Raw genomic sequence first — 72,089 nt, 5'->3', positions numbered from 1 at the left:
GAATTCTGCAATGAAATCATGTAACACCTGGGATCTAAGTGAACCCCGACCTTCGTAATTGATGTCATATTCGGATAGCTCAATGGACCATTTGTTAATCTCCCTACAAGATTGAGTTGTGTTAGCACTTGCTGTAGTAGTTGATTAGTTTGTACTACGATCTTTTAGCTTTGGAAGTAGTGCCGCAGGCGCCGTGCTGTAACCACCAGAGCATAGGCCATTTTTTGAATGGTTGGGTATCGAATTTCTGTGTTTTGTAAAATTTTACTGATAAAGTAGACTGGTTGCTGCTACCGACCTGATTCTATTACAAGAACGAATGAAATTGAGTTAGTAGAAACTAAAGGCATAAATAGAGTGGGTTATCACATGTTGATTTTTTTAATATCAGAGGTAATGATAGGATTTTCTTGAACTCGGCAAAGGCTGTCTCGCACTTGTCCGACCATTCAAATTTGCTAGACTTCCGTACCGTGTTAAAAAAGTGGCTTGATCTCATCGCCAATGTTGGTAGGAATCTTGATAAGGCCGCCAACCTCCCTGTCAGCTGTTGTACTTCCTTGATTGTTATTGGTGATTTCATCTGTATGACTGCATTGTATTTGTCTGGATTTGCTTCTATTCCTCTGTGAGTTAACATGAATCCTAGGAATTTTCCTCTTTGTATCCCAAAAGCACATTTTTCAGGATTTATTCGCTTGTACTTTCTCAATTGCTTGAATACCTCTTTGAGGTCGAACAGATGATCTTCTTTGTTTTCTGACTTGACGACCATGTCGTCTACGTACAAGTCCATATTCCTTCCGATCTGGTTCTGGAAGACCTTATCCATCAAATGTTGATAGGTAGCACCTGCATTTTCGAGGCCAAAAAGCATGACTTTGTAACAGAAATTACCATGGTCGGTTACAAAGGCTATTTTATCCTCATCTGAAGGGTGCATAAGTATCTAGTTGTATCCTGAATAGGCGTCTATGAAACTTAATATTTTGTAACCAGAAGTGTTGTCAACGAGCTTGTCAATACAAGGCAATGGATAAGAATCCTTTGGGCAAGCTTTGTTTAGATATGTGAAGTCTATTCACATTCGCCATTTTCCCGAATTCTTCTTGACCACGACCACATTTGCTAACCAAGATGTGAATCGGATTTCTCGGATGAATCCTGCACTTAATAATTTTTGTGTTTCTTTGATTGCTGCCTCTATTTTTTCTTGTCCTAAATGTCTCTTCTTCTGCTTTATTGGGCGAGCTGTGGGATCCAGAGCGAGCTTATGACTTATGACTTCCGGGTCTATCCCTGGCATGTCAGGCGGAGTCCAGGCGAATAGATCGGATTTTCCTGGAGTAGTTCGGTGATTTGCTTCACATTTCCTGTAGATAAGGCAGAACCGATGTTAGTATTTTGATTTTCTTTGTTAGAGATGCTTATCTTGTAAAGATCGTCAATTGGGATAGGTCGTTGCTCTTGATTGGTCCGAGGATCTAGCTCGCTAAGTCTGGTATATCGTTGGTGTTGTAGACCAAATTTATCCTCGGTGTTCGTGGTTGCTTTGTTTTGAGCTCTGCATTGTAACATTGCCTTGCTTCCTTTCTGTCCGAGTGTACTATCGCTATGGCTCCATCCTGTGAGAAAAACTTAACGCACAAGTGAATCGTGGAGACTATATCTCCGAAGGTGTTTAAAGATGGTCTTTTTAGTATAATGTTATAAGGACTAAAGCAATCGACAACCAAATATTGAATATCTAAAGTTTTTGAATGAGGATACTCCACTAAGGTTGTCCTCACCCACACATAACCTGTTATAGGGACTCTTTTCCCAGAGAATCCGACTAATTCGCCAGAAGATGCCTGTAGCACTTTGTCATTTAGCTGCATTTTTTTGAAGGTGGACAGGAACATAACATCGGCACTGCTTCCTGGATCTAGAAGAACTTTCTGGATCACTAAGTCTCCTGTTGTTACCGAGATTACCACTGGGTCATCGAGGTTAGGAGTCTTAGATTTTGGGTGGTTGGGGTTGGCTAGTATGTTGCCACTGGTCTTTTTCAGTGTTTATGTCTGGTGCTCTGTGGCTGCCGGGGTTAATGAGTCTCATTGCATTCTGCTACTGACGTACTTATCCAGTAGTCCTTGCTGTGCCAGTCTCTCTAGCAGATCTTTGGCCACCACACATTCATCGGTCGTGTGACCGAACTTCTGGTGAAATGCGTAATGCTTGGTTTTATCCACATATTTTTGGTCTTGATAAGTCCCTGCCTTGGTGGTTTTATGAGCTTGTTGTAAAGGATTTCTTTGATTATGTCCTCCCTTTTAGTATTAAATTTTGTGTAGGAGTCAAACTTTGGCGTTAGCTTGAAGAACTTCTTAGGCTCATTGTTTATCTGTGACCTGGGTTACCTTTCTTCATCTTTGTGAGGTAGTTGCTTTTCTATTCGTCAAGCTTCACATAGTTCTTCAATTTCCATTTGGCCTACTTTTTCTCGAAATTCTACTAGCATTTTTCCCGGGTGGAGACCACTCTTTAGTGCATGCAGATTCACCTCAGGGCTGAGATCAGAGATTTTCATTGTTGCTTTGGTGAACCGCGTCATATAGTCTTTTAAGCTTTCATGTGGACCTTGCTTGATAGTGCTTAGGTAATCCGACCCGTGCACGTATATTCTTGAAGCCGCGAAATATTCGATAAAAGACCTTGCTAGTTCTTCGAAACAAGAGATTGACCCTGCGGGAATCTTAGAAAACCAATGTAAAGCAGCACCATCTAAAAAAGTTGGAAAAGATCGGCAAAGTATAGGGTCAGAGGCACCGTCAAAGAACATGGATTGAATTTTTTTAATATGGACACGGGGGTCACCGAGTCCTTCATATGGCTTGAGTGCGGTGGGTAACACAAAGTTCTTCGGCATCTGAAAATTGGCGATATCCTCCGAAAAAGGATTGTCTATCGTCAATTTTTCTTTTGGCGGGGTGATCTCCTGTGATCCTAATTCCTGAGATCGTGTTCCATTCGAGGTCGCGTTCTTAGGATCTTCCGTGTTGGATTTTCGGTTGGGAGTTGATTCTAGGATCTCGACCATCCTTTTAACCTCAGCTAGAAAGGTAGCATTCATGGCTTCCCACTCATCATGGGTAGGAGGAGGAGTTTGAGGTACGACGTCATCGGCCATGGTTCTGCAAAAAATAGTAAAATAAAGTGCGCATGAGGGTTAATTTAGAATAAACTCGACCCCACGGTGGGCGCCAAATGTTCCTATCTGGAACTGAGCTCCGAGGTATAGGCCGGTGACAGTTGAAAGAGCACTGATAATGTCCTTCTCCTAAATGCTACACTGCAAGTTCCTTCCTCGTTCGGGCAGTGTGGAGAACCTGCAAAAAAGACTCCGATGCTTAAGTCAGTTCGTGATAAAAAATAATAATAGTGATGCTTTGTTGTGTAACAGCCCAGACCACTCGCTAGCACGATATTGTCTGCTTTGGCACACAAGCCTTCACGGTTTTGCCTTTGAAGATAGGATGATAGCCGAAGCCCCCCACACTCACTCGTCAAAATGCGTCATGCTAGGGAGAGGTATCCACACCCTTATAAGGTATGCTTCGTTTCCCTCCCCAACCGATGTGTGACCTTACATTCCACCTCCCTAAGGGAGCCCAGCGCCCTCGCTGGCACATCGATTCGGGCTCCGGCTCTGATACCATTTGTAACAGCCCAGACCACCCGCTAGCACGATATTGTCCGCTTTGGCACACAAGGCCTCACGGTTTTGCCTTTGACGATAGCGATGTGGGACCTTACATGTTCAACTCTGTTTTTGTGTATCCCTTTGATAAACCCCAATTTTTTTGTTTATCTTGTGTTTATTTTAGGGGATTTTATTACCTTTTCCCCACATTTATTCAATGAAATAGCATGGTTTTGTAATTCTCCCTTAATTTGTGTTTAAATGTAAAAACATGCTTTTTAGGCCCTGAAATTAGTGATTTTAATTTACTTTAATTCCATTCGATGCCTTGATGTATTTGTTGAGTGATTTCAGGTTCATAAGGCAAGTATTGGAAGGAAGAAATGAAGAGAAAAGCATACAAAGTGGAGAATCTATGAAGAAATGAAGGAATCACAAAGCTATCGAGCCTGACCTCTTTCTACTCAATCGATCATAACTTGAGCTACAAAGGTTCAAATGAGGCGGTTTTAGTTGCGTTGGAAAGCTAACATCCGAGGCTTCAAAATGATATAAAATTTTTTATAGTTGCCTGACGTTTAGAGATGCGTATGCGTGCATCACGCGCACACGTTGGAGGATCAGCGTGGGTCATTTTGAAGAAAACGTGGCCAGCGATTTCTAGCTCATTTTGGGCTCAATCCAACTCATTTCTGATGCTATTGAACCCAAGGATTGAAAGGGGATGATCCAAGTAGTCATAGTTTAGTTTTCATCATGTTTTAAGGTAGAATTCTAGAGAGAGAGGAGAGAGAGCTTCTTAAGGATTCTAGATTTAGGATAGAAATTAGGGTAAAGTTAGGTTAATCTCTCTAAAAGTTATCTTTCAATTCATGTTTTAATTCCAATTCTCTTTATATTTTAGTGTTCTATTGTCTTAATCTTCTTAGTTTCTCTTGTTAATTTCTTGTTTTACTCTCTTTTATGTTGATGAACCATTGTTGGATCTTAATTTCTTCTAATACAATTTTATGTTTCTATGTCTTTTGAGGTTTACTTCACTTGTTATTGTTGATTCCTTGCTTTTGTTAGTTGTAGCTTTTATTAATTCTTGTAATTTGTGATGTTTACTTTTCTTGCACACTAGGTGTTTGATAAAATGTTTTCTCTAGTTTTTGAGTAGTTTTCTTTACTCTTGGCTTAGGCTAAGGAAATTGAGTGACCTTGAGTCATTGGGTCTCATTGAATTGGTGATTTGAGAACCCTTGGTGATTAATTTGATACCCATTGACACTAACCCACTACTAATCTAATTAGTAGATAGGTCGAGACTTATGGATTGATGTTGATCAAGCCTATTTGACGTACTTCAAGCCTAGGAGTAGATATTACGTACTTGAGGCTTTTGAAAGTAGACTTAATGAGCTTGGTTCCTCATAATTGTCAATATATGGTTTGTAGACAAGGATGGTGATCTCAATTACCTATGTCTAACCAAGAGTTCTTTTCCTTTATTTTATTTGTTCTTGACATTTTACTTTCTTGTCATTTATTTCTCTTGCCAATTATAAATCAAACCCCCTTATTCCTTCATAGCCAATAATTGATTACTTCATTGTAATTCCTTGTGAGACGATCCGGAGTTTAAATACTTCGGTTAATTCTTATTTGGGGTTTGTTATTTGTGACAACCAAATTTTTGATTGGGAGGATTGTTTGTTGGTGTAGAACTATACTTGCAACGAGAATTTATTTGAGAAATTCTAGACCATCAAGGAATCCACTCTTCAAAATGGCGCCGTTGTCGGGGAATTGCAATGGTGTTATGTTATTGGCTATTGTGAATATGTGAATATCTTTGCCTTTTGCTTGTTTGTTAGTTCTTGTTAGCTTTAGGACTTTGTTGCTTATTTTTGTTAGCTTTTGTTTTTATTTGCTATTATGAATTCTCACCCCTTTGGCTATGAGTTTGGCTCAAATTATATTGTAGAAAATGGGAATTATAATGACGACATACATCAAGGATGGAACAATCAAAGATGGGAGGAGTCTCAAGGAATTGATCACTCCTCTTGGCAACAACAACCTCCGGTTTCCTATAGGTATAATCCCAATCCTAATGCATATCAATCTAATGGATGTGGTGACCCTTATTGTGATTGTCAACAACTACCACCATATGCCTATGAACCACCTCCTCAATATAATTTTGAACTACCATACTCACAAGCCTCATACCACCAACCACCTCCATATGACCCCAACCCATATCCATCATACCAACCACCTTGTGAACCATATGAACCATATGAAGAACCACCCCAATTCTACCACCAATACCCTCAAGAACCACCACCTCACTATTTTTACCAAGATGAATCACCTCCCATGTATGATAACTTTCAATCACAAGAGAAATTTCCCTTTTCACCACAATCCTCCATGGAAGAATATCCATATCCATCAATCCAAGAGCAATATGATCCTACTTATACTAGTCAAGCGAAACAAGAGCCAATGGATCGTCTCAAAGAAGTAATGGATTGGCTTCAAGCAATCATCCGTCAAAAGGAGCAAGAGGAAGCCCAAAAGAGACACGAAGCTATCGAGACTAACCTTGCCAAAATTAAAGTCGCCTTGGACTCATGGGACTCATGCAACAAGCAAAGTACCTCCACGGATGAATGTGAGAAAACAACTGAAGAGAGGAGCATGAAGGAGATTTTAGAATCCCAACATGAGGACAAGGAGAGGGGGTATGTCTTGCAACAAGTGGGGGAGGAAGAGATTGTTAGAGATGAAGAAGAAGTGGTTGAAAGCCTAGGCAAAGTTGAACAAGAGGTGGATTTCAAGTTGGATGACACTTCCACACCAAGCAATGTGGTTGATTTTGTGGAAGTTGTTGAACCTTCTTCCATTGAGCTTGAAGACGATGTTAAGGAGGGTGCGCAACCTCCTAAGCATATAATGAATGATGAAGAATTGGAAGAAGGTGAGCAAGCAACAAATTAAATCTTCCTCTTGAAGATAATCCCACACCAACACATGATCCTTTGGTATCTGAGGAATCTTCTCCTCTTGAAATTGAGGTGGATGTTGAGATAAGTTCCACATTACCTCCAAGTTGTGATATGAAGAACGGAAAAGAGCTAGAAGAGGTTGGTGAGGAAGTAATTGGACATGAAGAGCCTTGTCAAGAGGTGAACATTGAAGAAGCTTGCCAAGAGGTGGGGATAGTCAAGGAAGAGCACAAGGGAATGACACTTGCAAAACCATTGGAGGCCCCCCTTCCTAAGTCACCATCCATCCTTCCATTCAAGTGGGTAAATCTCTTATCCCTAAGCTCTACATTCTCACTTGAATATGGTTTGATTGAGACGGATGGACAACTTAGAGCTCTTTGTGGAGTTAAGAGTAGGAGAGAATTGGTTAGTGGTAGGCATTACAATCCAAGGTTCATTATGGTTGAGTCATCAAAGTCTAAGTGCAATGGTTGGTATAGTTCTCAATTGAAAGGGTCTAGGAAGATGCTTTGGTGTTTGCTTGAGAATTCGGATCACTTCTCACCCAATTGGAATTGTGATGATCAACTTGAAGATGGGTGTAGAAACAAGATTTAGGATCTGGGAAAATATGAAGATCAATTTTGGAAGCCCTTAGCTCGTGTGGAACTTCATCAAAGCTTGGTGCCATTGATTTTGAATTTTGGAGCTTACTTGAAGTCCAAGCATTGGTGGAAGTTTCAAGATGAGTACAAGCATAAGCCATCATAACAAGGAGCCTTCCAAATGTCCAACTTAAGGACTTAAACTAAAAGTGCTAGGTGGGAGACACCCCACCATGGTAAACTCTTTCCATTCTCTTGTATATATAATCAATGAATGCATTGAGTTGCCATTGTTAGGTAGTATTCTTCTTTGCATATTCTTGTTTATTTGGTGTTTTAGTTGTTAGCTTGTTTGATTAGATTTTTGGCTTAAGTTGTAGAGTAGTTGTTGTTGAGTAATATTTTACTTGAAGTGTAAGTTTTGTTTACTTTGTATTTGAAAATTTTTCAAAAACCAAAAAGATTTGTTGTTAAATTTGAATTTTGATTACTTTAGAATGCTTGTAGAATAGGAGAGTGCCCTGTTTCTGTTTTCATGTTCCTAAAAAAAAAAGGGAAGGGGGGCAGGCACGCGTATGCGTACATCACGCGTACGCGTCGATGCGTCAACATGGCTCCATACATGGAACCCGAGAGTTGCGCGAACACCACACGTATGCTGTGCGAAACGCACAGCTGCACCCACGCGTACGCGTACATCATGCATACGCATCGATTTACACTCTCACCATCCACGCTCAAGCGTACAGGACGCTTATGCGTCGCTTGTCCATCTTGCGTTCCACGCGCATTGTTTCCGCGCCCTGTTTTTCTTTCCTTTCTTCTCCTTTCTTTCTTCTTTACTCTCTCCTTCTTCTTTCCTTATACCTTTCTTATTCTCTCATCTTCCTTTCTTACTTTCTTCCTCTCCTTTCAAAACTCTATTTTTATTAATTTTATTTTTCTCATCTTTCATTTTCTTTTGTTTATTGCATTTGCATACTTTTATTCATTACTTTTTAATTTTGTTTTTTTATAACTTGTTCTTATTTTCTTTTCTAAAGTTTCTTATTTTAATAATGATGTTGAATTCTCTTACTCAATTGTTGAGAATTTCTTGCATTGATTTGGTGCTCCGTGACTTGTTTAGCATTAATGATCCTAATTGTTCCACACACAAGATTAGTGCTTTAGTCCTTCCTAATTCATTATTCTTTATTTTTGTACTTCATTATCATTGAGTTAGGATGTGACCAAATGCTTTCATGCTTACCACTAATCTTGTTTATGTCAATTCCTATTTAAACTTGATGCTCCTAAGTGTTCTTCATGCTTTAACTTTGCTCTTGTATCAAGTATTAGTTGATATGTCCTTTGCCTATATTGCTCTCTCACTTACATGCATAGCTAACATGTAGTGAGAACCTTACTCTTATTTGGCATTAACTCCTGCCTATGTTCTATTTGCTTTGATATCTTTGTTATAGGTTTAATTATCCTTCTTTCTCTTTCCTTTTAGGTTGGCCACCAAGAAGGAAAGGAATGAAAAGGCTTCTAAATGGGGCAACAAACAAGTTCATCCGCACAACCTTTTGAAGGAGCTCATCAATTGTAGCAACCCGTCCACCTTGCTCTTCTTTGCATGCACCGAGGACGGTGCAAATTTCTAAGTGTGGGGAGGTCGTCCGACCGATCTCCATGGGTAACAATTTTATTTTTCAACACCAATTTTTCAATTGTTGTCTTTGTTAGATTAGTTGTTGCATTGCAAGATAGGTTGCATGATAGTTAAAATTTGTACATATTTTACCACTTCTTTTTATGTTAGGACTACTTGGTTAGGGTGATGATTTCTTTTCCAAGAAAAATTGTTTTAGGGCACCCTACCAATTCAAAAAAATTTTTTTGTGTGAACTTGCTTGAAGAATTTATTTTGGAACATGGTTTTTGAGCTAAGAACACAAGCATGTGAGTTTTGAGCCCAATTGCGTGGTTACATCATATAACCACTTATTTTCATTTTTGTGTGTATTATTCTCTTTCTATGATTGTAATCTTTGATTTGTTTGATTCTATATGTCCATTATTCTATGTATGAATGCATTTATATGATTGAGGCGATCATTTCATTTAGCCTACTTACCCAAATAGCCTACCTTTCATCAACCATTGTTAGCCAAATTTGAGCCTATTTAATCCCTTTTGTTCTTAATTTTAGCACATCACTACCCCTAAGTGAAAAACAATAAATGTCCCTTAATTTGGATCTTTGATTAGCTTAGGCTAGTGAGGGTGTGTATCAATTGGATATGGGAAACTCGGGACATTGGTTGAGAAAAAAGTGTATTTTATATTTTTATTGAAAATTATGGGATTGGGTACATGCTTATGCATTAAATATGTAAAACCATATGTATTGATACCTTTGTATATATTTCGTTGTGAAAATATATATATATATAAGAAATAGAAAAAAAATAAAAGAAACAAAAATATAAAAAAAATTGCAATAAAAAGGGGACAAAAATGCCCCAAAGTAAAGTAATAATAACAATGCATATGGGATGTGAATTAAAAAGAATGCATGAGTATGTGAAAAACTGGGAATCATAGGTAGCTAGGCATTGTATTAGAATTGTATAGGTTGTTATATGTGTTAGGTGAGAGCTTAGACTAATCAAAGATGCAAATTTTAAGCTCACTTAGCCATATATGCATCACTACCTTTACCCTAGCCCCATTACAACCTATGAACAAGTCCTCATGATGAATGTATGCATGCATTGAATAATTGTTGATTGTTAGATGAAAAACAAATCATGGAAAGTATGATTAGAAGAGAATCGAGTGATCGACCCTATACACTTGAGCGACCAGAGTGGATATACTTCCGCTGAGGGTTCGATGCTCAATTCCTTGTTTCCGACTTTCATGAGCTTTTCTTCTTGCAAGTCTACTTGTACTTTATTTTGATATTCAAATTGGTAGGATTCATGAATCATCATACTACTTAGCCCTGCATGTGCATATGTGTTCTTGGGGGTTGATTTACTTTTAACCAAGTAGGTAGAATCATCTTGCATTTAGTGCATTCATATAGATAGGTGCATATAGTTTGTTTGCATTGAATAAATGTTCATACCCGTTTTCTTGTCCTTCTTTATTCTTAGCATGAGGACATGTTTGGTTTAAGTGTGGGGAGGTTTGATAAATCCCAATTTTGTGGTTTATCTTGTGCTTATTTTAGGGGATTTTATCACATTTTTTCCACATTTATTCAATGAAATAGTATGGTTTTGTAATTCTCCCTTAATTTGTGCTTAAGTGTAAAAACATGCTTTTTAGGCCCTGAAATTAGTGATTTTAATTCACTTTAATTCCATTCGATGCCTTGATATGTTTGTTGAGTGATTTCAGGTTCATAAGGTAAGTATTAGATGGAAGAAATGAAGAGAAAAGCATGCAAAGTGGAGAATCCATGAAGAAATGAAGGAATCGCAAAGCTGTCGAGCCTGACCTCTTCCTACTCAATCGATCATAACTTGAGCTACAAAGGTTCAAATGAGGCGGTTTTAGTTACGTTGGAAAGCTAACATTCGGGGTTTCAAAATGATATAAAATTTTCTATAGTTTCCTGACGTTTAGAGATGCGTACGCGTGCATCACGTGCACGCATTGGAGGATCAGCGTGGGTCATTTTAAAGAAAACGTGGCCAGCGATTTCTAGCTCATTTTGGGCTGAATCCAACTCATTTCTGATGCTATTGAACCCAAGGATTGAAAGGGGATGATCCAAGTAGTCATAGTTTAGTTTTCATCATGTTTTAAGATAGAATTCTAGAGAGAGAGAGGAGAGAGCTTCTTAAGGATTCTAGATTTAGGATAGAAATTAGGGTAAAAGTTAGGTTAATCTCTCTAAAAGTTATCTTTCAATTCATGTTTTGATTCCAATTCTCTTTATATTTTAGTGTTCTATTGTCTTAATATTCTTAGTTTCTCTTGTTAATTTCTTGTTTTGCTCTCTTTTATGTTGATGAACCATTGTTGGATCTTAATTTCTTCTAATGCAATTTTATGTTTCTATGTCTTTTGAGGTTTACTTCACTTGTTATTGTTGATTCCTTACTTTTGTTAGTTGTAGTTTTTATTAATTCTTGCAATTTGTGATGTTTACTTTTCTTGCACACTAGGTGTTTGATAAAATGTTTTCTCTAGTTTTTGAGTAGTTTTCTTTACTCTTGGCTTAGGCTAAGGGAATTGAGTGACCTTGAGTCATTGGGTCTCATTGAATTGGTGATTTGAAAACCCTTGGTGATTAATTTGATACCCATTGACACTAACCCACTACTAATCTAATTAGTAGATAGGTTAGGACTTATGGATTGATGTTGATAAAGCCTATTTGATGTACTTCAAGCCTAGGAGTAGATATTACGTACTTAAGACTTTTGGAAGTAGACTTAATGAGCTTGGTTCCTCATAATTGTCAATATATGGTTTGTAGACAAGGATGGTGATCTCAATTACCTATGTCTAACCAAGAATTCTTTTCTTTTATTTTATTAGTTCTTGACATTTTACTTTCTTGTCATTTATTTCTCTTGCCAATTATAAATCAAACCCCCTTATTCCTTCATAGCCAATAATTGATCACTTCATTGCAATTTCTTGTGAGACGACTCAGAGTTTAAATACTTCGGTTAATTCTTATTTGGGGCTTGTTATTTGTGACAACTAAATTTTTGATTGAGAGGATTGTTTGTTGGTGTAGAATTATACTTGCAATGAGAATTTATTTGAGAAATTCTAGACCATCAAAAAATCCACTCATCACCCTTTAGGTCAGTCGCAGTATCTTATTTATGCTTTAAGAGTGCGTTTGTTGAGATTCCGAAATTCCTAGAATATGAGCCGAGGTATAATGCGGATCGTTGTTGTTCGGCGTAACTGATTTTAACTTAGTAAATCTGAAGTATAACGTCGGGTCGAGTTATTGGGTACGGATAATATTGTATTCAAAATATATGTATATTTATTTTATACCAACTACGTTCAAGATATGTATTAGGTTTTAATTTTGTAAATAGTCTAAAAATTATATATATTAGTAAATAAAAAAATTATTTTATTTATATTTTAAAAATTCTCCAATATTATGTGCTATAATTGAGAAAGTTTATATAACCAATAATAGGTAGTTAATAAATTTATCTTGACCAAAATATAGTCTAATTGGCTTCTTAATCCAGTATCTTCACTTATTTTTCTGGAGATACAAATTGTTTGTCGATTATTTAATATGTACTAAATATCAAATTTTTATTTGCTATTAATACTATATGATCTTTGAATATAAAACTTTATCCATATTATCCTAACTCCTTACCAAATCAATCATAGTTTCTTCTAGCTCCTTCTTCTAGGGGAGTGTCTTAGGTGGAGAAAGTATTTTCTGGTGCTTGAAACACCAAAAAAAAAAAAAGTTCTTGATGGAGAGTTCAGATTGCTCCAAACAAAAAGTTGTTAGTATTATTAGGTTTGATCCATGATTTAATGTATTTGCGAAGCGGTATAGCAGATGGTTTGATCAGACCGGTAGTTTTATGTCTCTTTTTTTTTTGGAATATTTGATTTAGTGGGCTAAGTAGTTGTTGGGCCTTAAAGAATTTTAATAATCTAAAAATAATTTAGTTGTTTTGGGTCTTAAAAAAGTATAATAATAATAATAATAATAATAATTAATTATAATATTTAAAAAAAACTTATTTTTATATTATTATTATTATTATTATTTTAATGAAAAAGAAGAAAAGCATGCTTCTTCTCTTCATCTTCCTCTGTAATTCTGTTCCTCATTCACAATGATATTGCTCCCATTTTTTTAGCTTCAAACAAAGAAAAGATAATAACTTTTTCGAATCTTTTGCCCTTATCATGTCAATTCAAGCAAAAGTCGAACCTGGGTCACCACCCATTGTCTCATCAACCAGTAACAAAAGCTTGGAGACGATGAGCATTCCTGAGCTCATTCAAATTCTTCCAGTTAAGTGACAAAAAGAGGATTATGACAGAGTTGAAGAGGTTTTGGTAACAAGAGAGAAAAAACTTAAAACCTAAGTTGGTCAACTCGAAAAGAAGTTTCAGCTTCAGAGTCTAGCTACAATTGACGCTGAGGATAAATTGAAGAAGAAAGAACAACAGTATAAAAAGGTACAGGAGCTTTATGAGACGTCGTTTAAGGGAGTAAAGAAAAGTGGGTTGGACAAAAGAACCATTGAAAATTTGAGGAAGAAGAACAAAAAGTTACAGTGCGAGAATCTTAAGTTGTTGGAGTTGAAGAAGAAATATGAGGTTGATGGCAATGCTTTTGAGTTGAATGATAAGAATGAGAATTGAAGGCTAATTTTAAGTTTCTGGAATTGCTTGATAGGGTTATGAAATTGGAGGAAAGTACAAAACTTTTGATGAGTAATGAAAGCTTACGAATTGACATGTCTAGCACTTATGTATGATAAATAACAAAATATACCCAAATGTTATTTTTTAGAGAAAAGGACAAATAGGTCCCTAACCTTTTGTTCTGCGGATATTTTCGTCTTTGACCATTGAAAAATACTTTTAAGTTCCTGACCTTCACAAAACTTGGACGGATTAGTCCCTCCGTCCAAATGCCTCCGTCAGGGACTGATCCGTCCAAATGCCTCCATCAGGGACTGATCCGTCTAAGTTTTGTGAAGGTCATGGACTTAAAAGTATTTTTCAATGGTCAGGAACGAAAATGTCCGCGGAGCAAAAGGTCAATGACCTATTTGTCCTTTTCTCTATTTTTTATTATTTGTGAATCGATTCTCATATTCTTTATTAATTTTTTTTATTATTTGATCCTTCAAGGTCCAAAAATACTTTTTCCCAAAAAAAAAAAAAACTCCTTTTTTTAGAGAATATATATATCGAATCTAATCAATCAAAATAAACGCATCTATCCCTTTCAAAAATTCTATTATCAAACTTATTTTTTCTGTAGAGGTTTTTTTCTTAAGTTTTTTTCCCTTATATATTGGAAATGAAACAAAGTGACTATAAAACTTAAGAGAATATAGAGATTGTTAGATTATGCACATCGAATAGCGCAATTAAAATTTGTATATAAAAAATAGATAAAATTAAACTAAATAATTTAAATAATAAAAAAATAATAATATAATTAAGAGACAAACATTACAATATTTCTTTTCTAGTCAAAATACATCTTAATTCTTAACACACATCCGTTTCTTTTTCATAGGTTCCATATATTATTTTTTTAGTCATAGCTAAAATTTAAACTTGGTACACTTTTCAGTAAAATTAAACTAATAAAGTTGTTATTAGTCCAGATCTTGTAGTACAGATTATAATATCCCAAAATATATAATTCATTATCTTATATATTATGAAAATAATCATTCTAAAAGATTATACATATGAGTAATCATATTAATTTTCTTTTTGTTTTCACTCACTAATTTTTATACAAACGTGACATCTAATAATAAATGTCTTAATCACTTATATATAATTTGCTAAAAATAATAATAAAAAATAAGTAAAATACAATTTAATTAAATTTATTAAATTATATGACAAGTTGATAAAATATTAATTTTTTTATAAAAAAAAAATATCAATTTGAGCCTTTTTCATCTAATAAGTTGTGAAATTGATTAAAGTTAATGATTATTAATTAATTACTTAGATAAAATGTAAAGATTGTAGTTTGTCCCACTTGCTTTGAATTAGGATTTAAGGCACTTGGGTAAGATGCAAGAATTGTGATTTGTCCCACTTGCTTCGTATTAAGATTTTAAACTCCTACCTAGATAAGATACAAGGATCGTGACTCCGTCCCACTTGCTTTGGGTTATGTGGGGATGGTGGTTTCGTCCCGTCTACAGTAAACACGGTGGTGTTATCCTGCTAACGAAAAACAAAATTGATTAATTATAAAAAATTGGGGTTAATGAATCTAATAACTTGTAAAATTGATTAAAGTTAACGATAATGACTGATTGTGGTCTAAATGATTGATTCGGCAAAGACGGAGGTTTGTCCCGCTTGCGTATTTGGTTTGGCACCTGCACCGGCAAGAACAGAGGTCTCATCCCGCTTGTTTGTGGTTGCTGGTAGCGCGGAATTACACTTCGTATTATTGAACCAACAAGTGCACTGGGTCGTCCAAGTAATACCTGAGTGAGTCAGGGTCGATCCCACGAGGATTGTGATTTGAAGCAAGCTATGGTTATTTTGTAGATCTTAATCAGGCGGATAGAAGAGTTGTTTGTTTGTTTAATTCGCATAAAAAGAAAATAAATAAAACGTTACTCAGTTAATGGTGAATGCAATGATATGAAGATGGTTAAGGCTTGGAGATGCTTTGTTCTTCTGGATCAATCCAGTCTCACTGTCTTCTTCAATTGTGAATGATTTCTTCTATGACAGGCTGTATGTGATTAACGCCTTTTTTAAGAGATCACTAATACTCCTCCAGATCTGAACACCAGGGTTAGTGCGGATCCAGTCTGATTGAGGGTGAAACTCCTGCAGTTCATTCTCCTTGGTGATCCTACTCAAAACGCCACAGACAAGGTCGAATCTTTTGGATCAGAGAATGCTGCGCCTTTGGTTCTAGCCTCTTCCACAAAAACTCTAATCTCCCCATACTTCGGCTGAACTGGTGTCTCGAGAAGTCCCCATCGAAGTTGTGGATTAGCCGTCTAAGAGATGTATGATCAAGTTGGTGGTTCATCATTGTCCAATAAAAGACTCACTCTGAACCCCTGTAGAATGAGATAACCTTGTGCTGGTTTAACGCATGCATAATGATAAAGAACGGATATACATCTTCGAATAGAGAATCAAACACGAATTGAGATAGAACAGTAGTACTTTATTAATCCATAAAACTCACCAAAGCTCCTCCCTTCAACCTAGGAGGTTTAGAAACTCATACTGATGGAAAATACAATAATAAACGAAATATGCTGGAAGAGCCCTGAAGCTATGTGATCTCCTCCCTTAAATATTAAACTAATGACTAAGGATTACATAAAAAGGGTAAAATAATATTTTAGTGCTAAAATCCACTTCTGGGGCCCACTTGGTGAGTGTTTGGGCTGAGCTTGATTGAGATCCACGTGCTAAGAGGCCTCTAGGGCGTTGAACGCTGGCTAGGGGGTTGGTGCACGAATTCCCACACTTCGTACAACTGAACCAGCAAGTGCACTAGGTCGTCCAAGTAATACCTAAGCGAGTCAGGGTCGATCTCACGAGGATTATGGTTTGAAGCAAGCTATGGTTATTTTATAGATCTTAGTCAGTTGAATAGAAGAAGTAGGTATGTTGTTTAAAGTGCATAAAATTGGAATAAGATGGAATTACAATGTTTGATTATAACCAGTGATAAGAAGACGGTTAAGGCTTGGAGATGCTTTGTTCTTCTGGATAACTCTGGTTTTACTGTCTTTTTCAACTATGAATGATTTCTTCTATGGTAGGCTGTATGTGATCAATGCTGGTTGAGAGGTCGCTAATGCTTCTCCAGATTTGAACCCCAGGGTTAGTGTGGATCCATTCTGATTGAGGGTGAAGCTCCTACAGTCCATTCTCCTTAATGATCCTACTCAAAACGCCACAGACAAGGTCGAATCTTCCGGATCAGAGAATGCTGCACTTTTGGGTTCTAGCCTCTACCACAAAGACTCTAATCTCCCCATACCTCAGCTGAACTGATGTTTCGAGAAGTCCCCAACGAAGTCGTAGATTTTTCGTCTAAGAGATGTATAATCAAGCTAGTGGTTCATCATTGTCCGATGAAAGACGCACTCTGAACCCATGTAAAATGAGATAACCTTGTTCCAGTTCAACACATTCATAATGATGAAGAACGAAGAAACATCTTAGAATCGAGAATCAAACACGGATTGAAGAGAAATAATAATACTTTTATTGATCCATAAGACTCAGCGAAGCTCCTCCCCTCAATCTAGGAGGTTTAGAAACTCATACTGATAGAAAATATAATGTAAAATTTGAAATATGATGGAAGAAATCCTAAACAAGTGTGATCTTCTCCTTTTAATAATTAACTAATGACTAAGGATTACATAAAAAGGGTAAACCAGTTTTAGTGCTAAAATTCATTTTCGGGGCACACTTGGTGAGTGTTTGGGTTGAGCTTTGATGAGATCCACGTGCTAGGAGGCCTCTAGGGCGTTGAATGCTGGCTAGTGGGTCCTTTATGGGTGTTAGATGCTGGTCTCTTCTCCTTTGGGCGCTGGACGTCAGAATAGGGCAGAAGGCTGGCTTTGGACGCCAGTTTTGGGCCTTCAATTCTGAAGCAAAGTATAGGCTATTATATATTTCTAGAAAGCTCTGGAAGTTAGCTTTCCATAGTCGTTGTGACGGTGCTATTTGGACTTCTGTAGCTCCAGAAAAGCTCTTTCGAGTGTAAGAAAGTCAAATCTGGACAGCATCTGTAGCACTTTCTCTGCCTCTGAATAAGACTTTTGATCTAGCTCCTCAATTTCAGCTAGAAAATACCTGAAATTGCATAAAAATACACAAACTCAAAGTAGAATCCAAAAATGTGAATTTTGCACTAAAACCTATGAAAACTCAATAAAACTTAAACAAAACATACTAAAAACTATATGAAAATTATGCCAAAAAGCGTATAAAATATTCGCTCATCACAACACCAAACTTAAACTGTTGCTTGTCCCCAAGCAACTAAAAAAAAGTAGGATAAAAAGAAGAGTAAGATACAATGAATTTCAGAGTTTTCAATGAAGCTCAGTTTCGATAAGATGAGCGGGACTTAGTAGCTTTTTGCTTCTAAATAGTTTTGGCATCTCACTATCTATTGAAACTCAGAAGTGTTGACCTCTTTAGGAACTTAGAATCCAGATGATATTATTGACTCTACTAGTTTAGTTCTTTTTTATTCTTTAACACAGCTTTTTAGAGTCTTGGCCATGGCCCTAAGCACTTTATTTTCCAGTATTACCACCGGATACATAAATGCCACAGACCCTTAACTGGGTGAACCCTTTTGGATTGTGATTCAGCTTTGCTAGAGTCCCCAGGTAGAGGTGTCCAGAGTTCTTAAGTACACTCTTTTTGCTTTGGATTACGACTTTAACTGCTCAGTCTCAAGCTTTTTACTTGACACATTCACACCACAAGCATATAGTTAGGGACACTTTTCATTTGAACTGCTTAGGCCAAGATTTTGTTTCTTTCAGGCCCTCCTAACCATTGATGCTCAAAACCTTGCATCCTTTCCCCCTTTCCTTTTGGTTTAAAGGGTTATTGGCTTTTTCTACTTTTTATTTTTCATTTTTTTCGCATGTATATATATATTTTGTCTTTTATTGCAACATGCTTTTTCTTTTTCATTTTGCTGTTTTTTCTTGCTTCAAGAATCAATTTTGGATTTTTCAGATTATCAATAATACTTCACTTTTATCATCATTCTTTCAAGAGCTAACATTCTTAATTTCAATTTCAAATATGCACTGTTTATTCATACATTCAAAAAACAAAAGCAATGCCACTAAATCAAGATAATTGACTATTCTTATTATAAAACTTGAAATTCATGTATCTCTCAATTCTTTTCAAATAAAATTTACTTTTAAGTAAGGTGAGAGATATATGAAACATTTTATAGCTTTAAGACATAGATGATCATGCAACAAGAACAAGAGAACAGACAATAAAACATAACACAAAACAGAAAAATAACATAAGAAAAAGGGATTAAGAGAATGAATCCACTTTAGTGATGGCGGCTACTACTCCTCCTTGAGGATTCAATATAGTGCTTGATCTCTTCAATGTCACGCCCTTGTCTTTGTTGTTCTTCCCTCATAGCCCTTTGATCTTCTCTATTTCATGGAGGATGGTGGAGTGCTCTTGATGTTCCAACCTCAGTTGCTCCACGTTTGAGCTCCACTCTCCCAAAGAGTTATTCAGTTGATCCCGAAAAATTTTTGGGGAGAAAAATACGTCCCTTGAGGCATCTAAGGGATTTTTATTGAGGCGGCTCCCCATGCTCTTGCTGTGGTCCATGTGCCGGCTCTCTAACATGCTCTATCCTTCTTTTAGTGATGGACTTGTCCTCTTCTATGACAATTCCAGCTGAATTGCATAGGTGACAAATGAGGTGAGGGATGTGGGGGCAAGTTCCTTTCCCTTTCTCTTGCTTGAGGTTTCACCAGTCTTTGGTGCCATACTTAGGAGTGGTAGAAGTCAAAAAACAAAGTTTTTGCAACACCAAACTTAAGAGTTTTGCTCGTCCTCGAGCAAATATGAACAATGGGAAAGAATAGGGTAGAAGAAGTTGGGGGTAGGTGGAGATTCTGTGGGACCTACTGGTCTTGAGAGGTTAGAAAATTCAAATTTTCTGCCCTCCTTATGGGCGTTGAACGCCCTGCTTGTGCACCATAGCTGGCGTTCAACGCCAGCTTGCCTTCCATTTGTAGCGTTGAACGCCCAGGAGGAACCTCCTTCCTGGCATTCAATGCCATGTCTTCTGCCTTTTTGAGTGTTGAACGCCCAGCCTGGCTCCCTGGCTGGCGTTCAACGCCAGCTTGTTGCTCCCCAGAGGGCGTTAAATGCCCACTCTGACTCCTTGTCTGGCATTCAATGCCAGCAAGGTTTCTGCTCCAGGGTGTTCTGTTTCCAGCTCTGATTGTTTCTGTTTCTATTCTAACGACTGCACATGATCACAAACATTAAAAAGTAAGGGAAAACTCTAAAAATAAACTAAAATAAACTCAAATGAAAATAAACGAAAGAAATAAGAACAAAAATACTCTACTCATGGTTTGGTTGCCTCCCAACAAGCACTTCTTTAATGTCATTAGCTTGACAAACAACTCCTTTCAAGGAGGAAGATAGTCATAGAGGAATAAATCTTTACTCCTTACTGGGAACGTCCTTCCTGTGCTCTCATAGATTAGCGTAAGACACTCAAGAGAAAGGATCTTGTTCACTGCATGAGGTAGGGTTGGGCTTGCAGCAATATGCTGGTGTCCCTTTTTGCCACTTCCCTCTTCCATGATGAGATAAGTAAACATTACCATTTTCTATGGTGAAAAGCCTTCAGTAGGGATATTTTTGTTTTTCAGCCCCCAGGTATCTTTCTTTTGGGGCCTTCTTCCTTGGTGGATAGTGTACATCCAACACCAAACTTACGTTTGGTCTTAGGAGGGATTGAATTGGTTCCATCCAAGGGAGGAGGCCTGAATGCTGAATCCTTTATGCAAGTGCCTCCCTTGTCAGGGGGTAATAGAGGGTCAAAAACCTTGAACACCATCCTGTCCTTATGCAAGGTAATCCTTGTTTCTTGTGCCTCTTGGATTTCCAGCTTCTTCATCACAGATGAATGTATCAGATTTAAACTTAAGTCAAGATCATACAGGGCTTTGTCAAAAGTGATATTTCCAGTAGTCTATAGGATCTGAAAGCTCCCTGGATTTGGCATCTTTCTTGGCAGCTCATTCTGAATTAGGATACTGTACTTCTCAATAAGTACCTCTATTTCATCTCCCCTTAGATCCTTCTTTTCAAAAAAAATTTCTTTTGGACAGGCCATATAAGGGGACTTTCTTTCCAATACCTTTGCAACAGGGATATTGACTTGCAGCTTCTTAAGGGCTGCTGGGAAATGAGCCAACTGCTCATTTTCCGGTTCTGTCTGCATGCCTAGAAAAGATAGCTCTTAAGGTTCTTTCACCTCTGCAAGGACGTGCTCTGTGGTACTCACAGGCTCCCCTTGCACGCCCAGAGAAGAATCAACTTGAGGTTCCTTCTCCTCTGTAGGGCTGTGCTCAATGGCATTCTCAGGATCCTCCTGGTTCTTGATTGCCTTCAATCCGTCAGTAGTAGACTCCTGAGATTCGGCCTCTTTGGTGAAGACTACTGTCTCACCTTCTTTTAATGTCTCCATGTCTAGAACTTCTATCCTAACCGGGGTCTCCTCACAGGAGTATAGGTGCTGGTTATTGGCAGCTATCTCAATGAGCTCATCTGCCTCTTCATGTGTCTCTATAAAGTACAGAGAACCACCTGCAAAGTGATCTACTGTCTTCCTGGCTACCTCAGAGATGGATTCATAGAAGATGATAGTCTTGCTCCATCTTGAGAACATATGGTAGGAACAATTCCTGAACATCAGCTTGTACCTCTCCCAAGCATCATGGAGAGACTCGCTTTCCTTCTGCCTGAAGGTTTGAACATCTGTCACCAGTTTAGTTGATCTCTATGAGGGAGAGAACCTGTTCAGGAATTTGTTAACAACCTTATCCCAGGTGTTCACAATTCTTCTAAGTTCCATATGCCACCATTCATTTGCTTGATCACTCAGAGCAAATGGAAGGAGTTTTAGTCTGAGGACTTCAGGGTCCACTCCATTGACCTCTACAGTATCACAGAACTGCAGGAAGTCGGAGATGAACTTACTGGGGTCTTCCTGTGGGTGTCCTTGAAACTGGCATTTTTGCCGTAATAGCAGAACCTGGTCTAGGTTGACCTTAAAATCATCTGAGTCAATAGGAGTGTCAAATGTATAGGAGCCCAGAAGTCTCCCAATTTGTGCATTCCTCTTTGGATCCATAGTGACTCCGGTGTCTCTGCATACATAAATAGGAGACAAAGAAGAATGGGAGTCTCTATGTCACAGTATATGGAGCTCCTGGTGAGAGATTCAAAAGAAGAAAGAAGAATAAAGATAGAGGAAGGAGAAGAAGAATTCGGCTAGAGGGGTAGAGAAATTTGAAAATTAAGAAGTAAACAGAGAAACTAGAATTAAAATATTTTGTTTTTATTTTATTTATTTATTTAATTTAAAAATAAGAAGGGAATTAAAAGATAATTAACTAAAAAGATTTGAAAATTAATTGATGATTTTTGAAAAAGAAGCAGGAGAAATAAAGAAGATATTTTCGAAAATAGAAGAGAGAGGAGTTAGTTAGGAAGTTTTGAAAAAGAAGAAAGAAAAAACAACTAACTAATTAAGAAAGATTTGAAAACAAGATAAGATAGAAGATTAGAAAAGATTTGATTTTGAAAATATTTGAAAAAGTCAACAAGATAAGATAAGAACTGAAAAGATTTGAAAAGATTTTAAAATTTAAAAGATAAGATAGAAAAGGTTTTGAGTTAAAAAGAAGGTAAGTTTTAATTCAAAAATATTTGAAATCAAAATAAAAAAGATAGTTTCTAATTTAAAAAGATTTGAATTTTAAATTTTAAAAGAAAAATAAGATAAGAAAGAATCAAATTTTAAAAGAAAAGATTTGAAAAGAGGTTGAAGAAGATAAGATTTGAAATTTGATTTTTGAAAAAGATTTGATTTTGAAATTTTAAATTTGAATTTTAAAATTTAAATAAGTTAAGATAAGATTTTGAAAATTGAATTTTAAATTTTTGAATTTTGAATTTGAGACAAGATAAAGATTTGAAAAAGATATGATTTTTGAAAAGGTTTGATTTTGAAATTCAAATTTAAGATAAGATAAGATAATAATTTGAAATTAAAATCTGAAATTTTATTTGAAATTTTCAAAAATTATTTGAAATAAAGATAGAAAAGATATTTTTTATTTTTGAATTAATGAAGAAACAGAAAAACAACCAAAAGACACCAAACTTAAAATTTTTAAGATCAAAATCAAGAAGAAAAACAAGAACACTATGAAGATCAAGAAGAACACCAAGAACAAAACTCAAAGAATTCAAAGAAAACAAGAACATACAAAGGACACTAAACTTAAAAATTTTGAAAACTAAAGACACAATTTTTCGAAATTTTCATGAAAAACATCAAAAGACATCAAATTTAAAGAAATTGAAATCAAACACAAGAAAAATTACCAAGAACATTTCGAATATCAAGAAAGAAAACCAAGAACAGGTTAAAAGAGATGAAAACCAAAGTGACCAAGAGACACCAAACTTAAAATTTTTTTAAATCAAAGCATATAATTTTCGGAATTTTGAAAAGAAAAAACATAAAGAGACACCAAACTTAAGGATTGACATAAGACTCAAACAAAAGATACTATTTTTGAAAATTTTTGAAAAAAGAAAGCAAAAAATTCGAAACTTTAACAAGAACAAGAACAAAAAATTCAAACGAAAGATAAAGATTAATAAAGAAAATAAAAAATTTTGAAAAAATTTTTGAAAAAGAAAACAAGGAATAGGTAAGACTCAAAGTAAGAAAATAAAAAAAAAGCCAAAATCAGAAAAGGTTTTGAAAAAATTTTTGAAAAGAAAAATAAAAGATTCAAAACAAAAGTAAAGAGTACCTAATCTAAGCAACAAGATAATCTGTTAGTTTGTCCAAACTTGAATAATCCCCAGTAACGGCGCCAAAAACTTGGTAGCGCGGAATTACACTTTGTAATACCCGGTCTAACCGAAATTAATTAAATAATAAGTTAAATAGGAGCGAATATGGTTGGAAGATTTGGCAATTGGAATTTGATAATTTAAATATGATATTTGGATTCAGTGAATTTTTCCGAGTCGAAAAATATAGTTTTCTGCGTAAAAGCGCGTAGTGGAATTTTGACTGGCAGTACCGGCTGAGCTCTGTCTGGTACTACAGCTGAGGAAATTGATTATGAGTAAATAAGATTAAGAAATGAGGATTTATAATTAGGGAAGGTAGAAATATCTAAAGTGCAATTTAGAGCGCTAATCTTAAAGGTTTTGGCCCAAAATTGGGCCAACGGGCAAAAATAAGTGAACCAGGCCTAAGTGGGCCCAAGACCCAACATATATAAACATTAGTTATGAGCATTTCAGCTCATTTTACCCTGAAAAGAAGGGTTGGGGCGCTGAAATTGAGAAGAGAGAAGAGAAGAGAGAAAACCTAACTCTCTCTACAATTCTATCTAAGTTTTGTGGTGAGTATTCCATTTATCTCTGCCCAGTTTTCGAAATTCCCCACTGTTACACGTTTTTGGGTAGTTAGTGTTGAAATCTTGTGATTTTGGGTGTTTAGGGATACTCCAACATGGATTCTAAGTGGGTTCTATCCCTACTTCATATGGGCTGAGTTAAGAAGTGCTCAAACCCTTGTGATTTGTCATTTTTATGAGTCCTAGGTTGATGTATGTATGTGATATTGGTTATGTTAGTGTATTTGGTGATGTTGGTGCACAATTGGGAGATTGGTATTGCTTGAGGAGCTTTGGTAAGGCTTGGAGCTAAGGTTGGTGAAGACTTTCAAAGAAGAGGCTCAATTGGATTGGCTACAAGAGGTACGGTTTAAGTTTTATTTAAGTACCGTGTGTTGTGATGAGAATTCCTAGGCTAGATGCCCCTAGGATTAAGTTTGGATTGTGTAAATGGTTGGTGCTAATATGCATAGTTGGTATGTAATGTGAATTAATGATTGGGCTGAGAATTGTGTGGCCTTGTATGCTTGGTGTATTGAGAATTTGATGTATTAGGTAATGAGTATTGATTTGTGATTTATGCATTTAAATTGTGAAAATTGGGCCGGAGGCCGTGAATTTTGGGCCGGAGGCCGGAAAGAGGTAAGAAAGGTTAGTCGATGTGTGCATTGTATGATGGCACAAGTGATTGGATGAATTTCAGATAATGAATATATGAATGCTTAGGTTGGTTATTGAATAATAAAGTTTGAGAAGTTGAAGTGTGAAATTTGGTAATTTTGGGTGAAATTATGTAGATAACGTATGTTTGGTTCGGTTGAGATATATTATGTGACCATATATGTGATTATGATTATTGATGCCTTGATGGTATGATGATGCATTAGAGATATGTATGTTGTGATATATGCTTGGGGAATGATTAAGGTTGATTTGTGGGTGAAACCACGTGATAGTGAGTATGAAATTGATTGTGTATAATGATGGTTGATTGGAAATGGTATTATTGGAAATTGGGATGAGGAAGGATGTATGACATGATATTGTGTTTGTCCTTTAGCCATTTGATTGAGAAGTGTTAAAATGGTTGGATGTGGTTTGGGAATTTTGGTAAAGTGTCAATGTGTGAGTTGAGGATGGCTTGATGTTGAATTTGGTACACTTTGATTGATTTCAAAAAGGGTTGAAATTGGCATGTTTTGGTTGAGTTGGAAAATAGTTGAAAATGGCTTGTTTTGAAAATGGCACCTTGTGGTTTCGTATGAAAATATGGTTTTTGGGCATATTTTGACGGGACATAACTTGGACTATGGATCTCTATTTTGTGCCAAATTTATTTAGAAATGAAATTGGATCCGGGATGTCCATGCCGTTCGAAGAACGGGTGAAAAACGATTTAAAATGAGAGAGCTATGTCCATCGGAAGATTGGGGGTTGAATCTGTAAATTCTGCAGCTTTTAACTTAGAAAATTTTTAGCAGAACGACCCTCCGCGCGTAGGCGCACTTGGCGCGTACGCGCCGTTCTTCAAGAAATCACCATCCACGTGTGCGCGTGGTGTGCGCGTGCGCGTCGATGCGCTGCACCAAATGCCCAGCCATTTTTCCGAGAGTTGTGCCAGTTTTGTGCCTGGGCACAAAGGTATCCGCGCGTAGGCGTGGTTGACGCTTGCGCGTCGTTTGGCTATTTTGCAACCCGCGCGTCCGCGCGTATGACGCTTGCGCGTCGATGAGTTTTGTGGCCATCCACACGTGCGCGTGGAGTGCGCGTACGCGTGGCCCTGTTTTCATGCCAAAGTTGATTTTTGAGTTTTTAAAGCCAAATCTCATACTTCTAAGCCTCCGATCTCACCCCTTATGTATTAAATCATTATGATATGCCTAGCAATGAGAAAGGAGCTAGGGGATGTGGTAACTTGCGAGTGAAGCAAGGGGAAAAGTTATGATCAATGATGATCGAAGATGATTATATGAGATATGGAGGATGACGGTGGAAGTACCGTGTATGCCATGAGCCGAAGGGCTATATTTATTGATAAATGGATGGTTCTTGATTGAACCATGAGCCGGATGGCTGAGTTATTGCCGGGTTATGGCCAAGCCATTATTGGTTATGGCTGAGTATAAAAGCATATATGATTAATGAATGAATGTGTTAAATGGATAATAATGGAGAATGTTGAAATGTGATGTGTGACCCCGGGTAGTAGGCAGTGGCGTTGTCCACTTGCTCCGGGTATGAGACGGGAAAGGATGTTTATGATAAATGAGTTAAATTATGGAGTTTTGAATAAATGAGTATTTGTGATACTTGGGTAGTAGTAAGAGTGGTGGTTCATCACGCTTGCTCCAGGTTAATGTTTGAGATTTGATAACAATGATGATTGCTTTTAAACTGAACGAATATATGTTTTGAGATCCTGGGTAGTAGCAGGGGTTGTGGTTTGTCCCACTTGCTTCAGGTCAGAGATTGTGACGCCTGGGTAGTAGCGGCAGTAGTGGTGAATCCACTCGCTCTAGGTTGAGCTTTTAGACACCCGCCTGGGTAGTAGCCGCAGTAGTGATTATTTCACTGGCTCTGGGTTGAGCGGGCAGTAGCAAGGGGGTTGTAGCTCAAACCTACTTGCTCCGCAAGGGTGTTTCTGTCCAATGGTTAGCTACCAAGACATGTCGGGTTGGCTATATAACCGACAGATGATATCATCAGCCATAGGGCAGGCATTCATCATTTGCATATGTTTGAATTGTTTGGGTTTGCTTGTTTATTTTGGATTTCTACATCATATATGCCATGTTACCTGACTATGTGCTACTTGTTCTACTTATACCATATTTGTGTATTACTTACCTGTATTGCTTGTGTTTGTACAACTGAGAGGCCCCTCATGCTAGTGTCGGTGGATGTTGAGGGCTGTTCTTGATGAGATGAATTGATGATGCGATTGCATGATGATGATGATTATTAAATGAGATAATTTGAACTCCCTGGGTAGACGCAGTGATGTGGTTTCACTAGCTCCAGGTGAAGGTATGACATATTGATATAGAATTGTTGAGATAGAATAACTGGTGATAGTTTTGCTTATGATTCTGAGTCTGATTCGTGGAAGAGTCAGCGAATTGGGAAACATGTGAAACATGAATTAAATTTAGTACTCCCTTATGACAGTTGCCTATTCATAGATTAGCGAGAACCTAGGATGAATAATTGGCGAAGAAGTTTAGGATGCTTAGTGAGTTTTTATTGCAGTACATTGAATTTATTTGGCACTTTTACCGTACTGGGAACCCATGGGCCCGGAGTTCTCATTCCGTATATATCTCTTGTTTTTCAGATACAGGTCCAGGTGCTCAGAAGTGAGTTGTGGGTCGTCTGAGAGACGGCGAAGATCTTTATTTTCTCTACTTTGTGTTTTGCTTAGAATCTCTCCACCTTTGTTTCGAAAAGATTATATTATGTATTGAACTCTTTTGAATTGCCTATAGAGGCTCTCATATTTCCTTTGGGAGAGATTAGGATATACTGTTGTCAACTACTTTCATACTGTACCCTAGCCGGCCTAAACTTCACGGGTCGTGACTAGTGGCTATTTACTTATGTTATAAATATCTATCTGTTATCTATCTCTCAATCTCCTCTACGCCTTGTCCGTATATCGTTTTCGGCTTCACGGTTTATCTTTTGTTGTCGAAACGTGAGTGATACATCTTCTCGATTTTATTTCTACTCTTTTCAGGCTTCTCGATTAATACTCCTTTTTGAAATTACCTATATTTATTTATTAAAAATCCACCTGAGAGTCGTACCACCGTAATATCATTGACTTATGACTCGAGCATAAGGATTTGAATATTAGGGTGTTACATTATGGTATCAGAGCAGTTCGTCCTCGTGAGCCTGAGGGATGGAACTGCTTATGCTTCAATGCATACTCTGAGTCTGTGCCTGTGCTAGTTAGGGTATCTAACTGATACATCTAGCATGAAGTCCATGAGTGTACCTTTGGTACTTTGAAGCACTATACTTCCGATATTGAGACTGATCAACTTGATATCGATTGTTTGGTGTGTATAGGAACCAGATGGCGCCTCGTGGACCCGGTCGGGGACGTGAAAGAGATCGTACTAATACGCAGGAACCGGAAATAAACCCGAATAACCGGTAAACCTTATGGGGGCGTTGAAGAATATGGCTGCTGCTATGCAGGCCACCGCGGAAGCTCTTGGGCAACAGATAAACAATAATGGCAATGGCGGAAGGGAAGCTCAGGGCCCGATGACACTGGCAACCTTCTTAAAGGTTAATTCACCTAATTTCAAGGGAACCACCAATCCGACTGAGGCTGATACTTGGTTTCAGGCCATGGAGCGAGCACTGCAAGCGCAGTTGGTGCCTGAAGAGCAGTGTGTTGAATTTGCTACCTATCTGCTCACGGAGGAAGCATCGCATTGGTGGCAAGGGGCTCGACGTCTCCTGCAACAGGGGAATGATCCTACCACTTGGGATGCCTTCCAGGTGAAATTCTATAAGAAGTACTTTCCGAATTCTGCCTGGACAGCCAAGGAATTGGAGTTACTGCAGCTGAAGCAAGGTACTATGTCCGTATCTGAGTATACAGACAAATTCGAGGAGCTATTCAGGTTTTCCCGCATGTGTTAAGGAGCTCCGGGAGACTTCGAGGAATGGAAATGCATTAAGTATGAAGGAGGGCTCCAGAGCGACATCTTAAGTTCAGTGGGACCAATGGAGATCCGAACTTTTTCAGAGTTGGTGAATAAGAGCAGAATTGCTGAAGAGTGTGTGAAAAGGAGGGTTGCAGAGCAAGGAAGTCATAGAGAGCACAACCAAGGATTCGCACCAAGGGGTCGAGAGTTTAAGGAGAAAGGATACGTACAACACTTTCCCCAAGGACAGAATAACTTTGCGACGAGTGAGGAGTCCCAAAGGAATGGTAAGGGAAAACGGGCAGCGGCTGCTTCTGATGTTTCGAGCTGTCAGAGATGTGGGAGTCATCACCCAAATAGGCCGTGCCGATTGGGGTTAGGTGTATGTTACAAGTGCGGGTTACCAGGGCATGTATCAAAAAATTGCCAACAAGGAGAGAGTTAGGATGCGGGCCGATTGCGACAGTAAGATTGAGGTAATTGCAATAATCAGGCTTAAAGGACAGTGCGTGATTTTATAATACCGCCTGTACAGTAAAACTGGGAATGTCGAGTTTAAGATTAGATTGAGGAGCAAACCGGATGGTCCGAGTAAGGATTTGCCTTAATACAAATGGATAAATGCCTGGGATGTAAATGATTTTTTTTGTTGAGAATGATGTGTTGTGTTTGTTATGTAGTTGGTTGATTTCTGGATTTTTGGTGAAACAAATTGAACCCGTGACTTTTAGTTCCTTTGATTTAAATAGATAAGGAATGGTCCTAGATGAGGGATTTGGAAACGTTGATTTGAAATGCTAGTCATGCTAAGTTGTGGTTGAGTACTTGAGGAAGTAAGTAATAGAACTCGTACTAGACGAGAGATCAGAATAAAGCAGCAGAAACTTGCGGAAGCAGTAACACAGGATAGCTACAACTAGGAGCTGTAAAAGTTTACTATAATATCTTAAGTTTGAATACTAGAAGGGGTAAGTGGGTTACTGCAAGTAATGATCCCCAAATAGTTGGAATTGATTGCGGCTGCGAGTCTTGATGGTTCTAAAGCGGATGAGGGCATAATTGGATTTAGATGATGAGAGAGTGCAAGTTGTCGTGTTTGAGAGATGAGTACCATGATGTTTGGTCATAGTGACCTTGGAATTAGATTGAGATTTATAATGATTGGTTTTGAAAGACGAGTGTGAAAGCCACTAAATCAAAATACAGATGCGGTATTGAGATTGGTTTGAGGGAGCCCGTGACGGGTGGTAAACTCCAATTTTTGGGGAGGTACTGTTGAAAATTTTTCTCCAAAAATTTGAAAGAGTGTTGGTTATGGTTTTGAGGATAATTTTTGATATGAGTAACTTTAACGAAAGAGATGTGTCTCGAATGCTTTTATAGATTATTAAAGGAAAGCGGATTCTTATGATTTTTGTTAAATTGTTATTTCAACCTCATTTGCTTTCTAGAAATGAAAGGGGTTTTTGATTGATGAGTCAGAGACTTTATAATAGCAAGTCATGTAGAAATTTGAGGGTTTGAGAATAAGAAAGTAAGTTTGGAGGTTATGCTTGGAGTTGAGCTGTGATTAGTGGTAATTGGCTTGGCAGAGGGAGAGGATAGTGATGAATGGAATTTTCGAGGGCGAAAATTTCTGTTAGGGGGGTAGAATGTAATACCCGGTCTAACCGAAATTAATTAAATAATAAGTTAAATAGGAGCGAATATGGTTGGAAGATTTGACAATTGGAATTTGATAATTTAAATATGATATTTGGATTCAGTGAATTTTTCCGAGTCGAAAAACAGTTTTCTGCGTAAAAGCGCGTAGTGGAATTTTGACCGGCAGTACCGGTTGAGATCTGTCTGGTACTACAGCTGAGAAAATTGATTATGAGTAAATAAGATTAAGAAATGAGGAATTATAATTAGGGAAGGTAGAAATATCTAAAGTACGATTTAGAGCGCTAATCTTAAAGGTTTTGGCCCAAAATTGGGTCAACGGGCAAAAATAAGTGAACCGGACCTAAGTGGGTCCAAGACCAAACATATATAAACATTAGTTATGAGCATTTCAGCTCATTTTACCCTAAAAAGAAGGGTTGGGGCGCTGAAATTGAGAAGAGAGAAGAGAAGAGAGAAAACCTAACTCTCTTTGATCTTCAAACCACCATAACTTGAGCTACGGAGCTCCGATTGACGAGCCGTTTGCGGCCACGCGTCACTCATCTCATCCTTTACAATTCTATCTAAGTTTTATGGTGATTATTCCATTCATCTCTCCCCAGTTTTCGAAATTCTCCACTGTTATATGTTTTTGGGTAGTGAGTGTTGAAATCTTGTGATTTTGGGTGTTTAGAGATACTCCAACATGGATTCTAAGTGGGTTCTATCCCTACTTCATATGGGCTGAGGTAAGAAGTGCTCAAACCCTTGTGATTTGTCATTTTTATGAGCCCTAGGTTGATGTATGTATGTGATATTGGTTATGTTGGTGTATTTGGTGATGTTGGTACACAATTGGGAGATTGGTATTGCTTGAGGAGCTTTGGTAAGGCTTGGAGCTAAGGTTGGTGAAGACTTTCAAAGAAAAGGCTCAATTGGTTTGGCTACAAGAGGTACGGTTTAAGTTTCATTTAAGTACCGTGTGTTGTGATGAGAATTCCTAGGCTAGATGCCCCTAGGATTAAGTTTGGATTGTGTAAATGGTTGGTGCTAATATGCATAGCTGGTATGTAATGTGAATTAATGATTGGGTTGAGAATTGTGTGGCCTTGTATGCTTGGTGTATTGAGAATTTGATGTATTGGGTAATGAGTATTGATTTGTGGTTTATGCATTTAAATTGTGAAAATTGGGCCGGAGGCCGTGAATTTTGGGCTGGAGGCCGGAAAGAGGTAAGAAAGGTTAGTCGATGTGTGCATTGTATGATGGCACAAGTGATTGGATGAATTTCAGATAATGAATATATGAATGCTTAGGTTGGTTATTGAATAATAAAGTTTGAGAAGTTGAAGTGTGGAATTTGGTAATTTTGGGTGAAATTATGTAGATAAGGTATGTTTGGTTCGGTTGAGATATATTATGTGACCATATATGTGATTATGATTATTGATGCCTTGATAGTATGATGATGCATTAGAGATATGTATGTTGTGATATATGCTTGGGGAATGATTAAGGTTGATTTGTGGGTGAAACCACGTGATAGTGAGTATGATATTGATTGTGTATAATGATGGTTGATTGGAAATGGTATTATTGGAAATTGGGATGAGGAAGGATGTATGACATGATATTGTGTTTGTCCTTTAGCCATTTGATTGAGAAGTGTTAAAATGGTTGGATGTGGTTTGAGAATTTTGGTAAAGTGTCAATGTGTGAGTTGAGGATGGCTTGATGTTGAATTTGGTACACTTTGATTGATTTCAAAAAGGGTTGAAATTGGCATGTTTTGGTTGAGTTGGAAAATAGTTGAAAATGGCTTGTTTTGAAAATGGCACCTTGTGGTTTCGTATGAAAATATGGTTTTTGGGCATATTTTGACGGGACATAACTTGAACTACGGATATCTATTTTGTGCCAAATGTTTTTAGAAATGAAACTGGATCCGGGATGTCCATGCCGTTCGAAGAACGGGTGAAAAACGATTTAAAATGAGAGAGTTATGTCCGTCGGAAGATTGGGGGTTGAATCTGTAAATTCTGCAGCTTTTAACTTAGAAAATTTTTAGCAGAACGACCCTCCGCGCGTAGGCGCACTTGGCGCGTACGCGCCGTTCTTCAAGAAAGCACCATCCACGCATGTGCGTGGTGTGCACGGGCGCGTCGATGCGCTGCACCAAATGCCCAGCCATTTTCCCGAGAGTTGTGCCAGTTTTGTGCTTGGGGCACAAAGGTATCCGCGCGTACGCGTGGTTGACGCTTGCGCGTCATTTGGCTATTTTGTAACCCGCGCGTCCGCGCGTATGACGCTTGCTCGTCGATGAGTTTTATGGCCATCCACGCGTGCGCGTGGAGTGCACGTACGCGTGGCCCTGTTTTCATGCCAAAGTTGATTTTTGAGTTTTTAAAGCCATATCTCATACTTCTAAGCCTCCGATCTCACCCCTTATGTATTAAATCATTATGATATGCCTAGCAATGAGAAAGGAGCTAGGGGATGTGGTAACTTGCGAGTGAAGTAAGGGGAAAAGTTATGATCAATGATGATCGAAGATGATTATATGAGATATGGAGGATGACGGTGGAAGTACCGTGTATGTCATGAGCCGAAGGGCTATATTTATTGATAAATGGCTGGTTCTTGATTGAACCATGAGCCGGATGGCTGAGTTATTACCGGGTTATGGCCAAGCCATTATTGGTTATGGCTGAGTATAAAAGCATATATGATTAATGAATGAATGTGTTAAATGGATAATAATGGAGAATGTTGAAATGTGATGTGTGACCCCGGGTAGTAGGCAGTGGCATTGTCCACTTGCTCCGGGTATGAGACGAGAAAGGATGTTTATGATAAATGAGTTAAATTATGGAGTTTTGAATAAATGAGTATTTGTGATACCTGGGTAGTAGTAAGAGTGGGGGTTCATCACGCTTGCTCCAGGTTAATGTTTGAGATTTGATAACAATGATGATTGCTTTTAAACTGAACGAATATATGTTTTGAGATCTTGGGCAGTAGCAGGGGTTGTGGTTCGTCCCACTTGCTCCAGGTCAGAGATTGTGACGCCTGGGTAGTAGCGGCAGTAGTGGTGAATCCACTCGCTCCAGGTTGAGCTTTTAGACACCCGCCTGGGTAGTAGCCGCAGTAGTGATTATTTCACTGACTCTGGGTTGAGCGGGCAGTAGCAAGGGGGTTGTAGCTCAAACCTACTTGCTCCGCAAGGGTGTTTCTGTCCAATGGTTAGCTACCAGGACATGTCGGGTTGGCTATATAACCGACAGATGATATCATCAGCCATAGGGCAGGCATTCATCATTTGCATATGTTTGAATTGTTTGGGTTTGCCTGTTTGTTTTGGATTTCTACATCATATATGCCATGTTACCTGACTATGTGCTACTTGTTCTACTTCTACCATAGTTGTGTATTACTTACCTGTATTGCTTGTGTTTGTACAACTGAGAGGCCCCTCATGCTAGTGTCGGTGGATGTTGAGGGCTGTTCTTGATGAGATGATTTGATGATGCGATTGCATGATGATGATGATTATTGAATGAGATAATTTGAACTCCCTGGATAGACACAGTGATGTGGTTTCACTAGCTCCAGGTGCAGGTATGACGTATTGATATAGAATTGTTGAGATAGAATAACTGGTGATAGTTTTGCTTATGATTCTGAGTCTGATTCGTGGAAGAGTCAGCGAATTGGGAAACATGTGAAACATGAATTAAATTTAGTACTCCCTTATGACAGTTGCCTATTCATGGATTAGCGAGAACCTAGGATGAATAATTGGCGAAGAAGTTTAGGATGCTTAGTGAGTTTTTATTGCAGTACATTGAATTTATTTGACACTTTTACCGTACTGCGAACCCATGGGCCCGGGGTTCTCATTCCGTATATATCTCTTATTTTTCAGATACAGGTCCAGGTGCTCAGAAGTGAGTTGTGGGTCGTCTGAGAGACGGCGAAGATCTTTATTTTCTCTACTTTGTGTTTTGCTTAGAATCTCTCCACCTTTGTTTCGAAAAGATTATATTATGTATTGAACTCTTTTGAATTGCCTATAGAGGCTCTCATATTTCCTTTGGGAGAGATTAGGATATACTGTTGTCAACTACTTTCATACTGTACCCTAGCCGGCCTAAACTTCACGGGTCGCGACTAGTGGCTATTTACTTATGTTATAAATATCTATTTGTTATCTATCTCTCAATCTCCTCTACGCCTTGTCCGTATATCGTTTTTGGCTTCACGGTTTATCTTTTGTTGTCGAAACGTGAGTGATACGTCTTCGCGATTTTATTTCTACTCTTTTCAGGCTTCTCGATTAATACTCCTTTTCGAAATTACCTATATTTATTTATTAAAAATCCACCTGAGAGTCGTACCACCGTAATATCATTGACTTATGACTCGAGCATAAGGATTTGAATATTAGGGTGTTATAACAGTGAGGTCAAAATTAAATAATTAACAAAATATCCTACATAACAACAGTACAAGAACAAAATCGATAATCTGGAGAACAAGTACAAGCTCCAGAGGCACAAAATCAACCATTGATGCATCAATACATTTATTTATCATTTTTTTATAATATAAATAAAATATTTTCTATAAAACTAAAGAAAATGATAAATAAATGTATTGATGCATCAATGGTTGATTTTGTGCCTCTAGAGCTTGTACTTGTTCTCCAGATTATCGATTTTGTTCTTGAACTGTTGTTATGTAGGACATTTTGTTAATTATTTAATTTTGACCTCACTGTAGGACTAAATTGATGCTAAATGAAACTTTTTTGGATTCAAATAGAACACTTTAAACCTTAAGAACCAAAACAGAATTACGCCCAAACCTAAGGGACCAATTTAGTACTTTACCCTAATGAAAATGGTATGACTAAGTGGCAAATATTACAATTTCTCAAAATATATGAAGTTCTTAATACTTTTTTGTATCTTATGAAAATTTATGCAAAGGGATTATACATACGAGAAATCTTACTAATTTTTTTTCTAATTTTCACTCACTAATTCTTATAAGGGTAAAGTATATTTTTTGTCCTTAAAGTTTGTTAAAAGTTTCAAAAATACCCCTAAATTTTATTTTGTTTTAATTTTGTCTTAGATGTTTTCGATTTGCATCAAATATACCCTTGGCGGCCAAATTTATGATGAATTTAGCAACAATTTCATAAAAACAATCTTCAACACAAACAAATCAAACATAGGTGTCATATATTTTTGCTGGATTGGTCCTAAATTTTATGAAAATTTAGTTGTCAGGAGTATATTTGATATAAATCGAAAACTTTAAGAATAAAATTTAGAGATATTTTTTAAATTTTTGACAAATATTAGGGATAAAAAATATATTTTACTCTTCTTATAAAAAAGAAACTTGGCATCCAATAACAAATGTCTTAACCATATATATGATTTGCTAAAAGTAGTAATAGGAGAAACAAATAAATCACAAATCATTTAATTTTATCAAGCTATATGACAAGTTGGTAAATATCAACTTGAATCTTATAATTTTATGGAGTTACTTGAACCCTATCATCTTGTTTACAATATATAATTTGTTCTTTGACTAAGTCAGAAATTGTAACCAGCTAACTTATCCAAATCACCACCATAGTGCTTCAAGATTTTTCCATTAGAAAATGTTCGTTGTGCAACTAGTTATCTTGTTCTCAATTTATGTTTTTTGATCTATTATTGTTGTTGATTATGGTTTTGGATGTTAATGACGGTGATAAAAGGATTAGGGTTGGTAATTTCGCAGTAGAGATTGGGGAGATGGTGGTTGGGGTTGAAGTAGTGACAATGTTGGTACAATGGTGCTGGTAGTGATGATCATGATATCAGTGAATGGGAGGCAATGGGATGAGTAATGACAGATAGATGTGATGGCCAAACTAACGAGTGGAATTAAATCGATGAGGGTGATGATGATGAAACTGAAGAATTGGTAATTTTCTTAAAATTTAACTGTTGACTGAATAAATTAATCATAGATTAAATATTTGAATCATTTTATTAAACAGAATATATCTTTATTATTTTATCAAAATCGAAATTTTATAGATGCCAAAACGCCTATTTACTCATATATTCATTTTACACACAATTTTTTTGATATGTTTTTCTTCCCCTCTTTAACCTTTAGGCACGAAGTGCTTGTAACAAATTAATATAAAGAATTAAAGATAGTATTTCCTCGTACAAGAAGTAACTAAAATATTCTAAGGTTAGAAAAGTAAGAAATAGAACCATTTTGGAACAGATACATGAACACATCTTTTTGTAATTCAAAGAAATTAAAAAAAAAAAAAAAACGAAAGTTATTTGAGTGTTGTTCTTCTTTTTATCAGTGCTGCTCTAATTTCTATATATAAGAACTGAGGTAAAAGAACAAACTGCTTGAAGATGTGCACATTTCCATTATGGAGGTCAAGGTGTGCAACCAAATTATGAGTGATGAGGTCAATAGATTAAACCAAGTTAGCCTTTGTAAACATCACTGGACTAGCTATGCAGAGCAAGATTAAAACTAGATATATACAGATTAAAACTCATTTCTTAGTTGCTTGTTGATTGTAAGGAAAAAAAAGTATGCATCAAGTGGAAGGAATCACAGAAGGATTACAAGATGCTGCTCTATGCTGAATGCAGTTCAAGCTTTGTTCCATACTCCTCTGAACCATGTCTTGTAATAACCTTTTAGCTGTTTCAGCAGCTTTGTCTGCTCCATCTACGCGTTCAGCGATGTCATAAACAATTTTCTCCAAAACCGAGGAGGCTAGTCTTCTTTCCGGGGGAGAATCTCTAAGCAAATCCAGAAGCACACGTGCTCTATCTTGCGCTTCTGATGTGCCCTCCACTGTAAGGCGTAACAAACCTGGGATTGCTCCTTCTTTGAGGATAAGTTCCCGGTATTTGTCTCGGCAGCTTAGACACAATGACAGCAGAGCTCCAACAGCATGTTGTGTGCTGACTAGTGATCCATCTTCAACTGTCTCTACTAAGGTTAAAATCCCGCCGTCTGCAACTGAGATTGCGGTTCGTCCCTCTTCAAAGTTGGAGAGAATCTCGAGTAGCGCCGTAGCTTTCTCGGCAAACTTGGAGTATTTCTTGCACTCTTTAAGGAGGTTGATGAGAGGAGAAACAGCACTAGCATTAAGGAGTTCAGTAGAATTCTTCTCGATGATGGTGGAGAGATTATAGAGGGCTGTAACGGCATCAACTCTGCCTTGAACACTTCCAGAGTTGAGGATCTGAACAAGCAGAGGCGCAGCTCCAGAAGCAACAATTATGGGCTTATTGGGAGCTGCAGCTGAGAGTGACAAGATTGCCGCTGTCGCTAATTCCCTTATACTACTATTTTGCGTTTTGAGGAGCTCCACCAGAGGAGGGATAGCACCAGCTGTCACTATTTTGACCTTGTTTCTAACAAATCAAAGTAAAAATCCATACTTATGAGTTGCATGACTCATGGAATTTAAAAATGATATATATATATATATAGTGAAGAGTGAAGAGAATCAGCCAAAACCATAAAATCACACATGTAATATTAGAGATAGTGGAGCGTGCCTTATGGTTGTTATGCTTTTTAAAGTTGAAATTGAAACCAAAATAACCCAATTGATATATGCATAACGAGACCAGGCAACTTTGTTCATATAAAAGCACTACTGTTGGATTATATGATGACAATTGTCTCTATTGCCAGCACAGTATCACTGTAAGATTAATATACATTTAATAAAAAACAGAACATGACTAGCATCTTTATCATAACCACAGAGAAAGTAGTCCCACCCATTACAGTTTACACTGGGATGAGATTCACAAGTTAACAGTATTGACTAAACTCAACCAATTTCACACCTAAACATGAACCTTAAATCTCTCTCTGTACTAACAAAGGTAGTAAGTAATCACCCATAGTTCCATACGACCAAATGACAAGCAAAATGTACAAAAGAATCAGCAAGCAAACATACTGCACTGACTTTTATAGTTTTTGGGTAGAAAATCGAGAAAAAGGGTTGTGATTGAGCATTTAGATACAAATTGGAAATAAGATTTACAATTATACAGTCCAGATGTATCAAGCGATCACAATCTTTTATCACCGGGGTTAGAGGACAGAGGAGCAACATCAAGCAGACCCAAGAGAAAGAGTGCAGGTAAAAATAATTTCAGTGTGTGGAATTATTTATCAACTAGATTTTGTGAAGATTTATTAGTGAAATAGTGCCTTCATTTTGACAAAATTAGTGAGTTCAAGACATTACCATGAGCTGAAGCCATTATATATGTCCCATTCATCGATGCAATTATCAGGCTGCCTATATTACACCTTTATGGTGCGGCCCTTCACCGGATCCTACGTTAACACGGGATGCTTGTGCACGGGGCTACCCCTTTATGTTCCTCTTCCATTCTACATGTTATTCTATAGTTAAGTTTCCTATGGTTATGGTGCTGATTTAAAGGTGCAAAGCATGTTACAATTTAGTTAGAGCAGAACTACATTTATTTTTAATGAGGTTCAGTTTAGCTCTAGTTAGTGTAAGAAGCAGTAACTCATGACCCTAATAATGGATTCCAGAAAAAAAAGAATGCCTAATTCCACCAAATTCCTCTTTCATCTTTGCTTCTTTTCTTTCACACACACACACACACACACACACACACACACTTCTCTTCTTTTTTAGTTTCCTCTTTTTTTCTTCCCTTTTGGATTGGTCTCAGAAATTCCTTTTTCTTAAATTTTGTCCATTCCACCTAAAACTCCACTTAAACACATACACAAAAGAAATAAGATATTAAAATAATTAACAGTAACCAAATCGAAGCACCACATCAGATTCCAACAAATTTCCTCAGACTTCACACACTACACAATAACACAAAGCATAAACATGTTGCAGAGGGAGGGATGAGTTAGTTACAGATTAGTTACCGTTCGTTGCGGACGGCGAGGTTGAGGAGAGCGAGGAGGGAGGAGTGACGGGCATCGGGGTTGGATGACGACAGCATGAAGACGAGAGGCTGGACCACTCCAGCCGCGCCCAGCCTGGACCTCGTCTTAGAGGACGAAGGCGATTTCCTGACGAGCTTACGGATCTCTCTGGCTGCCTCTATCTTCCACTGAAGGCTGCCGCTCACCAGCTTGTCCGACACCTGCTGGACCACCGCGCACTCCTGCTGCTGCTGCCTCTGCCTCTGCCCTTTCCCCTTCGCTGACAGACCCAATGCTATCGCTGTTCTTGTGTCGGACAAGCCTTCTTCTTCTTCTTCCACGTCGTCGTCGTCTTCTTCTTCCTCTTCTTGGTGGCGGTGAACATCTTTCGGTTCGGGTTCCGGTTCGGGTTCGAGTTTTGTGGTCTCTCCCACGCCCATCTCTCTCTCAGCCTCTTTCTTGCAATAGTTCAATGTCCAGAGATGCGGTGCTTTGGTTGCTCCCAATTCCGGGTTTTGTTCTGATTTTTTTTTCTCCCATCCTACAATAAGTCAATAATAATATTAGTCGGATAGGCTCTCACACACTACTATTTTTTTTTCCCTTTTAAAAAAAAATATCCAAAATTTTTGTTTATGTTGTGATAAGATCAAAATGAGTTATTAATATGGACAGCTAATTTTGTTTTCAATATTAAAGAATTTAATTTTTCAAGATAAACCAAAGTTAATGAAGTTGAAAATGTAAAGTTCACTCGCGTATAAATAGAGAAGTAATATGAGAAACAATAGACCTAATAATAAAACATTTTTTTCTCTCTTTATACACTATTAATAGTTTTTCTCTCTCTCTTTACGTTACTCCATATAAATGTATGTGTTCCGTTCGGATCTGGCCGAGGTCTATATCTTCCAATCGAGGCTGCTCAGCTCTTAGGAGAGTTATACGTCGTCCAAGAGGCAGTTCTCCAAGAATAACTTCGGCGCGATGAAACACGGTGGTGGGAGCACCTGCAAAAGCACTCCGACGCTCAAGTAAGTGTACGAATTATAAAAGATGAAAGTAATGAATTAGAGTGAGTTTTGTAACTTATTTTTTCCTGAGCTATTTGGTTTCGTTTTATAGATGAGTGTTAAGTTTCCTTCTGTTTGGTTGTTCCGATATTGTCGGCTCAGTTAGCAAGTTCTGTTATTGTTGGTAACGGCTGGGAAGTGGGTTTTGACTTGTGATCGTGCTCAGGTTGTGGCTTCTGCTTAGCTGGTTTGTTTTCTGACTTTGTGGTCGGTTAGGATAGTGAAATTTGTTACCGAGCTTCTCGGGGTATACGTCAGTATGAATCATCTTTATTGAGTTAATTATATTAATATTAGAGTCTTCTATTTACACATCTTTATTTTATATTTAGTACATATTCTTTATTTATTTTTATAACACGTTATCAGCACGAGACTCTAATCAAATTTTAGAAAGACTCAAGTAATAAATTTTCATTATGTCGAAACTCTCTCATCTTGAATTTAATGTTTTTGATATATTTGGAAACAACTATTTATCATGAGTATTATATGCTGAAATTCATCTTGATTCAATAGATCTTAGAGATACCATTAAAGTTGAAAATAATGCATCCCAAAAGGATAAAGCCAAAGCCATGATCTTCTTTCGCCGTCATCTTGATGAAGGATTGAAAAATGAATATCTCACATTAAAAGATCCTGCAAATCTGTGGAAAAACCTTGAAAAAAGGTATAATCATCAAAAGACAGTGATACTTCCTCAAGCTCAATATGAATGGACACACTTGCGTCTACAGGATTTTAAATCCATAAGTGAATATAATTCAACAATGTTTCGAATCACCTCACGAATTAAATTATGTGGGAAAAAGATAACTGATAATAATATTTTAAAGAAAACTTTTTCGACCTTTCTTGCCTCGAATGTACTCCTATAGTAGCAGTATCGAGAAAAAGGATTTAAAAAATATTTTGAGTTAATTTCTTGCTTTCTTGTTGTTGAACACAAACAACGATTTACTTTTAAAAAATCATGAAACACGCCCAGATGGCGCCGCCCCATTCCTTGAAGCAAATGCGGCAAATCATAACCTCAGAAGAGATAAGTGGCAAGGTTTTGGCAACAAGAAAAATTATGGAAGGAAGAAAAATTATGTTCATAAGAAAGGATCTCACCAGAAGTGGGATAAAGAAAGAAACAATTGGTAAAATAAATCAATAAAGGATAAATATTTTCGTTGTGGTGGAAAGGGTCATTAGTCGCGTACCTGTTGTACTCCAAGGCACCTAGTCAATCTTTATCAAGTATCTTTGAAAAAAGACGACAAAGAAAAAGAGACGAATTTTATTTCAAATGATGCTGAAAATTACACCACTCGTTATGAAGTATCTGATTTTTTTGAGGATCGTGAAGGAAATATTGATCATTTGATCAATGATGGAATATTTTAATATGTGGATTTGTTAAGTACTTATATAAATAAATAATGTAAGAAACTTCTTGTTAAGTTTTATTTTCTATGCATTTGAATTTTAAGTACGATGTATATAAATAATGTTTAATAAAATATTTATGAATTTCAAAATTACTGAATGTGCCAAGATAATAATAATAAAATTTTTAGTATATACTATATTTCTTAGAAAAATATTTTCAATCAAGAAAATAATTTCATTGTGCAAATATTTCTACTCATTTTATTATTATTTGACTTTGAAGAAAATGGCAAGGACATATAGTGAAGATGTTTGCCATGCGGATAGTGCAAGTTCGGACACCGTTCTCAAAAGTAATATATATTTTACTCATCTTGTGCCAAAAGAAGAATATGTTAATACTATTATTAGCTCAGACAATATGATAGAAGACTCCGAAAGAGCTATAATTTTGTTTTCCGGAGAAACAAAATTCATAATAAATAATACACTATTATCTACCAAGTTTCTAAGGAACTTGTTGAGTTTTTAAGATATTCGCCGAAATAGATATCATATTGAAACAATGAATGATGGAAATCATGAGTACTTGTATATCATAACTCATGATTCAAGTAAAAAGGTTATATTAGAAAAGTTATCCTCACTTTCATCTGGATTATATTATACTAAAATTAGTGCAATTGAATCACATGCCATTATAAACCAGAAGTTTACTAGCTCAAATGAATTCATAACTTGGCAAGATCGATTGGGTCATTAGGGAACAACCATGATGCGGAGAATTATTGAAAACTCCCATGCAGAAGATTCTTAAATCTAGTGAATTTGTTGTGTTGCATATTCTTAGGAAAAGTTAATTTTAAGGTCATTACCAGTAAAGATTGGATTTGAGTCTCTTGAATTCCTATAAAGGATTCAAGGCAATATATGTGGATGGACATATTCATCCACCATGTGAATCTTTTAGATATTTTATGGTCCTAATAGACGCATCTTCAAGATGGTCACATGTGTGCTTATTGTCTTCTTGAACTTGATGTTTGCGAGATTACTTGCTCAAATTATTCGATTAAAAGCACGGTTTCCATAAAATCCAATCAAAGCAATTTGCCTTGATAATGCTGGTGAATTTACTTTTCAAAACTTTTATGCTTATTGTATGGTTAATGGAATAAGCGTTGAACATCCAATAGCTCATGTTCACACACAAAATGGATTAGCAGAATCACTTATTAAATGCCTCCAATTAATTGCTAGACCCTTACATAGAGAACAAATCTCCTAACATCAGCTTGGGGGCATGCTATTTTACATGCTGCAGCACTTATTCATTTGAGGCCAACAAGTTACCATCAGTTCTCTCCTATACAATTAGCTTTTGGCTAGTAGCCAAATGTTTCCCATTTAAGAATATTCGGGTATGCGATATATGTTCCCATTGCACCACCTGCTCGCACTAAAATGGGACCCCAAAGAAAATTGGGGATATATGTTGAATATGATTCTCCTACTATAGTGAGGTATCTTGAGGTACAAACTAAAGATGTATTTAAAGCCCGATTTACAGATTGTCATTTTGATGAATCAAAATTTCCAACCTTAGAGGGAGAGAATAAGCTTCCTGAAAAAGAACTTAATTGGAATGCATCATCCTTGATGCATTTGGATCCTGGATCATGGCAATATGAACTAGAAGTTCAAAAGATTATATATTTGCAAAGAATAGCAAATGAATTGCCTGATGCATTTTCTGATACAAAGAGGATAACCAAATTTTATAGACCAGCTGAAAATACCCCAATTCGAATTGATGTCCCAGTTGAACAAGTAGCCACTGAAACAAATTCACGCCAGAAGCGTGGTAGACCTGTCGATTCCAAAGACAAAAATCTTCGAAAAAGAAAAGAGGTAAATATCATTCCTGTTGAAAAAGATAAAGACATAGTAAAGACACCTGCAATTGTCTAAAATTCTGATATAGTTTTGATGCTAGAAGATGTTCAAGTACCTAAAAATTATGAAAATGACGAGATCTCGATAAATTACGTTTTTACAGGAGAAAAATGGGACCGAAATAAGACAATTGTCAATGAAATATTTGCATATAATGTGGCATTAAATATCATGCATGAAAGTAAGGATCTTGAGCTAAGAATAGTCGAAGAATGTCGACAAAGGAATAATTGGCCAAAATAGGAAGAAGTTATGAAGGCTGAGTTAGACTTACTTGCAAAACGTGAAGTCTTTGGACCTGTAGTTCATACACCAGAAGATGTAAAACCTGTTGGATACAGATGGGTATTTGTGAGAAAACGAAATAAGAAAAATGAATTGTACACTACAAAGCTCGACTTATGGCACAAGACTTTTCACAAAGGCCCGATATAGATTATGAAGAAACATATTCCCCTGTAGTGGATGAAATAACATTGCGTTATTTGGTCAGTTTATCCGGATATCATAAACTACATATGCATTTAATGGATGTGGTAACAGCCTACTTATACGGATCATTAGATCGTGATATTTATACGAAAGTTCCAAAAGGACTAAAGATATCTAAACCATCCAATGAATATTCGCATGGGTTATACTCAATCAAATTGCAAAGATCTTTATATGATCTAAAGCAATCTGGACGAATATGGTATAATTGTCTTACTGAGTATCTGGCCAAAAACGGATTTAAGAATGATGATATCTGCCCATGCGTTTTCATAAAGAAATATGCATCTGGATTCATTATAATTATTGTGTATGTTGATGATTTAAATATCATTGGAACCCCTGAAGATATTCTAACAATAATAAAAGTTCTAAAAGAAGAGTTTGAGATGAAAGATCTTAGAAAGACTAAATTTTGTCTCGACCTGCAGATCGAGCATACAAAAAATAGGATCTTTATTCATCAAACAACATATACAGAAAAGATCTTGAAAATATTTTATATGGATAAGTCGCACCCATTAAGTACCCCAATGATCGTAAGGTCTTTGGATGTGGAAAATGATCAATTCTGTCCTAAAGAAGAAAATGAAGATATCTTTGATCCTAAAGTACCATATCTTAGTGCCATTGGTGCACTAATATATCTTGCTAATAATACACGACCTGATATATCATTTGCTGTGAATTTACTAGCAAGGTATAGTTCCTCTGCAACCAAAAGATATTGGAATGGAATCAAACAAATCTTTCGATATCTTCATGGAATGGTTGATATGAGATTGTTTTATCCCTATGGATCCAAATCACAACTAGTTCGCTATGCAGATGCAGGATACTTGTCTGGTTCTCACAAAGGGAGATCTCAAATAGGATATCTATTCACATATGTTGGTACAACTATATCATGGAAGTCTACGAAACAGACGATTGCAACAATATCCTCTAATCATGCTGAAATACTAGCAATACATGAAGCTAGTCGTGAGTGTTTTTAGCTCAGAAGTTTGATCAAATATATTCTATCATCATGTGGACTGATTGACCATAAGATAGTTCCAACTGTCCTGTTTGGAGATAATACAGCATGCATAGCTCAACTTAAAGGCGGATACATCAAAGGTGATAGGACAGAGCATATTTCTCCCAAATTCTTCTTCACTCATGATTTTTAAAATCAAGGAACAATTGATATCCAACAGATCTGCTCAAGCGATAATCTGGCAGATTTATTTACAAAGTCACTTCCAAAATCCTCATTTGAAAGATTGGTACATCAGATTGGGATGCGCTGATTTCGAGATATTAAATAATGGTGATAAGAGCGGGAGACTGTACTCTTTTTTCCTTGATCAGGTTTTTTCCCATTAGGTTTTTCTTGATAAGGTTTTTAATGAGGCAGTTCATATCACAAAAGACACTACAAGAAACATCATTAAAATCGACGGCCAAATCAACGGCTAAGCCGTCGATAATATTAAATTTCGACGGCAAAATGGACGCGGGAGGTGGTCGCTATTAAGCTTGTCGATTTTTTAAAATTCTAATAAAATCGATGGCTTGCCTTGTCGTCGATAATAATGAAATAAAATTGACATCTCTTTCGTCTATAATATGATTTTAAAAATTCTACATACTTACTAAAATCAACAACGTTGCCGTCGATTTTATATAATAAAATCGACGGCACTTATGTCGATATTTGTTTCAAATAAATCTACAACAGTTTTGCCTATAATATGCTTAATAAAATAGACAACACTGCTGTCGATATTTGATTCAATAAAATCGACAACAGTTTCATCTAAAATATGCTTAATAAAATCGACAGCATTGCCGTCGATATTTGATTCAATAAAATTGACACAGTTGCCGTCGATTTTAATAGTTATATGTTTTAATTATTTTTTTATTTAAAAAATAGTAAACAATTAATGCAAATAAACTTTTAAATATATACATAAAATTTATACAGAATATTAGATAACAAGACAAATAAACTTTTAAATATAAATATAAAATTTATACTAAATATTAGATAATGAATTTACAAACTTATCAAAGTAATAAATAATCCTCTAACATAAAAACTCAAGATAAGATAAATAAATAAATTTAGACTTATATTCATTTAAATTGCAATCCACTAATAATACAAAATATTTAAAGTAAAGTAATTAAATAGCTTAGATCACTCTGCACACCATGTGAGGCAGTGTTGGAAGGTTCATTAGTTTGTTGAGTGCATGATCTTGGCACACCCGGAGTAGGCATCATGTGAATCTGAGGCTCCCCTTTCGGCCTCGGCCTCGGCCACGGCTGCAATCTCCGTCTCTACTGACCATATCCTGTACACATTTTATTAAAAGGTAAAACAGAAAATTAAAATTTTTTTATTAAAATGACATTCTTTAACAATTCATAATATATTCAGATACATACCTTAACTAAACTTGTGATCTATCAAATTCATACATACCTTAACTAAACTTGTGATTTATCAAATTCAGGAGGCAAGTCCATATGCTTTCTATAAAGGACCATTAAAGAAGCAATGTTAAAAAAGGAAACCTTTTATGGTAATGATAGCAACTTCCGTAGACGTTAATACTAAATAGTTTTGAATGAAGACTAAGCTAAGCTTCAGTGCATCTTCTTAGTGCTACTAGCCATGTTTGGATTCTTTACTCTTACACCTCCCTTAAGTCTACTAGCCATGTTTGAATTGTCTTAACTCATCCTAAAGAAAAAAAAACACAAAATCACATTTAAACAAAAACAAAAAATAATTTGTGCTCTGTTTAGACTGCAAGATCGTTTTATAAAATACAATTTTGAGTAATTACCCAAATCAATCCTTAAGGATTTTAGAATCGGACATTTTAGTCCCTAAGAAAAATTAATACACAGATCAATCCCCAAGGTTTTACTCCAGCAGACAAATTAGTCCCCAATTCATTTTTCGGCAGAGTAATTACCCAGATCGGTCCCCAAAAATTTTAAAAACGGACATTTTAGTCCCCAAGAAAAACTAATGTACAAATCAATCCCCAACGTTTCTCTCTATTAGACATAATAGTCCTTCGTCCAAAAATAAAACAAAATAAAATAATTATTATTATTAATTGCACAATAATATTGTACTATATTTTTTGTATTTTTTAGACAAAAATAATGATAAATTTATTCATTAAATTCTTATATATATATATATATATATAGTCACTTAATAATAATAATAATAATAATAATAATAATAATAATAATAATAATAATAATAATAATAAAATTATTAGAGATTATTTTACAAGAAATTCAAGGTTAAAACTATTTGATATTTTTGTATTTAATATAATCAAAAGATGTCTTATGTAAAAAAAAATATATGTTTGTATTAAAAAATATGTATTAAAAGAAAATATTTTAATTTGTATTTATATTAAATACATATTTTTTTAATACAAACATATTTTTAAAAATAGTACATCTTTTTATCATATTAAATACAAAAATATCAAATGATTTTAATTTTGAATTTCTTGTAAAATAATCTCTAATAATTTTATTAATTATTATTATTATTATTATTATTATTATTATTATTATTATTATTATTATTATTATTATTATTATTATTATTGAGTGACTATATATATATATAAGAATCTAATGAATAAATTTATCATTATTTTTATCTAGAAAATATAAAAAATCATGGTATATGTAATTAATAATAATAATAATAATCAATAAAATTATTAGAGATTATTTTACAAGAAATTTAAGGTTAAAATCATTTGATATTTTTGTATTTAATATAATCAAAAGATGTACTATTTTAAAAAATATGTTTGCATTAAAAAAATATGTATTTAATATAAATCCAAATTAAAATATTTTTTAATACATATTTTTTAATACAAACATATATATTTTTTTTACATAGGACATCTTTTGATTATATTAAATACAAAAATATCAAATAGTTTTAATTTTGAATTTCTTATAAAATAATCTCTAATAATTTTATTATTATTATTATTATTATTATTATTATTGAGTGAATATATATATATATATATATATATATTTATCATTATTTTTGTCCAAAAAATACAAAAAATATAGTACAATATTATTGTGTAATTAATAATAATAATAATTTTATTTTATTTTATTTTTTGACGGAGGACTATTATGTCTAACAGAGAGAAACGTTGGGGATTGATTTGTACATTAGTTTTTCTTGGGGACTAAAATGTTCATTTTTAGAATCTTTGGAGACTGATCTGGGTAATTACTTTGCCGAAAAATGAACTGGGACTTATTTGTCTGCCGGAGTAAAACCTTGAGGATTGATCTGTGTATTAATTTTTCTTGGGGACTAAAATGTCCGATTCTAAAATCTTCGAGGACTAATTTGGGTAATTATTCTACAATTTTTACACCATATTGACAGCAGGACCTGTTAGCAATGAACATATTGACAACAGCACCTGCATAAAATCATTAGCTTTAACAATAAGCATTTATACAACATATCATATCATGAAACAGAAGAAGAAAAATATGTCCATGAATGCATTATCTTGGATATAGTAAAAGCAGGACTCCATTGTTCTTTCAGTATATCTAGGCAAATATTGCCATTACTGTTTATTTTGGGATGGAATACCTTGGTCCTAAATGCAACCTGTAAAAGTTTATAATTTTTTATATTAATCAGATTCATTCAACCTTTTACTATTTATTGTACTATTTATTCTTCATCCACTTCCCACAGAAAGGACTAATCCTTTTAAGGTTAAGCCTATAGTATAAGACTCCATACATACTGCCAATGATCCAACCCTTTATGATTAAGTTATAAACATGTTTTGTAATGAAAGTTACCCTTCTGACTAAAGCTGCTTTGAATTTAAAATAAGCTTATCAAGTAATTCGCCAAACTTGTCGAGTAAGGTTGCTTAGGCTGCTGCTGAAGTTGGCAGTAGTTTGTGTTTGAGAGAACACTGCACACTGGATTTCCTATAAGACTGAAATTCAAGAGATTAAACATTTATAATTGTTAATCAACTTCCTAAACCATGCAAATGTTTTCTAACTAGATAATTACATCAATGTGTTTTTGTATTGCGAACGGAATATTACTAAGGAAATCTAGTCGTCTTGAAGATCAACAAGCTGCAATGGACAAATGTTGTCACCTAAGTCTAATGTATTGTTCAATGCATTGTTCCTCAATTTCCTGCAATGCAAATAACATCAATTTTTATATAACATAATAAAGGTAGATTCAAAATAAGGATCTTAAGAACTTACACTTGCTGAATTTGAGGAATGCTAAAGAGCTTTGATGGAAGAGGACCTTCCAAGGATCTAAACTTCATAAATTATAGATAACTATAATACATGAGTTTCCCTTAGTATTTACCTATGCTATACTCATTTCTTTTTGCCTTAAAATACTTTTTACTTGTTTATTATTGTAGTTAATAATCAAGAATTAGCAGGGGATGCCTAACCCATATTTAAATGGGACTTTCATAATTTCTTAACAAGGATTAATTACGACACATGAATTAGCTTATGTTATGATCATTATATTAATTAAACACATAAAGAGTATACAGTACCCGAAGACAAATATTTCAAAAGGGGACCATGATGCATGGACAACTAATAATAAGTAAAAACGATCTCTCTCAAATAAGGCAAAATAGAAATTTCAACTACAATAACCCATCAAACAAATTTGCTACTAAAGTACAACTTCGAGTGAAGTATACAAAGAGACTTTATATTATATTATATATTTATATATCTATACAAGCCTATGAAAATGCAAAACGTGCATCATATGAACCTTGAAGTCAGAATGATGATCGAGTGAGTAAACATTCTTAAACATAATTGTCTCCTAAGTAAGTACAGTGAAGTACTAATAAGTCACTTACCTCTTCTTTTCTTTTGAATGTATCTGTGTTTTCAGATATAAATTCCAATAACAATTCCAACCACCAAAGCAACCACTGAACTAACTATTGGAACAACTAGCACTGCTACATTCACTGCACAGCAAGACAAAAAAAAAACTATATTCAAGAACTAAGATACAACAGTAAAAAGTATTCAAATTTTCTTCAATCTGAAAGCTGGATCCTTAATTGGAACTGCAATTCACTTACCTTTTGAACTCCAATTTTCTTGTTTCTTGTACCAAAGCAGCAAGTATATATATAAAAAAATCCTATTGAAACTAGGAAGTAGGATTAGAGAAGAGCTAAACTTGATATTCGTCCTAGATTTTGTGTGACGAATGAGATTTGAGTCTTTTGATTCTCCTTACTTCAGGCTCAATTGTAAAGGACTCAATGCTTCAGGAGATGCAAAAGCTATGGTCTCTCTTGAGCTAACCTAAATTATTGATTTCGCAACATATATTATATATTCTCTTCAAATTTAGAGAACAGGATATTACAATTAGGTCAAGTTTACACCTGAAATAGGGAATTTCTAAATGAAACTGAAGTTAGCTTTGGAAAGAGTTCAGTAACAATCAGAAAACGATACCTGGTTCTTGTGAGCTTGATTGAAAGAGAGCTAGAAAAGGACCAAAATAGGAGGAGCGACGGCAGCAACAGAGAGAAGGAGCGGCCGCGGCGCGAGCAAGAGGAGCGACAGTGGGGAGCAACAGCGGCACGGCAGCAACAGAGCACGCGGCGACGTGAGCAAACGGAGTGACAGCGGCGCAACCGTGACGGCGGCAGCGGAGAGTGAGGGTGGTGAGGAATGCAGAAAAGAATATAGAGGCTTTGTTCAACTCGGCTGCGGGATCGCTAGAGAGGGAGAGAGTAATTGAGTGCTACTACTTTTGAATTGGTGGGTCGCTGTGTGTTGCTCCCTTTGACCCAAAATTGTGCTTCTGAATATGGGCGCGGGAAGTGGGCGCGGGATTGTTTTTTTTTTTAGCAATGAAAATCGACGTAGAGTTGTCGATTTTAATTTGAAAAAAAAAACATTTTTTACGTCTATTTTATATATTAAATCCACACTATTTATTTGATTTTGGGAAGCAATTTAGACTGTTCCAATTTATCGACGGAACTGTTGTCGATATTTTAAATATAAAAATAGACGACATGGTCGTCGATTTTAAAATAAAAGTATTTTCATCTTCCTAGTTCGTCGACGATGTGACGATAGTTTAAACAGGGTTAATACAGCATAAAAAAATCGACGACCAGACCGTCGATTTTATTATTTTATTTTTAAATTTTACTTTTTAGAAATATCGACAGCAAGCCGTCGAAATTTATCGACGGGAGAGGTAGCCGTCGATTTTTTGCGTCGATAAATACGCTTTTTCTTGTAGTGAGATTTTGTACTCTTTTTCCTTCACTAAAATTTTTTTCCATTGGATTTTTCTTTAGTAAGGTTTTAATGAAGCATAATCCTAGATGGGCATTGACGCGGTGGAAATTGGCGAGTTAAGAATTTATTATAAGAGATACGTTGTAAGTACAGTTCTTAACCAACCAGAAATCTGCTTATCAATTTAGAAGGGTTGTCACAAAATTTAAATTAAAATACTGGGAGTATGAGTCCCAAGTCGTCTCCCAACGAGCTGCAGAAAGGTGTGCTATTTTATTAATCAGATGTTTTCAAAAAAATAGTTTGAGTTGAACAACAGGAAATTAAATTAGAGAATTTGTGTAATTTTAAATAAAAGCCTTGGCTGGGAGTAGATTAGTTGGAAGCCCTATTCTTGTTGGAGTACTCTCAAGATTAATTGATAATTGAGGGTTGTTCTGTTTAGTTATCCCTTACTAGGTAAGGGAAAGTCAAACAAGTTGGAAAGCTATTTCTATTCACAAGTTCCAATCCGTTCAATTGAAAAGGATTGGTGTCAGTGACTAGAGGGCAAACCAACAATAAACCCAATTACAATTTTTCTTTTAAACATTCCAACTCAAGGTCTTCCTTTCAATCAACTCACATCCAAGTTATGGAACTACTCGCTTATTGTGAATGTAGAATTCATAACATAAGAAAGGGAAATATAGAAAGACATGATAAACAATAATCAAAGGGATCAATTAAAAATAAAAATAGTTCTTGTATTAATAAACTCTAAAAATAATTCAATAATAATTCTAAATAAACAAACGACATGGAAGAGTAAGAGACAGGTAAAGAAAACAAACTAGAATGACGAAGTCTTGCTGAGGTAATAACTCTTCTCAATATCCCAATGCGAAAAGCAATAAAAATAAAATCCTAAGAACTATGAATGTGTAGAGAGAAAACCTAGAGGAGGAGTAAAACTAGATCTAAAACTGAGAATTGTCTGTAATGAATTGTTGTTTTCGTTTTTGCATGTTCCTTGGCTCTAGTCTGCTTTTTTTAGCCGAAAATTGGGTCAAAACAGGGCCCAAAATCGCCCCCAGCAAATTCTGCAGATCGCGCATGTCACGCGATCGCGTCATTCATGCGGACGCGTCATTCGGCGTTTTGCCTTGCCATGCGTGCACGTCGTCCACGCCTCCGCGTCACTTGTGCAGTTCCAATCCGCGCGGTCGCGTGAGCCATGCATCCTCGTCACTGCGATTTCCTCTATGTCACGCGGTCGCGTGAGCCATGCGTCTGCGTCACTTCTCGCTGGTCATCTCCTCAATTTCTTGTGTTCCTTCCATTTTTGCAAGCTTCCTTTCCAATCTCCAAGTCATTCATGCTCTATAAAGCCTGAAACACTTAACACACAGATCACGACATCTAATGGAATGAAGGAGAGTTAAAATACATAATTAAAAGTCTTTAGGAAGCAAATATTCAATCATGTAATAATTTTAGGAAGGAAATATAAATGCATGCCAATCATATGAATAAGTGGGTAAAGAATTGATAAAACCATGCAATTAAGCACAATATAAACCATAAAATAGTGGTTTACTAACCTCCCCACACTTAAACATTAGTATGTCCTCATGCTTAGTTGAAGGAGATAAAATAAATGAGTAGGAACATGTAAAACTCATGTAATGCAATGCAACCTATGTATATGAATGCAACTATATGATTCTTGTCTACTTGATCAAAAGCAAATAGGTTCTTCGAGACAATTACAAATCAAACTCCACTAATTCAATTCTTATATAGTAAGAACAGATAAAAATGCAAGGAGGTAGCTCATGAAAGTAGGGAACATAGAATTTAAGCATTGAACCCTCACTGATGATGTATGTACACTCTAATCTCTCTAGTGTATAGGGCAATCACTCTATCCTTCTCTAATCATACTTTCTAATTTTTGTTCTTCACCTAACCAATCAACAACATTTAATATATTAATACAAAAATCATGAGGTCTTTTCAAGGTTGTAATGGGGCCAAGGTAAGGGTAAGGATACATATATGGCTAAGTAAGCTTATAAATTGAATCTTTAATTAACCCAAGCTTCAACCCAACATATATATATTCTATATAACTTCAAATTCACACCCAGCTACCCAAAATTTCTCTTTCACATTCCATACTCATGTATCAACTTTTTATTTTAATTTTATCATACATGCATTGATCTTTGAATTCTTAACTTAGCATTGGGGTAATTTTTGTCCCCTGAATTATCTATTGAATATTTTTGAATTTTTTTTTCAACATAAACTAAAAATAAACATAGCTAATCAATACACATAGATTTTTAATCCTTATAGTTTCACATGAGTAGGTACCGAAATTCTCATTGTATTATCATGACACATTCCCTTATTATCTTTTGTTCCCACAATTTTCCATACTTAATTAACACACACAATTCTATCTTAAGCTAACCAAAGATTCAATTGGGGTATAAAATTATTTTTTCGCTTAAGGCTAGTAATGTGGTAAAATACAGAACAAATAGAATTTAAAGGCTCAAAGTGGCTAACAAAGGTAATTGAAAGGGTAGGCTTAATTTGGATAAGTGAGTTTAAACAAGTAATGGCCTCAATCATATGCAAACATATAAATATATTAAACATTGGACATATAGGATGAAACAAAATGTAGATTACAATCATAGAGAAGTAAACACACAAGAATAAAATAATTATGGTTAAATAATGTAACCATGCATTTGGGCTCAAATCTCACAGGTTGTGTGTTCTTTAGCTCAAAAATCATGTTACAAATACAACTTCAAGCAATTTTAACATAAAAGTTTTGATTAAAATTAGTGAAATTTTGTTCTAAAGATAGGGTCTTAGAAGAAACTTATTGTCTTTTCAATTAAGTAGAACATGCATGCAACTAATCTATTACTATGCAATTTATCCTATTCTACAAAAAAAAAAACTAACTAAATATCCTAATTTATTGGTGTTAGGGAAGAGAAATTACCTTCGAAAGTCAAGTACTGACCGACCTCCCCACACTTAAGGCTTTGCACCGTCCTCGGTGCCATCTGTCAGGAACAAGGGTGGACTGGTAGCAGTATCTCCACAGGCGGGACCGTCATGGCTCCCTGTGCTGGTAAAGGACGTGGAGTCCAGGGTGTATGAGTCCTTGAATTTTTCCATAATCAGCTCCTTAAGGTATGTGAATCGGCGCTTGTTACGGCGCTCTCTCATCTTAGCTTTCTGTTCCTACCGATCCAACTTTTCAAGTATCTGATGGAGCAGTTTGTTTGTTGTAGGTGCTTGTGGTGCTGATGGAGGGATGTCCTCAGCCGGCTCTGTAGGCTGGCTAGTAGTGGCTGCTGGGAGTCTAATATATTTCCCGTTAGAGACGTATTGATCATCCCGTGGAAGCATGGCTTTGGTGTCCCCAGCTCTGTAGGAGACTCCGGTTACTGAGACGAGATCTGAGGCCAAGGCGGGAAAAGGTAAGTTGCCTGCAATCTGTATGTGTCCTATGGCATTCCGGATGTGTCTTGATAGGTTCAGAGGCTGGTCTGTAAGGATGCACCATAGTAGAACGGCCATGTCTGTAGTGAAGGAGGACTCGTGAGTGCTCAAAAAGACGTAATGGGACATGATCTGTGCCCATACGCGAGCCTCCAAGGTAAGTGTTGAAGCCGATATTCCCTTAGGGCGGGAACGATGGTATCCGTAGATCCATCTGCTGCCAGGTAGTGCGATAACTCTGAGAACGGCGTCCCAATCAAATTGGTACATCTGGCGCTTGAGTGTGGCTTCTTAAAAGGCGTCCAATTCTTCTGGAGCAGGGGGAAGATCTAGAGCTTGTTGAATGACCTCTTCTGTAACGGGGACTTGCTTCTGACGTACGTAGACAGACTGCAGAGTTGGCAGGTGGAAACTAGAGTAGAACTCAACTACCCAAGAAAGATTAACCTGCCTTGGCTGTCTTTGGAGGAAATCCCATTGTCTTCGTTCAATTTGTGGCTCAACAAAGGTAGCAATATTGGGTGGGAGGATAAGAAGGTATTCGTTGTTGTAGCTCTGTTCTGCCAGGATAGGGAATATCTGCTCACAGTAGCGATTGGGAAATCGCGCAGTGTCCTTTGCTGGGAAGGCTTTCTCTTTTTCATTAACCTTTATAATCCTCTTAATTCTTTTTGTTGAGGGTTTGACTGCAGTTGAAGAAGGTTCTGCCACTAATGCTCTTTTTGTTCCTCTTCTTGCTGGTGGTTTGGGAGTAGCTTTCTCTTTTTCTTTCTTGGTGGCCATCCTGAAAAGAGAAAAAGAAAGTAACATGAATTCAAAGGGACAGAGCAAGAAAGAGGATGGTATAAGTGATAATCAATGCACGGTAAAGAGGATGTCGTTAACACATGGTCATGACTACATGTGAAAAGTTCACCAATGGAAATATAGAAAGTGCATTTGATGACAATTAAATGCAAGATATTTATTGGCATGCAGGCAAAGGCATGAGTAGCATAGATCAAGCATTTAATTTGTTAAATATGTTATCACTCGTAACAAACTAACCATCATGTTTGTATTGATAATTAAATTAAATTAATAAAATAGTAAAGGAAATTTATGAAAAGTAAGCATTGAATAGTAGAATAGAATAATGTAGAAAATGCATAATGCCATATGGGCTTTTTCACAAACACGTAGCATGCATGATGAATAAACTATTGAAAATAATAATTTGAACATGCAAGCAACCCTTTAAAAAGTAATATATAATTGCCAAACAATTTTGCAACAATCCACAAGCATATAATGAGAAATAATGACTCAATTAAATTTCTAACACTAATGAAAAGAAAAAAAGAAAGAAAAAGAAAATATGGATAATGAAAGTAAAAAGAAAAGAAAAGAAGAAAACATAAAAATAAGAAAGATAATGGAAAAGTAAGGAAGGTAGAGGAAAAGAAAAACCTTGTTAATGGTGGTGAGAAAGTAGAAAATGAGAAAGAAGGAAGAAGGAAGAATGAAGAAATAAGGAAGAAAAAGAGAAAATAGGATTTGGGGAAAAGAAAGATAAGATATTTTGGCAATTTAGGGTAAGCTGTGCGGCGCAAGCGACGCGGACGCGTGGGTGACACGTTCGCGCGAATTGCGCTTATTTGGATTGACGCGGTCGTGTCGGTCACGCGGTCGCGTGACACAGTTTATGCTACTGGCGCGAGGGCAGCCTCGCACTCGCACAACTCTCTGTTCGAAATCTTAATTTTGCCAAATTTTGGGTAACGCGATCGCGTGGGTCATGCGATCGCGTGAGTGGCCAATATTGGGAAATGACACGGATGCGTGGGGCACGCGTTCGCGTGGTAAGGGCTGTGCGTCTAGCGCTAGTCCAGCACCACTCCAGCATAACTTTTAGCTATGCACCCTTTTCACGTCGATTTTCAAGTTACGCGGCCGCGTGGGTGATGTGGTCGCGTGGGAGGCCAATGTTCCCACATGACACGGACGCGTCAGCGACGCGGACGCGTGGGCTGATTTGTGCCAAAGGCACACCTCCAGCCACGCTCCTGCGTGACTCTCTGTTCGCTCTCTTATTCTTTCTGAGCCACCTGAGACGTGGACGCGTCATTGATACGGTCGCGTCGCGTGAATTTTTTTTTTTAAAATAAAAATATGCAAATGTAGATGCAAGTTAAATGTGCGAATAAGGAAAAGAGTTATTGAAAAAGAAAACTAAGAATAAAGAAAAGAACGATCATACCATGGTGGGTTGTCTCCCACCTAGCACTTTGCTTTAACGTCCGTAAGTTGGACGCTCCATTAGCTCAGTCTTCGGCTATGTGTGGATCTTCCAAGAAGAAGATCTCGAGCTCCTTGTTTTTCTTCAACTTCTCGCCATGGTACAGCTTTAAACGATGTCCATTAACTTTGATGAGTTCAGAGCTTGAAGGATGACTTAGGTGAAAAACTCCGTACGGGTCGGCCTTCTCTACTCTGTATGGACTTTCACATCTTGATCTCAACTTGCCTGGCATGAGCCTCAGTCTAGATTTGTAAAGGAGGACTAAGTCCCCAGGTTGGAACTCTTTCCTCTTGATGTGCTGATCATGTACAGCCTTCATCTTTTCCTTGTACAACCTTGAGTTCTCATAAGCTTCCAGGTGAAGGCTTTCTAATTCTTGAAGTTGCAATTTCCTTTCAGCTCTGGCTGTTTCAAATCCCATGTTGTACTCTTTTACTGCCCAAAAGGCTTTGTGCTCTACTTCAACTGGGAGATGATAGGCTTTTCCATAAACTAAGCGGAAAGGACTCATCCCAATGGGTGTCTTCTATGCTGTTCTGTATGCCTAAAGTGCATCTTGGAGCCTGGTGCTCCAGTCTCTCCTATGAGGTTTGACTATCTTCTACAAGATACGCTTTATCTCTCTGTTTGACACCTCGGCTTGCCCATTAGTCTGAGGATGGTAGGCTGTTACAACTTTATGAATTATCCCATGCTTCTTCATTAATCCTGTTAGTCTCCTGTTACAAAAATGGGTGCCTTGATCGCTCACGATTGCTCGTGGGGATCCAAAGCGACAAATAATGTGGTTTCTAATAAAGGAAACAACAGTGTTAGCATCATCAGTGCGGGTAGGAATTGCTTCCACCCATTTGGAAACGTAATCCACAGCTAACAATATATAAAAGTAACCATTAGAATTTGGAAATGGACCCATGAAGTCAATGCCCCAAACATCAAAAACTTCACAGAAAAGCATAATTTGTTGAGGCATCTCATCCCTCATGGATATATTACCAAATTTTTGGCATGGGAAACAAGATTTACAAAATTCAGCAGCGTCTCTAAAAAGAGTAGGCCACCAGAATCTACAGTCTAGGATTTTTCTAGCTGTTCTTTGAGGGCCAAAATGTCCTCCACTCTCAGATGAGTGGCAGGCCTCTAAAATGGACTGGAATTCTGATTGAGACACACACCGTCTAATTACCTGGTCAGCGCCACATCTCCATAAACATGGGTCATCCCATATATAATATTTAGACTCGCTTTTCAGCTTGTCTCTTTGATGTTTAGTAAAGTTTGGAGGAAAAGTGCGGCTAACTAGATAATTAGCTACAGGTGCATACCAAGGGACTACCTCAGATACTGCTTGCAGGTTATCAAATGAGAAATTATCAGCTATAGGAGTGGAGTCATGCTTAATGTGCTCAAGGCGACTCAAATGGTCTGCCACTAAATTCTGGTTACCACTCCTATCCTTAATTTCTAAATCAAATTCTTGTAGTAGCAGTATCCAACGTATAAGCCTTGGTTTGGATTCCTTTTTAGCTAATAGATACTTTAGAGCTGCGTGGTCTGAGTACACTACTACTTTCGTACTAAGTAAATAGGCTCGGAATTTATCCAGAGCAAAAATAATAGCAAGAAGCTCTTTCTCAGTAGTAGTATAATTAGACTGAGCGGCATCTAAAGTTTTAGACACATAAGCAATTACAAAGGGGTCCTTACCTTCACACTGAGCCAGTGCTGCACCTATTGCATGGTTGGAAGCATCACACATTATTTCAAATTGCTGGCTCCAGTTTGGTCCTCTCACAATTGGAGCTTGAGTCAGGGCGGTTTTCAGCTTATCAAACGCTTGTTTGCAATCCTTACTGAACTCGAACTCAATATCTTTCTGCAGTAGTCTGGATAAGGGAAGAGCTACCTTACTAAAGTCCTTAATGAATCTCCTGTAAAAACCTGCATGGCCAAGGAACGAACGGACTTCCCTCACAGAAGAGGGGTAAGGTAAACTAGAAATAACATCCACCTTTGCTGGATCTACAGAAATACCAGTATTAGACACAACATGTCCTAGTACAATCCATTGTTTGACCATAAAGTGACATTTTTCAAAATTCAATACAAGGTTTGTATTGACACATCTATCTAATACTCTAGATAAACTATCCAAGCAAAGAGTAAAAGAGTCACCATATACACTAAAATCATCCATAAAAACCTCCATACAGTCCTCAATAAGATCAGAGAAAAGACTCATCATGCACCTTTGGAAAGTAGCTGGTGCATTGCACAAGCCAAAGGGCATTCTCTTGTAAGCATAAGTCCTAAAAGGACATGTAAAAGTGGTCTTTTCCTGATCTTCAGGAGCTATATGAATATGGAAATAGCCTGTGTAACCATCTAAAAACAATAATGTGATTTACCTGATAGGCGATCCAGCATTTGATCAATGAATGGAAGAGGATAGTGATCCTTTCGAGTGGCCTGGTTTAGGCGTCTGTAGTTAATGCAGACACTCCAGGCGTTCTGAACTCTGGTTGCCATGAGCTCTCCATGCTCATTCTTCACTGTAGTGACTCCAAACTTCTTGGGCACCACTTGTACTGGGCTTACCATTCACTGTCTGAGATGGGGTAGATGATATCTGCCTCCAGTAGTCTGGTCACTTCCTTTTTGACAACCTCTAAGATAGTGGGGTTCAGTCTTCTCTGGGGTTGACGGACAGGCTTTGCTCCCTCTTCTAAAAATATTCTGTGCTCACAAACTTGAGGGTTGATGCCTACTATGTCATCCAAACTCCAACCAATTGCCTTCTTGTGCCTCCTCAGCACACTAAGCAACTGCACTTCTTGTTGAGAAGTGAGTTCCCTTGCAATGATAACTGAAAACTTCTGCTTGTCCTCAAGGTAAGCATATTTGGGTGTGGAGGGAGGGGTTTCAATTCTAACTTCTGCTCATGGTCAGACTCTAGGGTATCTGGAGCTGGTAACAATGGTAAAGCACTTTTATTGTCCTCTGAGAATGTCCCCACACTTGGACCTTGTCATATGTACCTCTCTTCAAATTCCTCCTGGTGAACTTCAGCCACGGTTTCATCTATGATGTCACACTGGAGGATAGAATGATCCTCCGGAGGATGCTTCATAGCTCCATTCAGATTGAAGATTACTACTCGGCCATCTATTTCAAAAGAGTATATTCCTGAAAAAGCATCCAATTTGAACTTTGAGGTCTTCAGGAATGGTCTTCTGAGTAGGATTGATGATGGCTTTTCTGAGTCATTTTGGGGCATCTCCAGGATATAAAAATCAATGGGAAAGGTGAGCCCCTTAATGCCCACTAATACATCTTCAGCAACTCCAGCCACTGTAATAATGCTTTTATCTGCTAACACAAAACAAGCTGCCGATCTTTTTAAGGGAGGGAGCCTCAAATTATCATATATAGACAAAGGCATTATACTAACACATGCTCCTAAATCACACATGCAGTCAGAAAATATCACACCACCAATAACACAATTAACCATACATGGACCTGGATCACTATACTTTTTAGGTATACCTCCCATTAAAGCAGATATAGAACTGACGATTGGATTTTTGATGGTATAGAATTTCACAAATGAATTCTCGTTGCAAATATAGTTTCTAAACCAATCATTAATTCTTTCATACAAAAAGTTGTTTGTCACTAGTACAAACCCCTAAAATTTATAAACCGAAGTATTGGACCTCGGGTCGTTCTCCCTAGGAATTACAATAAAGTGTCTTGTTATTGGTTATGAGTTATTTTGGGATTTTGGATAAGAAGCATGAAAAGTAAATGGCAATGAAAATAAACTAACAACTATAAAAGGCTCTTGGCAAGGTATGAAAATTAGAAGTCCTATCCTAGTTATCCTTCTCAATTGTGATGAGAATTGTTCATTGCTACCACTTAGTTAACCCTTACTAGTTAAAGGAAAGTCAAGTGGATGAATTGACTTTAGCCACAAGTCCTAGCCAACTCCCAAGGAAAGACTAGCTTTAGTGCACTCCAAACCAATTAGCAATCTCTCCAATTATCAATCAACAAAGGAATTAGATAACTCAAGTGTCACTAATTACTCTACCTAGGCCAAGAGGAACAAAATCTACACTAAAACTAAAAGAGGCATTTCAACAAACACATAGAGTGCAATAGAAGTAAACATTATTAATTGCAAGAATTAAAGGAATCTACAACTACAAAGGCAAGAGATCAACAATAGAAAAGCAAAGAAGAACAATTATTATGAATTACCTCTTATTGAATTGGAAGAAAGTAGAAGGAACAATACTAGATCTACAACAAAATATAAGAACAACATAAAGGAAATTACAATAAAAGAATAGAAGAAGATGAATGTAGCAACAAAGAATTGAGAGATAGAAGGAGATGAAAGCATGAATTAAAACCTAGATCTAAGAACTAAACCTAATCCTAATCCTAATTCTAGAGAGAAGAGAGAGCTTCTCTCTCTAGAAACTAACTCTCACTATTAAAACTAAGCTAAAACTAAACTAATGGTGACTAACTTCTAAAGTGTGAAAAGTATGAAAAGTATGAAAAGTATCTAAAGTCTCCCCATTCCCCCTTCAATCCTTGGCTTAAATAGCATCAGAAATGAGTTGGATTGAGCTCACAAGGCTTTAGAATTCGCTGGCCACGTTTTGTTTTAAGTGAACCAGGTGGCAGCAACGGCGCGTGCGCGTACTATGCGTGTACGCATCACCATGCGCGGTTCAACCATAGCAAATCTTATATTGTTTCGAAGCCCCGGATGTTAGCTTTCCAACCCAACTGGAACCGCATCATTTGGACTTGTGTAACTCAAGTTATGGTCGATTAAGTGCGAAGAGGTCGGCTTGACAGCTTTCCGGTTCTTCCATTTCTTCATGAGTTCTCCAACTTTTCATGCTTTCTTTCTTTATTCCCTTGATCCAATCTTTGCCTCCTAAACCTTAAATCACTTAACAAACATATCAAGGCATCTAATAGAATCAAGGTGAATTAAATTTAGCTATTTTGATTCCTAAAAAGCATGTTTTCACATTCAAGCACAATTAAAGGAGAATATACAAAACCATGCTATTTCTTGAATAAATATGGGTAAAAGGTGATAAAATCCCCAAAAATCAATACAAGATAAACCCTACAAATGGGGTTTGTCAACCTCCCCTCACTTAAACCAAGCATGTCCTCATGCTTAAACCAAGAATGAAGTAAGGGTATGGCATTTATTCAATGGAAACTAACTAAATGCAATCTACCTATATGCAACTATCTAAATGAATGCAAGTGCTTGGTCAAAATAAATCAATTCCCAAGAAACATATATGCACAAGGGCTAAGGACTAGCAAGTCTAATCCACAATTGAATTGAGTTATTAAATATTTTTATAAACTTGCATGAAAATTATGATCATAGGTGAAAACATGTAATTGAGCATCAAACCCTCACCGGTAGTGTTTGCACTCTATTCACTCAAGTGTTTAGGGTTGATTCTCTCAATTCTCTCCTAATCATGCTTTATAAGATTTGTTTTTCTTCTAACAATCAACAAATATTTCATGCATGCATACATATATCATGAGGTCTTTTCATAGGTTGTAATGGGGTTAGGGTCAAGGTAGGATGCATATTTGGTTAAGTGAGCTTGGAATTTGAATCTTTGATAAGCTTAAACTTTCCACTTAACCCATATAATAACCTATACAATTAAATTCTACTCTAACTACCCATTCTACTCACTTTTCCACATACTCATGCATCCCTTTTCATTTCACAACACTTATGCATTGATCTTATTGAGCTTCGCTTTGGGGCATTTTGTCCCCTTTTTATTATTTTTCTTCTTTTTTCTTTATTTTCTTTCTTTTTCTATTTTTTTTCTTTTCTTTTCCATATTGTTTTTCTTTTTCTTTTGTTCTTTTGTTTTTCTCATTTTTTTTCTTTCTATATACAAGAGCATCAATGCATAAGGTTTTACATTTGGTCAATACATGAGTATGTACCCAATTCCCAATATTTTCAATAATAATACAAAATACCCTTTTATTCACCCAATGTCCCAAGGTTCCCACACTTGAATGATACTCACACACACTAGCCTAAGCTAATCAAAGATTCAAATTAAGGGACAATTATTGTTTTTCGCTTTAAGGCTTGTAATGTGCTAAAATAAGAATAAGTGGGTTAAGCGTAGGCTCAAATTTGGCTAACAAAGGAAGATAAAAGGTAAGGCTATTTGGGTAAGTGAGCTAATAAAATGATGGCCTCAATCATATAAATACATGAATACACAAAATAATGGACATAAAGAATCAAACAAATCAAAGATTACAATCATAGAAAGAGAATAATGCACACAAGAAGGAAAAATAAGTGGTTATAAGATGTAACCACGCTATTAGGCTCAAGTCTCACAAGCTTGTGTTCTTAGCTCAAAACATGATCCATAAAATATATAATTCAAGCAAGTTCTATGAAAAGTTTTCACTCAAATCAATTGACATGCCCTATAGATAGAAATCTTGAAAAATTCTCATTATTTTGACTAAGCTTATTGTGTATGCATATGCAAAAATAAGAAAATGCAAGTAAAAATCCTAAAATCCTAGAATGAAATGCAAAAGTATTGGAGTTAGAAATTTGTCACCCAAGATTGCCGATCGGTCGGGACGACCTCCCCACACTTAAAAGTTTGCACCGTCCTCGGTGCACTCAAAGATGAGCAAGGGGGTACGACGACTCTCCGGATTGCTATGTGTTCTTTCTTCCGCCTCCATGGTTGCTTGTGGTGCATTCGTTATGAAAAACAAAAATATAACACTATAAGATGAGAAGATATAAAAGCAAGGAAGCATACATTGTTGGAATGAGGTAAATCACTAGAATGAGGTGAGTGAATTAGTTTAACATTAAGAAATATTAGGTGTGTGAATTCTAAATTGCGCGGTTTAGAACACACATTAGTATAAAGAGCTATGTCACAAAAGAAGCATGCAATTCACTTATCCTAGTGTGCTTGAGATGCTTTAAGTAAGCTTGTAAGGTAAGACAAGCATTAGAGAAGCATGAAAGCATTCAAGTCAAACATATGGACGGATATAATCATGAACACAATGCATTAAGGTAAATGCACAACATCATCCATCAAGAGGTTGCCTAATCGAGGGAAAAGGATCCAAATCACATGGTGGCTAGCTACAACATGCAATTCAAAAGAGCTATAAGCTCGAAGACAATTCTCATCACTTGGTATTTTTTCAAAAGGTAAGCATGAAGAACTCAAAACCAAGTAACAAAATATAACCTCAATCATAGAATCCAACAAAGATTATCTAAAACATTCATGCTAAAATAGCATTTAGGCAATAAGGGATATAGCAATGTATAGTAAACAAAGTCAATACTCCAACACTTATGATGAAAAGAGAGAAAATAAAATGAAAACTAAACTAAAACTAACTAATCAACTAACTAACTAACTAATTTGTTAACTAAAATAAATGGTTGTCAATGGTGTTTGGAAGTGTTGGATGAGGGGTAGGAGGAGGGAAGAAGAAAGGAAAAAGGGAGAAATGGAAGGAGGAGAAGAAAAGAAATGGATGGAAGAAAGGGCATCCACGCGCACGCACGCATGGCGCGCGCGCGTCGTTGGCTTATTTCGAGAGTGGCGCGTACGCGTCATGTGCGCGTACGCGCGAGTTGGTTTGTGCGAAAGGCACAACGTTGGCGCGGCACAGGCACAACTCTCTGGAAAATGTATGGAGGTTGGAACTTCTCAATCCATGCGTACGCACGCATGGCGCGCGCGCGTGGATGGTCGGAAATGCTGTAAGTGCGCGTACGCGCCATGTACGCGTACGCGTGGATGGTGCTCTGTTTTTCAAAAAAAATTTTCTATGTTTTTGCACCAATCCAAGCATTCCAAACCTCCAAACAGCTACCAAAACACCATAAAACCTTATTTAACATACTTAAACTACCAAACATACTCAACTAACTAAACAAAACATGAAATTAAGCTAATTCTACCAATATATACAAAGGAGAAAATGAAAGGATTTTACCATGGTGGGTTGTCTCCCACCTAGCACTTTTGTTTATTGTCCTTAAGTTGGACTTATGGGGAGCTCCTCATCAAGGTGGCTTGTGCTTGTATTCATCTTGGAACTCCCACCAATGCTTGGTTCTCCATTGTGCCCCAAGATTCTTCATGGATTGAGCCAAGTCTTAATGGAGTTCTTCACAAGCTTGGGGCTCCCAAAGTTGATCCTCTTCTTGTAATCCGGGATCCCACACTTTGTTTTCACACCCGTCTTGAGGTTGGTCATCATTATTAGTCCAACCGGGTGGTGAGTAAGGTGAATTCTCTATATAGTGGCCAACAATCCTCCTAGACCCATCTATTTGAGCACTATTCCCACCTTTGTATTCAACTCTTGAAGTATCAACCAAAATGAGCCTTGATTTGCAACGCCAACCACGAAACATCTTTCGCTTACGCTTCATCCCACAAAGCATTCTAAGTTGACCATCCGTTTCAAGCAAGCCATACTCAAGTGGGACAATAAAGCTAATAGAAATGAATTTTACCCACTCAAGTGAAGGGGTAGATGACAACCTAGGCAAAGATGCTTCCAAAGATCTTGACAAAGCATAACCAACCCTCGTTCTTCTATTTCTAGGGACTTCCACCTCTTCACAAGATCTCTTAATCTCAATCCTTTGTTCAACAATTTTATCTAAACATTTTCCTTTACTCAAATCATAATAGGGAGGGTGAGAAAAATTTACCTCCTCAACGCTTTCAAATCCAACCGGAGAAGGTTCTTCATGCTTAAAGGATTCTTCACCACTAAGACTTGATGCTTGATCTTCATCACCAAGGGAACTCAATTCTTTCTCTATCCCATCCAAGTCTTCATATGGGATATGCCTTGGAAGGTGTGCACTTTCCTCCCTAGCATCAATTTCAATCATCTTGGAAGGGTTTTCTTCAACTCTATGTTCCCATGGAAGCTCCGCATCTCCTAAGTCTTCAACCAATTCTTCCTCTTCTTCAACAATTATAGCTTCCTCCAATTGTTCCAATACAAAGCAACTTCCCTCGTTCTCCACCAATCTCTCCTTCATGTTATGCTCTTCATTTGTTTCTCCACATGTAGCCATGGGAGTCCCTTGAGTGTTCAAGCATTGGGATGCTAACCGGTTTACCACCTCATCCAAGGCGGTTATGAATTGTTGCACATCCCTTGTCATCTCCTCTTGTCCTTGAAGAAGAACACCGAGGGTTTCATCCATTAAGGATTGGGGTGGATAAGAGGGTTCATTGTCTTGGAGAAAGGGTTCATTATAGGAAGGTGGTTCTTCTTGGTAAGGTGGTGGTGTGTATTGAGGTGGTTCTTGGGAGTAGTAATCTTGGAATTGTGGTTCCATGTATGGCTCATATGGTTCAAAAGGAGGTTGGTATGGTGGGTAAGGATCATGATCATATGGAGGTGGTTGTTGAAAATAGGCTTGTGAGTGTGGTTGAGACTCATGTTGAGGATATGACTCATAGGCATATGGTGGTGGTTCTTGAAAGTCACAAGGAGATTCACCATAGCCATTGGATTGGTATGCATCATAGAATGGCTCTTCTTCATAGTGCATTGGTGGAGGTTGTTGCCATGGGGATTGATCATATGCATATGACTCCTCCCACCTTTGGTTGTCCCATCCTTGATACACATCTTCATTGTAGCTCCCATCACCTACAACATAGTTGTAATCACACTCATAGCCAAAATGAGAATTCATGGTGAAAAGATAAAATAAAAACAAAAGCTAATAGAAAACAAAAGAAACAAAATTCTACAACTAGCAAATAAAGCAAAAAGCAAGATATTCACACTATTCACATATATACAATAACCAATAACATAACACCATTGCAACTCCCCGGCAACGGCGCCATTTTGACGATTGGATTTTTGATGGTATAGAATTTCACAAATGAATTCTCGTTGCAAGTATAGTTTCTAAACCAATCACTAATCCTTTCATACAAAAAGTTGTTTGTCACTAGTACAAACCCCTAAAATTTATAAACCGAAGTATTGGACCTCGGGTCGTTCTCCCTAGGAATTACAATAAAGTGTCTTGTTATTGGTTATGAGTTATTTTGGGATTTTGGATAAGAAGCATGAAAAGTAAATGGCAATGAAAATAAACTAACAACTATAAAAGGCTCTTGGCAAGGTATGAAAATTAGAAGTCCTATCCTAGTTATCCTTCTCAATTGTGATGAGAATTGTTCATTGCTACCACTTAGTTAACCCTTACTAGTTAAAGGAAAGTCAAGTGGATGAATTGACTTTAGCCACAAGTCCTAGCCAACTCCCAAGGAAAGACTAGCTTTAGTGCACTCCAAACCAATTAGCAATCTCTCCAATTATCAATCAACAAAGGAATTAGATAACTCAAGTGTCACTAATTACTCTACCTAGGCCAAGAGGAACAAAATCTACACTAAAACTAAAAGAGGCATTTCAACAAACACATAGAGTGCAATAGAAGTAAATATTATTAATTGCAAGAATTAAAGGAATCTACAACTACAAAGGCAAGAGATCAACAATAGAAAAGCAAAGAAGAACAATTATTATGAATTACCTCTTATTGAATTGGAAGAAAGTAGAAGGAACAATACTAGATCTACAACAAAATATAAGAACAACATAAAGAAAATTACAATAAAAGAATAGAAGAAGATGAATGTAGCAACAAAGAATTGAGAGATAGAAGGAGATGAAAGCATGAATTAAAACCTAGATCTAAGAACTAAACCTAATCCTAATCCTAATTCTAGAGAGAAGAGAGAGCTTCTCTCTCTAGAAACTAACTCTCACTACTAAAACTAAGCTAAAACTAAACTAATGGTAACTAACTTCTAAAGTGTGAAAAGTATGAAAAGTATGAAAAGTATCTAAAGTCTCCCCATTCCCCCTTCAATCCTTGGCTTAAATAGCATCAGAAATGAGTTGGATTGGGCTCACAAGGCTTTAGAATTCGCTGGCCACGTTTTGTTTTAAGTGAACCAGGTGGCAGCAACGGCGCGTGCGCGTACTATGCGCGTACGCGTCACCATGCGTGGTTCAACCATAGCAAATCTTATATCGTTTCGAAGCCCCGGATGTTAGCTTTCCAACCCAACTGGAACCGCATCATTTGGACCTCTGTAGCTCAAGTTATGGTCGATTAAGTGCGAAGAGGTCGGCTTGACAGCTTTCCGGTTCTTCCATTTCTTCATGAGTTCTCCAACTTTTCATGCTTTCTTTCTTCATTCCCTTGATCCAATCTTTGCCTCCTAAACCTTAAATCACTTAACAAACATATCAAGGCATCTAATAGAATCAAGGTGAATTAAATTTAGCTATTTTGAGTCCTAAAAAGCATGTTTTCACATTCAAGCACAATTAAAGGAGAATATACAAAACCATGCTATTTCTTGAATAAATATGGGTAAAAGGTGATAAAATCCCCAAAAATCAATACAAGATAAACCCTACAAATGGGGTTTGTCAAGAACTACCTAAAGGAATAGTTTCTAATTCATTAATTTTGTCTTTATGTATACATAAATATTTTAGAAACTTTGCGTACTTAGGTACCTGCTGAATAACATCAAAAAGGGGAACAGTTACCTCAACTTTTTTGAATATTTCTACCATTTTGGGATCAGGTTCCAGCTGCTTTCTGGGCTTCCTTGCAAGTTGTGGAAATGGAATGGGAATGGTGTCCTTCACAGCTTCAGCGTCCTCTGGTGCTTCTTCCCGTGGTTGAACTTCTTCTTCATCAACCATGTCCTGTATGTCCTCTTCCTCTTCAACATCTTCTACCTCCACCAACTCTTCAGCTGAGGCGTGTTCTGGTGGGTTTGGCTCCTCCTGATTCCTCTCCTGCAGTGTGGTTCCGGACTTTAGGGTGATGGCATTGATACCACCCTTTGGATTGGGTAATGGTTGAGAGGGGATTCCACTGGAGCTCAAAGGCTGGTTATTGGAGTTACTCATTGATCCAATCTGTGAGATAAGAGCTTGCAAGGTAGAGTTCAGACCATTTAGAGTAGAATTAAGGTTATTTTCCATGGCCTGTTGTCTCCAATCAATAGATTGTAGTAACTCATCATTAGCAGATGAAGAAGGATAAGTGATCTGAGAGGTCTGCTGTTGGTTATTCAGTGGTCCTTGGGATTGCCTCAGATGAGGTGCTCTGTATGGCTGGTTCTGGTTCTGCTGCCTATTGTTGTTGTTATTCCACCTTTGATTTCCTTGATTGTCTCTGCCTTCTCTGTTATTGTTGTCCCTCCAATTCTGGTTAGAATTATCTCTCCAATTCTGGTTAGAATTGTCCTGCCCATGGCTGTAATTGCCACCTTGATTGTACCCTTGGTTGGGGCGGTCATAGAAGTTATGAGTGGCTGCCACGGTGTTATCTTCCTGCTGGAGCTGCGGGCATTCATCAGTATAATGGCTATAATCAGCACAGATTCCACACACTCTCTGTGGGACTAACTGTTGGCTTTGCTGTGGTGGAGAAGGTTGAGCTTGCTGACTTTGTTGTTGATTCAATTGTATCTGCTTCAGTAAGTTGGTCATTTCACAGATACTCTAAGTTAGAGCAGTAGTCTCTCTGCTAGAGGATACTTCTGCAACAGCTTTTGAACGACCTTGTTTCTGCCTGTGGTTCTGAGTAGATTCAGCTGTCACTGATCAATTGCTATGCCTCATCAGTGGTCTTGTACTTTTTCATAGACCCATTGCTAGCACTTTCCAATGTGGTCTTATCTTGGGGCCTCATACCCTGAGTGACGTAGCCGAGTAACACTATCTTGTGAATCATATGGTGGGGGGCATGCTTCCAGAAGGTTGTTGAAGCGCTCCCAGTATTCATAGAGAGTCTCGGATTCATCCTGAACAATCATGGAGATGTCTTTCCTCAGTTTATCAGTAACTTCAGCTGGAAAGAATTTTTCCAAAAATTCTCTTCCAAGTGTATCCCAGTCGGATACAGTTGCTGCGGGTTGAGTGTAGTACCACTCTCTCGCCTTTTCCTCAAGAGAGAATGGGAAGGCTTTTAACAAAATTGAAGTTTTATCTGCACCATCACGCCTAACAGTAGAACAGGCTGCTTGGAAATCTCTCAGGTGCTTGATAGGCTCTTGAGCAGGTAAGCCATGAAACTTAGGCATCAAGTTTAGCAGTGCAGTCTTTATTTCAAAGTCTGTAGCCACCGCTGGGTGATGCGCTTGAAACGGTTGCATTGAAAAATCAAGGGCTCCAGCCTCCTGGATAGTAATTCTCCTAGGTGCTGCCATGTCACCTACACGTAAATCAACCGAATCAGTAGAACGGGGGCTGGTTCTTCCTCAAGTGACGTTTTAGATCCACTCTCAGAGAGGACTAACCGACGCCGAGCTTGCCTTATTCATGAAATAGTTCTCTCAATCTCAGGATCGAATACTGGCAAGCTTGGATCAGGAAGTGAACGCGTCATCTAACGAAAGAAACATGCAGCTCATAGTAGCAAAATAAAATAAAATACAAATAAATAAATTCCAATTAATAACTTTAGCACTCTATTGCAACTCCCCGGCAACGGCGCCAAAAATTGACGCGGCGAAAATTGGCGAGTTAAGAATTTATTATAAGAGATACGTTGTAAGTACAATTCTTAACCAACCAGAAATTCGCTTATCAATTTAGAAGGGTTGTCACAAAATTTAAATTAAAATACTGGGAGTATGAGTCCCAGGTCGTCTCCCAACGAGTTGCAGAAAGGTGTGCTATTTTATTAATCAGATATTTTCAAAAAAATGGTTTGAGTTGAATAACAGGAAATTAAATTAGAGAATTTGTGTAATTTTAAATAAAAGCCTTGGCTGGGAGTAGATTAGTTGGAAGCCCTATTCTTGTTGGAGTACTCTCAAGATTAATTGATAATTGAGAGTTGTTCTGTTTAGTTATCCCTTACTAGATAAGGGAAAGTCAAACAAGTTGGAAAGCTATTTCTATTCACAAGTCCCAATCCTCTCAATTGAAAAGGATTGGTGTCAGTGACTAGAGGGCAAACCAACAATAAACCCAATTACAATTTTTCTTTTAAACATTCCAACTCAAAGTCTTCCTTTCAATCAACTCACATCCAAGTTATGGAACTACTCGCTCATTGTGAATGTAGAATTCATAACATAGGAAAGGAAAATATAGAAAGACATGATAAACAATAATCAAAGGGATCAATTAAAAATAAAAATAGTTCTTGTATTAATAAACTCTAAAAATAATTCAATAATAATTCTAAATAAACAAAGGACATGGAAGAGTAAGAGACAGGTAAAGAAAACAAACTAGAATGACGAAGTCTTGCTGAGGTAATAACTCTTCTCAATATCCCAATGCGAAAAGCAATAAAAATAAAATCCTAAGAACTATGAATGTGTAGAGAGAAAACC

General features: G+C 36.8%; 1 protein-coding gene and 2 long non-coding RNA genes across 4 annotated transcripts; all 3 read right to left on the bottom strand.

The window, feature by feature from the left end:
• Positions 1–36,937: 36,937 nt before the first annotated feature.
• Positions 36,938–40,141, bottom strand: LOC112764863 (U-box domain-containing protein 45). Its single transcript, XM_025810669.2, has 2 exons — positions 39,505–40,141; positions 36,938–37,979 (listed from the first exon to the last, which is right to left on the bottom strand). The coding sequence occupies exons 1-2, from the start codon at positions 39,942–39,944 to the stop codon at positions 37,151–37,153; spliced, it is 1,269 nt and encodes a 422-aa protein (XP_025666454.1). The 5' UTR covers positions 39,945–40,141; the 3' UTR covers positions 36,938–37,150.
• Positions 40,142–46,489: 6,348 nt separating this feature from the next.
• LOC140180932 (uncharacterized) lies at positions 46,490–47,342 on the bottom strand. The gene is made up of 2 exons (XR_011875104.1): positions 46,885–47,342; positions 46,490–46,753 (listed from the first exon to the last, which is right to left on the bottom strand). It is a non-coding gene; the product is annotated as an uncharacterized lncRNA (long non-coding RNA).
• Positions 47,343–48,738: 1,396 nt separating this feature from the next.
• Positions 48,739–51,305, bottom strand: LOC112767051 (uncharacterized). 2 transcript variants are annotated; one of them, XR_011875103.1, is made up of 6 exons: positions 50,979–51,305; positions 50,594–50,822; positions 50,363–50,476; positions 49,557–49,653; positions 49,299–49,441; positions 48,739–48,901 (listed from the first exon to the last, which is right to left on the bottom strand). It is a non-coding gene; the product is annotated as an uncharacterized lncRNA (long non-coding RNA). The 2 variants fall into 2 exon arrangements; XR_003184688.3 differs by lacking the exons at positions 48,739–48,901; positions 50,363–50,476; positions 50,594–50,822; positions 50,979–51,305 and having other exon boundaries at positions 49,238–49,441; positions 49,522–49,655.
• Between the last annotated feature and the right edge of the window lie 20,784 nt (positions 51,306–72,089).

The sequence above is a fragment of the Arachis hypogaea genome, chromosome 17, assembly GCF_003086295.3.
Source record: "Arachis hypogaea cultivar Tifrunner chromosome 17, arahy.Tifrunner.gnm2.J5K5, whole genome shotgun sequence".
NCBI lineage: Eukaryota > Viridiplantae > Streptophyta > Magnoliopsida > Fabales > Fabaceae > Arachis > Arachis hypogaea.
The sequence above is the reverse complement of the archived record's forward strand: the minus strand, read 5'-3'. Positions and strand labels throughout refer to the sequence as shown.

Excerpts from the sequence above, each read along its gene's own strand:
- LOC112764863 (XM_025810669.2), bottom strand. The coding sequence starts at position 39,944 with ATGGGCGTGGGAGAGACCACAAAACTCGAACCCGAACCGGAACCCGAA. Across the intron at positions 37,980-39,504 it reads CTCGCCGTCCGCAACGAACG|AAACAAGGTCAAAATAGTGA; the intron begins GTAACTAATCTG and ends TTGATTTGTTAG.